The sequence below is a fragment of the Sus scrofa genome, chromosome 16 (assembly GCF_054392235.1).
Source record: "Sus scrofa isolate SSC_HxYL_T2T_F1_AM1 chromosome 16, Sscrofa_HxYL_maternal_Yorkshire_Landrace_v2.0, whole genome shotgun sequence".
Taxonomy (NCBI): domain Eukaryota; kingdom Metazoa; phylum Chordata; class Mammalia; order Artiodactyla; family Suidae; genus Sus; species Sus scrofa.
The window spans coordinates 91,663,224-91,731,112 of record NC_139398.1 but is presented as its reverse complement, the minus strand read 5'-3'; the positions used below and the strand labels follow the sequence as shown (position 1 = coordinate 91,731,112).

Genomic DNA, 67,889 nt, shown 5'->3' with positions numbered 1-67,889 from the left:
GGGCCGGACACTGGGAAGCCCCTGAGCTCTGAGGGACACGTGGCTGGTCATCGGCCCTTCTGTTAGCACTCGAGGTCATTCTGGCTGGAGTGAAGTCCCCAGCCTATACTCTTTTTCCTTGATTATCTGAAATACATCGCCCCATTAGCTTCTGGCAAAAAGGTGGCACTCATGTTCTTCCCTTTACCAGCGACTTGGTCTTTTTGTCTTGATGACCAAACGCCTTCTCTTCTTCTGCTTCGTTGATGAGGCCTCGGTGCGGGCCACGTGGCGGGCTTCCCGGCACCTGAAGAACTCTTTCAACGCACCTTTTCAACTGACTTCTCTTCTTCCAGGAAGTCCTCCTGGGTCTCGTCTGCTGCCCTGATGCCCCCCTCGGGATGCAATGCCCCTGTGGGTCCATATCATCTCCACCACTTCCTCTGCAACCTTCTTCTCTTCCTACAATTTTTAGTTTAAACGTTTTCTGCATTTATTTTATTTCTCTTAAGGCAATATCCATCGAGAGTTTCCATAGTTGTCTTGCTTCTGGTTTAGTCTTCTTTACATTTTAAAAATATTTAAAATTCTTTCCTGAGTTTAGTCCCTTGTCTTTTCAAATAAATATTCATTTTCCCCAATCGCTTGGCTTCTAAGTTGTTCTAATTCTAAATTATGCAGTTCTGCCATCATTTTGTTTCTTTTTGTTTATCTTTTTCTTTTCTTTTTTTTTTTTGTCTTTTTAGGGCTGCACCCAAGGCATATGGAAGTTCCCAGGCTAGGGGTTGAATTAGTGCTGCAGCTGCCGGCCTACACCACAGCCACAGCAACACGGGATCTGAGCTTCATCTGTGACCTGCACCCCAGCTCACGGCAACGCCGGATCCTTAACGCAATGAGTGAGACCAGGGATTGAGCCCACATTCTCATGGCTCCAGGTCGGGTTCGTTTCTGCTGAGTCATGATGGGAACTCCTTGTTTATCGTGTTGTTTCCTTTCAGCTCCTTTTGAATGTTAGGCCTTCGTCTATTTTCCACTATGTCCTGCCCGCTGTGGCAGCTGGATTTAATGACACCCCATCTCTGGTGTGTGTTAGAGGTTAGCCCACAAACTGGCTCCCAGGTCACCTCAAGGATTAGAAAACAGACCACTTCAAAGAATCCAGTTAATATGCACCAAAAATAATACATCAGCTTCTGAATGTGTAAACAACCAAATTGAAAACTACCAAAAATTGCAAGGTATCTGTTTATATATTTCAATTATTTGTGTATTCTGCTTCTTTGAATTTCCACAACAAATCTTTCATTATGCTTCCAATACCTATGGCTAATTCTACTCCAGGGCATCCAACTAACCATTTGACTACTTAAATAACTGACATGAGGTTTATTTGAAGAAACGAAATGAAATTCACTCTTGTGTAAAACCTGCCACTTGGCTTTATATCCTGTGGGTCTGTACAACTGAGAAAGACCCAATGCACAGAAAGATTACAGTAGAATCTTGTGGAAGTAGATTTCTTTTCAGGGCCACACCCACATCATATCAGAGCTGCAGCTGCGGCCTACACCACAGCCACAGCAACACAGGATCTGAGCTGTGTCTGCCACCTACACCACAGCTCACGGCAATGCCACGTCCCCGACCCACTGAGCGAAGCCAGGGATCGAACCTGCATCCTCATGGATACTATTCAGATCCGTTTTCGCTGAGCCATAACAGGAACTGTGGGGAAGTGGATTTAATGGAGAGCAGCAGCAAAATACTCCAGGCAAGGAGAAGTAGAGGGTAGGGAGAGTAACCAATACTTACTTGCCTTTTACTCTGAGACCCGGGAGGGTCTGCTGCTGGGCAGTGCAGGCCAGCCCCTCAGCCCCCGACCGCCCCGACCCCTGCCTCCACCCTCTCCCTCTGAACCCTTAATGTGGACGGCCAACCTCAGGCCCATCAGCTCTTTGCTCAAATGCCCGTACTGAGAGCTGGGACCTGCCCACCGCCACGTCCCCGTCCTGCCCCATGTGCTGGTTTTTCCAGGGCACTTTGCATCCTTTGGGCATTTTCTCTGCAGGGTGTGTCACCTGTGCACCCCTTGGGGCTCCTAGAAGAGGGGTATCAGCCAATCAAAAACCCGTTTCTCAACACCCGAGAAGCTGGTGAGGATTCAGGTGTGCATCTGTGCGCCAGGCTGGGCCCCACCCCAGTGCCAGGCATAGCCGCCTCGCCCCGACTTCAAAGGTCTGAGAGGAAAGGGCTGCAAACAAGTGAGTCAGTCTCATTGTTCGCCATCTGAAAAATCAATCGGGTCCAAAGTAAAAATATTTATTTAATGAACGAAAGATGTGGTTAATTGGTTTTTGAAAGGATATTGCTTCCTGTTCCTTGAGACTGAAAGAAGCCTTTGAACAAAACCATTACTAGAGATAGAGCTCTGGAAACGGTTATCTGGGGTTAAAGAAGGACAGAAAACAGCATGAGCCACAGGAGACAACGCCGTCTTCCCCTTGGGGCCCGAGGAAGGTGGACTCCAGGGTGACGTGATGCCAGCGGAGGAGCCCACCTCCAGAAAGTGTGCTCTTGGGCCTGCTGCGGAGGCTGGTGACAAGGTGACTGCCCCCCCGCCACCCGGCTGTTCCAGGGTCTCTCTGGGAGGTGGTCTCCCTCCTTGGAGAAGAGCTGGGCCAGGAGTCAGGACTGGGTGTGGGCGGCGGCAAGCTGGGGGTTCCCCGGACTTCAGTTCACCCTCCTGGAAAACGGGTGTGAGTGAGGGAAGCCCCTTCCCCGAGAACCCCTGCGGCCGTCGGTCCAGAAAACACCTGCTCCGTGGCTGACAAAGCCCCTCTCGGGGCTCCTGGCGGGGAGGGTTGTTGTGGGGGGGTCCCTGAGACATGAGAGGCCGCCAGCGCGGGACCCTCTGCTCCGAGGCGCACGTGCGGGTCCGGTGACCACGAGGACCTGATCCGTTCCCTGGACACTCCTCCCAGATGAACGCAGCCGGGGCCCCTGGAGCCGCCCAAGTCCCACGGGCCAACCTCCGTCCCCCCTGCGTGAGCGATGACATCCTAGGTCGCTGGAGACGGGTTTGCAGGTTCCTGGGGTGGCTGGGGAGACTTAACACTTTCCAGCTCTGCCGAGGTCTGACATGGGAGTGGGGGGGGTGTGTGGTTGGCAGGACCAGGGTCCCTCCACAGGGGCTCCGGGTTCCCTGGCTCACCGCTTGGTCCCGACCGCTCTGCCTCCGTTGTCGTGTGGGGCCATGTGTGTGTCTCCCGTCTTATAAGGATGCCTTTGATTGCGTTTAGGCCCAGCCTAGATAACACAGGATAACCTGTAAGGTAATGTCCAGAGCTTCGCATGGATTCTTTGAGTTAAAAGGGCACATTTTTTGCTTCTGAAAGTTTTCCCCAAATAGCAAGTCCACACTCTCCAGCAAACTGTGAGCGGCTTAAAGAGAATGCTCTCCTTCCGCTTGGGTTTTGTTTCTCCGAAATGACCGAGCTTCGGTCTGCACTCTGGGAGTCTCCGTGTTGAGTGTTCATCTCAGCTGCTGACAGTCATAAATGACAAGCACAGGAGGGACAGAGAGCAGGAGTCTCACCAACCTCGTAGCTGGGAAACCAGGTAAGTTTCAGGTTCTGCTTGTGCTTCAGCCGGGTGGCTCCATCATCTACAAAACGTCCGGACTTGGCCAGGCTGGACCCACACTCACACCCACGCTCCAGCCCCGGGGCAGGTGCGTGATGGCCCACCCCAGCCGGCTCCTGCTCTCTGTCTGAGCCTCGGGCACCTGGGGTCCCTCCCTCCCCGCTGCCCTGCTGGGAACACCTACCCCCGCGCCCTCCCTTCCTCCTCCAGGACCACATCTTGTCTCCGCCCTTTGGCGAGTCGCTGCTACACCTCTGCCTTTAGCTGCAGGTCCTGCAAATGTTCCACGAACGCTTCATCCACGACCCCAACAGACCCTAGGATGCATAGCGGCAGCAACAGCCCCTCCACGCTAGTCCTTTCTCACTAAGCCAGGATGCCGGAGGGCCAGAGATTGGCATCAGTTTGGAGCCCAGGTTGGGCACCTCTGCAATGCCAGTTTATTTTCCCATCCCTGTCCCAAGATGGCTGCTGCAGCTCCAGGCGTCACAGCTGTGTCAAGGCGGGAAGAGGAGGCATGGCATGTGTCACCTACACTTATTCCTTCTTCCAGAAAAATCGAAACTTTACCCTAAATGCCACTGGAGCCTCATGCTTACTTATTATCAGCTAGAAGCAGCCAATCGTAGCTGTAAGAGACGAGGGGAGGGTCTCGTCCTCTACCCTGGACACGGGTAAGGTTGAAGGGGGCTGGGAACCACTGGTCCCCTCAAAAGCCCTGCTGATTTTTTTCTAGAGATGAGAAATCTGGGTTTGGAGAACAGTGTGTCCTGGCCACACGGGCCAGTGAACCCGCCCACGATACCCCTGCCTGTTCGTGGACGGGCTGGCCTCCCTGACGACGAACCCTGCCTCCAGGGGCACAGTTCAACCTGAGCCCCTGGGTTGCAGCCCTCCATGCTACCCCCGCCCCCGCCGCCCACTTTAAGGGGGGCATAACCAGTGACCCACAAAAGGATGGCAGTGCCTGGTCTTGTGCCTTGCGCTTGCCAGAATCTTCTTCCTGACAGCTCTGAGCCCTACAGGGACCAGCGTCCTTACAGCAGGCAGGGCGTTGCTGAGATCTACAGGGTCAGCATGGGCTGGGGGTGGGGGGGGCAAGCCCTCGTGGAGTGAGGGTGGCTGCCCCAGGCTGGTGGGCAGGGGACCAGATGGGGAGCAGGCCTTCTGGGGGCCACGCTCTGCCTGGTCCAAAGGGCCCCTGAGCCCTGCACTCAGCAGATCCCAGAGGTGGGGAGAAGGCTGCAAGTCCCCAGATCTGATGGAGGTGGCCTTGGGGAACCTGGGGTCATGGCTGAGGTCTGCCCCTCATCCCCAGATCTCCCCCAATCTGTGAGCAGGAACGCAGAGGGTGGGAGGGGAGGCCGGGGGTGTGCACAGGCAGCTCCCACCCAGAAGGCGCTAGGCGCGCCCGGCCGCCTGTGCTTCTACGCTGCACAGGTTGGGGCCTGGGCAGATGAAGCCCCGCTGCCTGCAGGGGCTGCTGCTTGCCCCCAGCTGCTGCACAGGAGAAGGATGGGCCCCGCTGTCCTGTCTCCCTACTTTCAGAAAGAGGAGGAGGTTTTGATTTTCCTGAGACATCTCAGGTTTTTAGGTATCGGCAACTGTAGGAAGCAGCTGGCCTCCGCTTCCTCTTCCCAAGGCCTCGCTAGATACAGGCGTTTCCACGCACTCGTCAGTGAAACACAACTCTGCTCTCTGGGTTAAGAGGAGCCAGGGAGGACGCACGATGTCCACAGGCGCCCCCAGTCCTCCACCTGCTTCCCTTCCAGCAGCCTCCGGAGGCCCTCCCTGCCTCTCACCTCACGCCGGATGGAGGTTACTACTTGGCCAAACGAAGCATTGACAGCTCATAGATGCTGGCCTTGACCCTGTGCAGAAAAAGACCCAGGAAAGGGTTCCTTTGTCCAACATTCGTGAAGAACGAGCCAGCAGCTGTCATCGGTGAGACCCTCCTTCACTCGGTCCAGGGGGTCGGGTGAGGCCGCAGAGCACTGGCCACTGGGTGGTACCTCCCACGGGCCCAGGGTCAGAGTGGCTGTCAGAGGTGTGTAAAGGGGCATGAGTGTGAACAAGTGCGTGTGTGTGTTCAGTGGAGCTCGGAGACGTGGTTGTGAGGGTCTTCAGGCTTGGGGAGCTCCCTGACGCCTGTTCGGAGGGCCTGGTGCAGACGCAGCGCAGGCCTGGGCTCGAATCTGACACTGACGTTTGGTCCAAAGGCACCCGGTTGGCTGGCACGTCCATGTGGTGAAGCGACAGCGACGGTGCTCACCCCAGGACGGAGAGGTGGTGACTCAGGACAACTTGCCCCGTTCCCCAGGCGCGCCCAGCCAGCGCTGCAGCCACTCTGCTTCTGGGGCCTGGACGAGCTCCCCTCTCCTCCTGCCCCCACCCCTTCCCAGCCAAGGCCAGTCCAAGTGTAGGAGAAGCCTAGGACGTGCCAGGCTGCCAGGCTGCCAGGGCCCTAGAGGACCCCTCTGGCCACCCAGCCCACAGAGCTGACACATGCCCATCCTCAGGTCTCTGTTGCCAACCTCTTCCTTGAGATGGGCTGACCCTTCCATTTGGGGCTCAAGTTTGATGGGCCTGGAGCCTCCCTGGAATGTTCTAGAAAGCTGTAAAAGCCTCGGGACCAGGCTTCAACACCTCCAGCCTGAGGTGACCGGCAGCAGGAGGAAGCAGTGGTGTTTGAGTGTGGACTGCAGCTTGGCTGACAAGCTTCTTTTTTGGGGGGACAGTGACAGAAACCTTTTGTTTGCCTCCATTTACTTCTGATAGCCAGGATATTTGCTGACTGCTTCTAGCCTCCTGGCTGCAGCAGCTCCACTCAAGGGCACCTGGTTGGTGACCACAAGCCTGGCCTTGGAAGTCCGGAGGCCCTCCTCGGTCATGTAGGATGCAGAACACTGGGCGGTATCTGGACTAGAACTTTTGTCAGTTACGTGACAGTCTTGACTCAAAGTCTTACTGAGTGGTCAGTGAATGACTCAGGCCCCAAGAGGCCTGTGCATGAGTTTGGAAGCCTTCCCTGCTCAGGAGAGACTTGGCTCCCCTGATGCCTCCCCTGCACCTCAGCCCTCTGTGTGCACCCTACACCTTTCCCTGAACCCCCTGTTCCTATACCCCATCTATAGCCCCCAGGCTACTCCCCCCCCACCCCTGGGAGCTGTGATAGTCAAGGCTGGGGTGAGAGGTACCAGGGGCACCTCCAGACACCAGGAGACCCAGAAGGGAGGGGGCAGCCTCAGACCCAGAATGGAAATCTCTAAAGGTGAGACACAGGACAATGAACCCCGTGTCAGCTATGAGTCTTAAAGCAGGACTTCATACTCCATCATTTGGAAATTGAGGGTGGGGACAGAGGACGACCCCTAGAACCCCCCCCCCCAGAACCTGGGGCGCCCGGAGCCCAGGACGCAGGCAAATCTAGGGGTGGGTAGGGTTCCCAGGTGGGGCAGGTCCCCAAGTGAGGGAGGGTCCTCAGGTAAGCCCTGGGGCGTGTTTCGACTTTCCCAACCCCTTCTCCAGGCTTCCTTGGCGGTTTCCCCACACCCGACGGAGGTCCTCGGCCCCGGCCCCGCCCCAGGCCCCGCCCCCGGCCCCGCCCCCGGCCCCTTCCTCCGTCCAGCGCGCAGGCGCGGGCGAGCGCGGGCAGGTGCGCGCCGTTTGAAAGCATGGCGCCGGCGGCGCGGCTGGTGCTGTGTGAGGAGAAGATCCGGGAGAAGAGCGGCCTGGCGCCTCACTGCGACCTGGGTGCGCGCTGGGCGGCGGGCGGGCGGCGCTGGCCGGGGGCACGAGCTTCCCGCCTCGGGGGTCTGCGGTCGGTCAGGCCCGAGGGGCCAAAACGCTCCCGCGCGGCTACCGAATGGTCGCGGGCCTCGAGGGCGAGGGAGCGGGTGGCTGGCCGCCCCGGGGGCCGGGCCGGGGGCGGGTGAGTCGGGGGCCGGGCCGGGGGGGGCGGGGGTGGGGGTGGGGGGTCGCCCTCCGGGAGCGTGGGGAGGAGGGAGCGGATCCCGCCCCGAGGGAGGTGGGGCCCGGGGGTGCCCCGTGCACGCCCGGCTGGCCGAGCCCTTTGAGGGGTGCTTTTTGCGTTGCTCGGTAAGACCGCTTGGGTGATGAAGTGGGTTAGATGGGCTTTCTAATCTAAGGCCCGAGCGCCCTCGTCTCTGAGGACCAGCCCGTCCTCCTCCTGTGGGTGTTTTCCTGGACGCGGCCCCTCCTGGGCAAGGGTCTCTGTCCCTGGGCTCATGACGGGTATTGGTCGCTAGTTTTCTTTTTCCCTGTTTTTGTCTGGTTTGGGCATCAAGGTAGTGCCGAGCTCATGAAATCGCTGGTAAGTTGTTTTCTAGAGGAGTTTGTGTAAAATTGATGCTGAGTTTCCAGTGAAACCTCCTGGGCCTGGACGTTTCTGTATTTGAAACTTTGAAATTACAAATTCTCCAGTTGTTATAGAATTATTCATGTTATCAACTTCATTTTAGGTGAGTTACAGTTGTCTGGGGTTTTAGGAAAACAACTGATCCTTTTCGTCAAAGTTGTTAAATTTATATGTATAGAGTTTGTGGTATTTCTTTGTTAGCCTGTTAATGTCTGTGGTCTGTGTGATACTCTTCTATTCTTGCTATTGGTCATTTTTGTCTTCTGTCTTGGTCTTTGTAGAGGTTTATTAATTTTATTAATCTTTTCAATGGGCTAACTTTGGAGTTTTCTCCATTGGTTTTCTGCTTTCACATTTTATTGGTTCTATATTCTTTATTCTTCTTTCTCCTGTTTTGCATTTATTTGCTCTTTTTCTCAGTTCAGCAGATGGAAGTTTAGATTACTAATTTGAGACCTTTTTATATAACGTAAACTTTTAGTACTAAAAATTTCCTTCTAGGAGTTCCCGTCATGGCTCAGTGGTTAACAAATCTGAGTAGCATCCATGAGGATGCAAGTTCAAACCCTGGCCTTGCTCAGTGGGTTAAGGATCTGGTGTTGCTGGGAGCTGTGGTGTAGGCTGGCAGTTGTAGCTCCAATTGGACCCCTAGCCTGGGAACTTCCATATGCCACTGGTGCGGCCCTAAAAAGCATAAAAAAAAAAAAAAATTCCCTCTAGGCACAGCTTTAGCTGCATCTGCAGGTTTTGTTGTATTTTCATTTAGTTTGCTCTTTTTCATGAGTTCTCTTGACTTCCTTTTTGACCTATGGATTATTCAGAAGCGTGTCTTTTCATATTCATATGGAAATTTTCTTAGGTTTTTTTTTTTTTTCTGGTCTTTTTGCTATTTCTTGGGCCGCTCCCGCAGCATATGGAGGTTCCCAGGCTACACCGCAAGCAGCTCACGGCAACGCTGGATCGTTAACCCACTGAGCAAGGGCAGGGACCAAACCCGCAACCTCATGGTTCCTCGTCGGATTCGTTAACCACTGTGCCATGAAGGGAACTCCTCTTTCTTTCTGTTATTGATTCTGGTGTAATTCCATGATGGTCAGAAGACATACTCTAGGGAGTTCCTGTCGTGGCTCAGTGGTAGTGAACCAGACTAGTATCCATTAGAACTCCAGTTCCATCCCTGGCCCCGCTCAGTGGGTTAAGGACCCTTAATTGCCGTGAGCCACAGTGTAGGTTGCAGATGCAGCTTAGATCTGGTGTGGCTGTGGCTTAGGCCAGCAGCTGTAGCTCTGATGCAACCTCTAGCCTGGGAACCAACATATACCACGGGTGCAGCCCTAAAAAAACAAAAAAAAAAAACCCACCAAAACAAAAAAAGAAAACATATTTCATATGCTCTGTACTGTTTTAAATTTGTTGAGGTTTGTTTAATGGCCCAAGACCTGGTCTCTATTGGTAAATGTTCTAAGAGCACTTGGGAGGAGCGTGTCCCCTGTCACTTACTGGAATGTAAAATTCCGTTTGATCCTGGTGACTTAAGATGTTGTGCGGGTCTTTTATGGCCCCGCTGATTTTCCATGTAGTGATTCTGTTAATTACCAGGAGAAGAGTATTGAAAATTACAACTATAATTGTGGAATTATATTACTGTTTTCACTCTTTATGTTTTGAAACTGTGCTGTTTAGTGCATACATTTTTAGGATTTTTAAGTCCTCTTTTTGGAGTGACCTTTGTAGCATATGTAATATTTCTCCTTATCCCTGATAATTTTCTGTGGTGAGACATCTGCTTTATCTGATCTTAATGTAGCCGCTCCAGCTTTCTTTGGTTTGGTTTGCAGGGCATATCTTTACCCATCTGTTTACAATCTCATTTTTAAACTACCTATATCATAATATTTGAAATGAGTTTCTTGTAGGCCGTGTATATTGTATATTATTTTTATCCACTGCCAGTTTCTGTCTTGTATAGTGTATTTAGACCATTTACATTTAATGTAAGTATTTTTAAGATTATTTTTTCCATTACAGTTGGTTTACAGTATTCTGTTAATTTCTACTGTGCAGCAAAGTGACCCAGTCACACATACATATACATTCTTTTTCTCACATTATCCCCTATCATGTTCCATCATAAGTGACTAGATATAGTTCCCTGTGCTGTACAGCAGGATCTGACGGCTTATCCACTCCAAATGCAATAGTTTGCATCTGTTAACCCCAGACTCCCAGTCATCCCACTCCCTACCCCTTGGCAACCACAAGTCTGTTCTCCAAGTCCATGAGTTTCTTTTCTGTGGAAAGGTTTGTTTGTGCCATGCATTAGATTCCAGATATAAGTGATATCATATGGTATTTGCCTTTCTCTTTCTGATTTACTTTACTTAGTATGAGAGTCTTTAGTTCCATGTTGCTTCGAATGGCATTATTTTGTTCCTTTTTATGGCTGAGTAATGTTCCATTGGGTGTATATACCACATCTTCTTAATTCATTCATGTGTCAGTGGGCATTCAGTTTGTTTCCATGTCTTGGCTATTGTGAATAGAGCTGCAGTGAACATAAGTGGTGCATGTATCTTTTTCAAGGAAAGTTTTATCCAGATATATGCCCAGGAGTGGGATTGCTGGATCAAATGTAGTTCTATTTTTAGTTTTCTGAGGAATCTCCATACTGTTTTCCACAGTGGTTGGACCAATTTACGTTCCCACCAACAGCGTAGGAGGGTTCCCTTTTCTCCACATCCCCTCCAGCATCTGTAGACTTACTCAAGAAGGCCATTCTGACAGGTGTGTGAAGTGGTACCTCATAGTAGTTTTGATATGCATTTCTCTAATAATGAGTGATGTTGAGCATTTTTTCACGTGCCTGTTGGCCATCGGTGTATCTTCTTTGGAGAAATGTCTTTTTGGATCTTTTGCCCATTTTTCAATTGGGTTGTTGGCTTTTTGCTGTTGAGTTGTGTATGCTGTTTGTATGTTTTAGAGATTAAGCCCCTGCGAGTTGCCTCATTTGAAACTATTTTCTCCCATTCTGTAGGTTGTCTTTTTTTTTTTTTTTTTTTTTTTTTTTTTTATGGTTTCCTTTGCTGTGCAAAAGCGTGTCAGTTTGATTAGGCCCCATTGGTTTATTTTTGCTTTTATTTCTGTTGCCTTGGGAAACTGACCTAAGAAAACATTTGTACAATTTATGTCAGAGAACATTTTGTCTATGTTCTTTTCTAGAAATTTTTTGCTTTTTGGAGGACCACACCTGCACTATATGGAAGTTTCCAGGCTAGGGAAGTTTCCAGCCTATGCCACAGACACAGCAACGTGGGGTCCAAGCCTCATCTGTGATCTACACCACAGCTCATGACAACACCGGATCCTTGGCCCACTGAGTGAGGCCAGGGATCGAACCTGCATCTTCATGGATACTAGTCAGATTCATTTCTGCTGCACCACAACAGGAACTCCCCTGAGGGTTGTTTCTGATGGATGTGGATTCGGGGTTGAAAGTTCTTTTCTTTCAGTACTTGAAAAAAGTGGCAGTTCTTTGTTCAGGACCCCATAGTTTCTGAAACCCCTGCCATAGGAGCTGTTTTCCAGAGGGAAAAGCAAAGTGTCTCTCCCTCTCGTTGCTCTCAAGTTTTTTTCCTTGTCAGTAGTGTTCAGAAGTTTGACTCTGATGTGTCGGGTTTTTGCCTTTATTCTGTTTGTGGTTTTCTCAATTTCTTAAATGTGTAGGTTTATGTGACTTTTTCCAATTTGGGAAGTTTTCGGCCATTCTTTCTTTTTTTTTAATTACTTAGTGAATTTTATTCCATTTGTAGGTGTACAACAATTATCACAACCAAATTTTACAGCATTTCCATCCCAAACCCTCATCCCTTCCCCCCACCCCCCAACTTGTCTCATTTGGAAACTGTAAGTTTTCCAAAGTCTGTGAGTCAGGATCTGTTCTGCAAAGAAGTTCATTGTGTCCTTTTTTTAGAGTCCACATGTCAGTGATGGCATTTGATGTTGGTGTCTCATTGTCTGACCAACTTCACTTAGGATGTAGGTCCATCCATGTTGCTGTAAATGCTGTTATTTCTCTCCTTTTCATGGCTGGGTAATATTCCATTGTGTATATGTACCACATCTTCTTTATCCACTCCTCTGTCGATGGACATTTAGGTGGTTTCCGCGTCTTGGCTATTGCAAATAGTGCTGCAGTGAACATCAGAGTACATGTGTCTTTTCAAGTCATGGCTTTCTCTGGATAGATGCCCAGGAGTGGGATTGCTGGATCAAATGTAGTTCTATTTTTAGTTTTCTGAGGAATCTCCATACTGTTTTCCACAGTGGTTGGACCAATTTACATTCCCACCAACAGTGTAATAGGGTTCCTTTTTCTCCACCCCCTCTCCAGCACATATTGTTTGTAGACTTTGATGATGGCTATTCTGTCTGGTGTAAGGTGGTACCCCATAGTGGTTTTGATTTGCATTTCTCTGATAATGAGTGATGTTGAACACATTTTCATGTGTTTTTTTGGCCATCCATATGTCCTTTTTGGAGAATTGTCTGTTTAGATCTTCTGCCCATTTTTTGATGGGATTGTTTGTTTTTTGGTATTGAGCAGTAGGAGGTGTTTATAAATTCTGGAGATTAATTCCTTGTCAGTTCACTTGCAAATATTTTCTCCCATTCTGTGGGTTGTCTTTTCATTTTGTTTAGGGTTTCCTTTGCTGTGCAGAAACATTTAAGTTTAATGAAGTCCATTTGTTTATTTTTGTTTGTACTGTCATTACTCTGAGAGGTGGATCTGAGAAGATGTTGCTGTCATTTATGTCAGAGAGTGTTTGGCCTATGTTTTCCTCTAAGAGTTTTATAGTGTCTGGTCTTATATCTAAGTCTTTAATCCATTTTGAGTTTATTTTTGTGTATGGTGTTAGGGAGTGTTCATTCTTGTACATGTGGCCGTCCAGTTTTCCCAGCAGCATTTATTGAACAGGCTGTCTTTTCTCCATTGTATATTCTTGCCTCCTTTGTCATAGATGAGTTGGCTGTAGGTGCATGGGTTTAATTCTGGGCTTTCTATCCTGTTCCACTGAACTGTATTTCTGTCTTTGTGCCAGTACCATATGGTTTTGATGACTGTAGCTTTGTCATATAGTCTGAAGTCAGGGAGCCTGATTCCTCCAGCTCCATTTTTCTTTTTCAGGATGTCTTTGGCTATTCTGGGTCTTTTGTGCCTTCAAACAAACTTTAAATTGTTTTGTTCAAGTTCTGTGAAACAGCCAATATTTCTTTAAATTAAAATTTTTATTTTTAGACATACTTTTTTCTCATCTAGAAATTCTAGTTGAAACTTCATGGGGACCCCAATGACATGAATGTTACATTTCTTGTTCTTCTTCCATAGGCCCCTCAGACTCTGTTTATTTATTTATTTGGTCTTTTTTTTTTCTCTCTGTTGGTCAATATATCTTTGCAGTTACTCTCCTTGAATTTTTTCCTCTCTCATCTACATTCTGTTATTGAACTCCCATGGTTTTGTGTTTGTTTCAGTTATTGTATTTTTTCATTTCTGAAATTTCTATTTGTTTCTTTATATCTTCTGTTTCTTTGCCAAGAATTCCTCTTTTCCCATCTGTTTCCAGAGTGTTTATAATTATTCTTTGAAGTATTTTTATACCAGCTGCTTAAAAATTCTTATTTGATAATTCTGGTTTCTTTCATTTCAGTGTTGGTGTCTCTTGATTGTCTTCTCTCCTTCAGTTGGAGATTTTCCTGGTTCTTGATCATTTTTGATTGGTCATTGTGATTGGGACTCTGCTTCCTATTTAAATCTTGTTGCTCAGCACTGCTGTGGCCTGAGTGCTACCTTGTGCTGATGCGGAGGCCACGCCTTGTCACACACACAGCCTCTGCAGGCGCCTCATCACAGCGAGTCCAGTGCAGTGGTCGGGTCCACTCGCCTGGTCCTGGCCCTGGCCACTGTACAAGGCCAGGTGTACGGGTGCCGTTTGCCTTGGTGGGGAGCTAGCGTGGGGCTGAGGTTATCAGAAGTCTGTCCTGTGAGGCCACCTTCCCTGGTCCTTTGATTGTGGACAGCAGGCTTACCCTTATCTTTTGGTCAGTGTCCTTTGGTGTTTCTGTGTGAACAGCTTCTCTGTCACCCGGATTGGAATGTACAGGAGGCCAAACAAAACCAGCTCAGGGCCCTCTGTGCTCGACCATTTTCTTGAGGTCCCCAGACAGCTGGCCTTCTGTCCCCACCCTTCAGGGTTCCTAGCGCTTGCTTCCTGTGTTGTTGTCCCAGGGTTTTAGGTCTAATAAGTGGGAAGGAATAGGGTGAAATGTGTCTGTTCTGTCTTGTCTGGAACTAGAAGCACGAAAAACCAGTTTCACATTTAATCAAGACATGTTTTAGGGGCTCCCATTGTGGCTCAATGGTAACAAACCCCAATGGTGTGCATGAGGACGGGGGTTTGATCCCTGGCCTCGCTCAGTGGGTTAAGGATCCGGCATTGCCATGAGCTGTGGTGTGGGTCCCAGACAAGGCTCAGATCCCACATGGCTGTGGCTGTGCTGTAGGCCGGCAGCTGCAGCTCCGATCTGACCCCTAGCCTGGAAAATTCCATGTGGTGCAGCCCTAAAAAGACAAAAAAGGACTTTTAAAACATAAAAGTTAATGGGAAAATAATTGTGTATCCAGGGAGTTCCTGTCATGGCTCAGTGGTTAATGAATCCAACTAGGAACCATGAGGTTGCAGGTTCGATCCCTGCCCTTGCTCAGTGGGTTACGGACCCGGCGTTGCCGTGAGCTGTGGTGTAGGCTACAGACGCGGCTTGGATCCCCCCTTGCTGTGGCTCTGGCGTAGGCCAGCAGCTGCAGCTCTGATTCGACCCCTAGCCTGGGAACCTCCATATGCCGTGGGAACGGCCCTAGAAATGACCAAAAAAGAAAAAGAAAATTGTGTATCCAAACACAAAGTGTCGTTTTCATTATAGAACTTATTTTTGTGGTGGCATTTGTTTAGCGTTTGCTTGCTGGCCTGCTGCGTAGAGACATAAGGTACACCCAGCGTGCAGCGGGCCTTCACCTGTAAGGACACAGCGAGGTCAGGTCAGCTACTGACTGGCTTTCAGCCTGTGATCCCAGCACAGAGGCCCGCAGCAGCCGGATTCAGAAGCAGGAGCCCCCTTAAGAGGGGGAGAAGCAGGGGGTCGCGGGCAGGGCCAGGGCCTGGGCCTGAGACACTTTGGAGGTGAATAAGCTGGACCTTTAAATGTAGTTCTTGTTCTTTAATGTTGATATTCAAACTTCAAGTGAGGGGCATTTATGTTTGTGACGTCTCACATTTTGAAGTTACTGTATCTTAATTGCAATAATTTATTTTCAATGAAATAATAAAATCAAAATCTCCTGGTTTTCTATTCTTAGCTGAACTTCAGTCATTATCTATTCCTGGAACTTACCAAGAAAAGATTACTCACCTAGGAAGTTCTTTCATGAATTTACTGAGTCTGAAATCTCTAGATCTTTCGCGAAACTCCTTGGTTAGCCTAGAGGTAAGTTTTAGGTTAGTTTCTTAAAACTTAACTGCTCTTAGCAGCAGGGAGAAGTACATGTGTAGAAAGAAGTGCAGTCTGTTTTTAGGACTGTGTGTGCGCTCGGGAACCACACTTCACAGACATTGTCAGTGTTGTGCTGTTTTCTTTGGGTTTACGACGGGCTGCATTTCTTCCGCTTCACGTTACCTCCGCCACGGCCTGGCACCGGCCTGGCACCGAGGAGGCACAGCTCTGAGGCACAGGGTTGTGCCTTTCAAGGTGACGGCCGGCAGACGAACGCGTGGGGGCCCGTCTCCCATCCCCCCTCGTCTGCCGGGCCTCTCTTGGTCCACCTGCCCGTCACCTCCGCTTACATCCGAGGCCCTGGACTGGCTGTGTGTGCCCCCCGGCAGGCGCCGGTTCGTCCCGCCGCCGAGGTCGAGGTGGGAGTGCGGGGTGGACGCGGCCCTGGCCTAGGACGGGGAGAAAGGCGGGCTGGACGTGGCGGCCCGAGAACACGGCGCGTTCCGTGCCCCTGACCCGGGGTCGAGCGCCCGCTCCCATCCAAAGGGGCCCTGAGCCGAGAGCGGGGCTGCGGGGCTTCCGGCGCCGGGCTGGGCGCGGAGCGAGGGCCGCTTGCGGCGGGGCGAGGCCTGGGCCGCCGCCGGCTCGCCGCCCCCTCGGCCCTCCTGCCGAGGCCTGAGTGGCCCGCGGGCCCTGCGGCGGCGGGAAGTGACGCCCCTGTGTTCGTCCGCCAGGGCATCGAGTACCTGACGGCGCTGGAGAGCCTCAACCTCTACTGCAACCGCATCTCCTCGCTGGCAGAGGTCTTCCGGCTGCGCTCCTTGGCGGCGCTCTCGGACGTGGACCTGCGGCTGAACCCCGTGGTCAAGAGCGAGGCCGACTACCGGCTCTTCGTCGTGCACATGCTCCCGGGGCTCAGGCAGCTGGGTAGGCGGCCGCACTCGGTGCCGCCAGGCGGGTGCCTCCTGTGCTCGGGGCCATCGCGCCGTTGACCCTCCGGGAAAGGGAAGCTGATTCCCACTGTCACAGGAGAGCCGCCAGGAAGGTGGCAGGGAACCCGTCCTGTGGCCGGGGGCCCAGGTGTGGGCCAGCTCTCCTTTCCAGCTGTTTCCACACTCCTAGGACCCTCTTTCCTCACATGGGCCCCCGGGATTCGACCTGGTTCTGCATCCACCCTGCAGGATACAGGAGGAGACGTTCTTTGTGCCACACCCTCCCCAGGTGGCAGGCACAAGAGAGTGGGAGGTGCTGCTGGCGGGGACAGCCACCACTTTGGCTCGGTGGCAGTGGCCCTAAAAGAACTGGATCTTGTAGACCAAGCTTCCAGGGCGCCCACCAGCCACGCCCACCAGGAGGGCTGTCCTTGGGGAGCTAGATAGAGCCCCTTCCCACCTGCTGCCCTGCTCCCGGAAGCCTCTCTGCTGTGAGCAGTGTGACTGGGCGTTGCTGATGCCATGTCATGCTTCCAAGGGGAGCTGGGGTGTGAGCCTGAGGGCAGGCTGGCCACGGAGACCCTGTTGAAGGTGGGGCTTAGGGTCTGGGACCCGGTCCTCCTTGGGAGGTGCCAGGTAGTAGCGGCTCGGGCATGTCTGTCGGTTGGTGGTCCTCCTTTGCCCCAGTGGTGGTGGGCGTGGTGGGCGTGATGGGCGTGGGCTCTGGGCAGCCTAGCTGAACTGTTAGGCTGCACCTGCCTGGGCCTGGCAGCACCAGCCCCCAAAAGCACACTGTTTCGTTTCAAACCTACTTAGAATTTCCACTTATAATTTTGATTTTTAGTTCCTTGGGAGGATGCAGTGCTTGTGTTCTAACACTTACTTGACTAGCAAGTATCTCTTAGGCAATTGAATTTGGCCCTTTTTCAGAAGCCTTGCAGTCCTTCTAAGAAGTGTGTGCAGTCTGCAGTCATCAGTCATGACTTTCCATTTGTCATAAAAGTCTAGATTCAGGAGTTCTCGTTGGGGCTGAGCAGGTTGAGAACATGACATAGTGTCTGCAAGATGCGGGTTTGATCCTGGCCTCACGCAGTGGGTTAAGCATCGGGCATTGCCACAAGCTGCAGTGTAGGTTGCAGACACAGCTTGGATCCAGCGTGGCTGTGGCTGTGGTGTAGACCGGCAGGTGCAGCTCTGATTTGACCCCTAGGCCAGGAACTTCGTGTGTCATCGTGCAGCCATAAAAAGGAAAAAGCAAGCTTAGATTCAGAGTCTAGACGGCTTGGGTGGGAGGCGTTCCACACGTGGAAGGGGCTTCTGGGCGTGAGAAGGGCGGATCCGTGGAGTCTGCTGGGAGTCGGGGAACGCAGAAGGAAGGGCCCTGGGCTGGGCCGTGGAGGGAGCACCCCACGTGGGCCTAGCCGGGTGCTGCAGGGAGGAGAGGGTCTGGTTTGGGGGAGAAGGTGGGTGTGCGTTTGCTTGAGCCACCCTAAGTGCGTTTAGCGGGAAGCCGTCCAGAGAAGGGCGCTCGGACAAGGGCTGGGGAGCCGACTCAGCGAAGTCCAGGCGAAGCGAGGAGAGCCCCGTGTTGTTGGCACAAAGGCCCGCCCAGGCCGGGAGGGAGCCTGGAGCCAGGAGACCTCCGACCAGCGCAGCGGACAGGACAGGGGCCTTGAGAGGACGGCAGGGTCACGCCTGCTGTGAAAGCGGACACCAGGCACCGCCTCCTTGCCCCCTTGTCACTGCCATGGCAAGTTCTCGAGGGCCACCCTCAGTGCTTGGGAGGGCGCCCCCTGCGCTTCTGAGGAGGCACAGTTGTGGACGAGTGGGGTCCTCTCGGGCCCAGGCTGCACGTGGGGACACTTAAACTCGGCTCCACCTCCTCCTCCAGTCCCGAGGACCTGAGGATGCACAACACGGCTGGGATCTCCGTGCCTGGGCGTGTGCTGGTCCCCCGTGGGCTTCGTGTGTTGGGGGAGGGAGATGGGAAGGACGTGCCTGCGAGTGCACGGGCGTATGGGTTTTCTTTCTTGCCTCCAGGGCATCCGAGGCGCCAGCCTGGTGCCAGGCGCTGGCCCTCTGGTAGCCCCTGAGCCCAGCCCTGCTTTCCCGGGTCTGCCCCCTGCTCTGGGGGACGCATTGGTGGGGCAGCCGTCCTGGTCACGTGTCACAGGCAGGCCAGGGGCCCCTTCACTCCCAAGGGAGGCCGGCGGGCGGGTGCCCTGCAGGGTTTGGTCCCAGGGCCCGGCGCCCGCCCCGTGGCCGCCTCTGCTAGTTTCTCTGGCATCTTCTCCCCCAGATGACCGCCCTGTGAGGGAGCGCGAGCGCACAGCGTCCCAGCTGCGCTTTGCCTTGGAGGAATCGCCGGACTTAAAGCAGAGCTTCCCAGCTGTTTTCAGAGTCGAGAGGTACGAACAGGATCCAGAGGCGCGTTGAGTGTTGATGGAAAGATGCAGACTCGCGGGTTACCTGAAGCTCTAAACCGAGGAGCTGCAGCTGGTGGCCTCCAGGTCCAGACTCGCAGGACAGGGAGGGAGGCCCGCGGGTCCGGGGGCTGCGGCGGGCCCAGGGCCATCTCTCTCCCCTTGGCCATGTTTTCTCTCTGTTCCTTTTTAAAATCTAAAATGTGTAGTAACGTGGTACGTGGAAAACACGTAGCCCCAAAGGCCTGTGGTGGGAAGAATTGTCCCTCCCGCGGAGGCAGCCACTTGCCCCGCCGGTCGTTTCTGCTGCCGGGGTCCGTTGGAGTCGCTTTCTGGTCTCTAAATGATGAGATACTTGCCGTTTCTCTCCGACTGAGCGCTGAGCAGACCTGGCAGCTGCGGGAGCCCCTCCTGCCCACCGGCCGTACCGTTGCTGGCCCCGCTCCCTCTGTGTCCTGCTTCTCGCCGTCTCCCGGTTCTTCATCCCGAGCTTCAGGTCGTCGGGGTGGCCAGTGTTTGGGTAGGTTCCGAAGCCAGGGCGTCTTCGTGTGTGGTTGACGCCAAAGGGTGGACGTCAGTCGGCGGTCGTCGCCTGGCTTGCATGTGCCAGGACTGCAGCTCTGTTGGCACCGTTTTGTCTGGTCTGAAGCTTGCAGTGGTTTTCCTTTTTTTGTTTGTTTTTGCATCATACGCCTTATAGCTTATCCATAAATTCCTCTAACGTAGGGGCCAGCGACTTTCTTTGTAAGGGGCTGGAGAGTGAATCTTTTCGTCTCTCTTGGACCCTGTAGTCTGTGTTTTGACTCCTAAACCTTTCGTGTGTGGTGTGAAAGCAGCTGTAGGCAACGTGTAAACCAGTGACTGTGTTCCGGTGAAACTTCAGCAGAGGCAGCCAGCGGGTCGGGTTTGCCCGGAGGCCGTGCTTTGTCCACCTCTAGTCTGATGGCTTAAGATCCGGTCCGCTTCTCTGGGGTTTCCTCTTTCCTCAGATGCCTCCCTTGGAGGCCCTCCCCTCGATTCTGTGTGTCAAACCAGACTAATTTCTGTGTAGACCGCTGCACCGGGTACCCTGCAGAGTGGTCTGAAGGTCATGAAACCCCAACCCCCAACATGATGGCTTTGGAAGGAGGGCCTGTGAGAGGCGGTAAGGTGGTGACAGCGGCGCCCTCACGAGTGCACTCGGCGCTGTCGTCCAGGAGCGCCCCCGAGCCCCTTTCACGTCTGTGCGCCCGAGGTCACGCAGGCCAGTCTCTGACTTGGTCCTCCTCTGATACTGAGTTGCCAGTTCCGGCTTTTCCTTCCTGTACAGTTTTAGAATTCGTTTGGTTTGTCCGTATCCACAAGATCCCGGGCGGGGGGTTTGGTCGGGGTCGCGCTGAATGCAGATGAGGTGGGGAAGAAGCGGGCGTCTTGACGTCCTGAGTCTTCGTGTTCCTGAGCGCGGACTCGCTCTCCGCTTATGTGGCTCCTTGACCCCGCTCATCAGAAGCGTGCGTTTTCCTGACGGAGCTGTGGCACACGTCTTGTTAGATCTGTACCTTAGCGTGTTGGGGTTTTTGAGACTAAGGTAAGGTGTATTGTGTTTTAATTTCAAATTCCAGTTGTCCGTGGCGGGCGTGGAAGAGAGCATTTGACGTGCACCCGGCTGACAGCGACAAAGTGCCACGGGCAGGGGGGCTTAGAATAGCAGACCTTACTGACGTAGCGTTCGTGAGGCCGCAAGTCCGAAGTCAAGGTGTTGGCAGGGTCCCTGCCTTCTGGAGTTTCTGAGAGCCTCCCTGCCATGACCCCAGCTCCTGGTTTTGCTGGCGATCGTCGGGGTGCCTTGGCTTCTGGCCTCCTTCCAGTCCTTCTCGTCCCCTGCCCGGTCCTCAGAGAGCTCGCCATCGTGCACGTCTGTCCTGTGTCCCAAATCCCCCTCTTTGAAAGGACACCTGTCTCATTGCTTGTGGCGCCCCATCGTGGCCTCCTCTAGACTCGGTGACCTCTCTGAAGACCGTTTCTGAGCCAGGTCACATTCTGAGCTGGGGGGCCTGGGGCTTGCACAGTGCGACCCATGCTTCTTCAATTTTGCAGTCTTGGTGTAATCACTGACTAGTCCCAGGAGTTTTTGTTTGTGTGTTTGTTTGGGTTGGTTCTTTGGGATTTTCTGCAATAGATGGAATGTCATTTGCCTTCCCAACCTGTATACCTTTTGTTTCCTTTCCTGTCCTGTTGCCTTAGCTGGGACTTCCGGTGTGGGGCGGAGGGACGTCCGTGCCTCGTCCCTGATCTCAGCAGGGTAGCAGCTGGTTTCTCACCGCCAAGTATGCTGTGCGTTGTGGGGTCCGTGGGTGTTCTTTATCAAGTGGAGGTGGTTCCCTTTGGTTCCTAGTTGACTCACCACCTCGGTCATGAGTGGGTATTGGATATCGTCACATGCTTTTTCCGCATCTGCTGATGTAGTCACACGACTTTTCCTTAACCTGCTGATGTGGCGGATTACATCTTTCAAACGTTGAGCCAGCCACGCACACCTGGCACAGGGCCTGCTTGGTGGTGTAGCTTTCCCTCATGTGTTGCAGACTCAACGTACGGACACCCTGTTGAGGATTTCTCCAGCCAGTCACGGGAGATACTGGTTTGTAGTTTCCTTACACTGTCTTGGCTGGTTCTGATATCAAGGGCATGCTGGCCTCATGGAATGAGTTAGGGTGTATTCCCTCTGCTTCTGCCTTCTAGAAAAGATTATGGAGAATTGGTATAATCTCTTTCTTAAAGTTTGATAGAGGAGTTCCCATCGTGACGCAGTGGAAACGAATCCGACTAGGAACCATGAGGTCGCGGGTTCGATCCCTGGCCTCGCTCAGGGGATTAAGGATCCAGCATTGCTGTGAGCTGTGGTGTAGGTCACAGATGTGGCTTGGGTCTGGCGTTGCTGTGGCTGTGGCGTAGGCCGGCGGCTACAGCTCCAATTTGACTCCTAGCCTGGGAACCTCCTTATGCCACAGGTGCAGCCCTAAAAGGACAAGAGACAAAAAAAGAAAAAAAAAAATGTTTGATAGAGCTCACTGGGGCCCTCAGCCAGACCTGGTGCTTCAGGACGCTCTTAATAATTGACTCAGGTCTGTAATAAATACAAGTCTGTTCAGATTATCCGTTTCTCCTGGTGGGGGTTTTGGTAGACCGTGTCTTTCCAGGAAGCCTTCCGTTCCATCTGGGAGATCTTATTTGCGGCATAGGGTGGCACAGTGCCCCCTCTTGACGCCTGTGGGACCTTGAGTGGTGCTTCTCCTTTCAACTCCCGTATTACTCATTTCTGTCTTTTTTTTCTTGGTTAACCTGGCACAGAGGTTTTTCAATTTTATTCATCTTTCTTTTTTTTTTTTTTGGTTACACTCGCAGCATATGGAAGTTTCAGAACCAGGGATCAGACCTGTCCACAGCAGCAACCCGCGTCACGGCAGTGACAACACCAAGTCCATAACGTGCCAAGCCACCAGGGAACTCCCTTATTGACCTTTTTAAAGAATTAGCTTTTGGATTGTTGATTCTTTTCCTGTTTCAGTTTCATTGATTTCTGCTGTATTTTTATTGTTTCTTTTCTTCTTCCTGCCTTGGATTTGTGATTTTCTTAGTTTCCTAAAGTAGAAGCTTAGATTATTGATTTTAGATCTTACTGTGTTGTGATATAAACCATCAATGGTATAAATTCCCTTCTCTGCATCTCAAGTTTTAATAAGGTATGTTTTCTTTTTCATTTGGTTCATAATATTTTTATTTTGAAATATTTTAGTTCAGAATATTTCTTTGACCCATGTTATTTGGAAATATGTTGTTTAATCTCCAAGTTTTTTTGAGATTTACTAGTTATTTTTCTGTAGCTTATTTTATTACTAATCTAATTCCATTGTGTCCTAAGGGCAGATACTGTGTGAGTTCTGCTCCTTTAAGTTTGGAAAGGTATGTTTTATGTCCCAGAATGTGGTCTGTCTTGGCGAGTGTTCCCTGTGAGCTAGGAAAGAATTGTGCCCTGCCATTGTTGGGTGAGGTGGTCTGCAGATGTCACTTCATCCAGGCGACAGAGGGTGTTGAGTTCGGTGTGTCTTTAGCGACCTCTGCCTGCCAAGTCTACCCCTTTCTCGTGGGGCGTTGAAGTGGATCCGTCCATCTCTTCGCCAGTTCGCGTGCACGTCGTGGGTGCTGGGTCTCCTCCGGGAACTGGCCCTTGGTCGTCAGGGGGCGTCTCCTAATCCCAGCGCTCTGGAGCCAGCCCCGTCCGGGGGTCATAGAGCTGCTTCCGCTCCCCTTGGATTAGGGTCAGCACGGCCTGGTTTTCTCCGTGTCGCTTTGAACCTACGTGTCTTTGTGTTTAAAGTGGGTTCTTCAGGCGCCATGTAGTCGGGTCTGGCTGATGGTCTGCCCTCCTCCAGGCCCACTTAGACAGTTGATGTGGGGAGTGATCGCTGATGCGTTTGGGTCAGTGGCTGCTGTGTGGCTCTTTATGCCTGATGCGCTTGTTCTTTGCTCCTTTTCTTGTCTCCTGCTCTCTTTCTTCCTTTTGTGGTTTTACACGAGCATTTTAGGATTTCATTTTCTCTCCTTATATCAGTTACACTTTTCTTTTCTGAGTGGTTGCTCTATAGTACATGGTACAGGCAGGCCTTGTTTTAGTGCATTTTGCTTTATTGTGTTAACAGATAGTGTTTGTTTGTTTGTTTGTTTGTTTTTAACAGAGTGAAGGTTTGTGGCCAGCCTGCACTGAGCAAGTCCACTGGTGTCGTTTTTCCAATAGCATTTGCTCCCTTCATGTCTCTGTATGCTCACTCCATGGCTCTCTGTCACATTTCGGTAATTCTTGCAACATTTCAAACTTTCTCAGCTTTTTTATTTGTGATGGTGGTCTGTGACCAGTGATCTCTGATGTTGCTCCTGTGATCTGCTGAAGGCTGAGATGATAGTTAGCATTTTCTAGCAATAAAATATTTTTAAATTAAGGTATGTACATTGTTTTTGTACCATAATGCTATTGGTCACTGAACAGACTACAGTATAGTGTAAATACAACTTTTAGATGCACTGGGAAACCAAGAAAATCACGTGACCCACTTCATTGTGTGGTCTGGAACTGAACCCACAGGGCCTTGGAGGTCCGCCCCTAAACAGGGGGTCCCAAACCACATCCATACACTGTCCGCTTCGCAAATAGCGTAGGTCCCCTATAATGACGAAATATTCCTACTTCTTCCTCCCGCCCCTTGTGTCACTTCTGTCCATGGTTCCATTTATACCTACGCTTCTGTCCTGCATATGATACGTGAACATGCGTGACTGCATTGTTGCTGTTACTTCAACCAAACTGTTGTCTGATAGATCAGGTCAGAAAAGTAGAAGGTTTATTCCGCCTTTACTTACTCCTTCTCTCTAAAGAACTTCTTTTAATGCTTCTTAGGAGGTAGAGCTCCTGGTAACAGGGTCCCTCAGTTTTTATCTGAGAAAGCCTTTATTTCTCCTTCACTGTCGAAGGATAATTTTGCAGGGTACAGAATTCTAGTTGGTAGGTTTTTTTGTCTTGACAGTAAATATTTCACTCCACTCTTTTTTTTTTTGCATGGTTTCTTAGGAGAAGTCAGATGTGATTCTTACTCTTCCATAACTGGAGTTTTCCCCTCTGGCTTATGTCAAGATTTTCTTTCCTTGCCTCAGGTTTTCTCCTGTCTGAACATATTCCTTGTTGTAATCTTTGGGGCATTTATTGTACCGCTGTTCTCTGAGCTTCCTGGTTCTGTGATGAGTTGGAAGTCGTTGAATATTTCTTCAGCTCCCGTCTCCCTCCTCCTGGTTTTCTCATTTGGGTGTATGTTTCATTTTTTGTGTGTCCATGTATTTATTTATGTCGTCTTTAATTTGATGCAGCAGTGCTCTATAGCTTATCTGTTCTTGATAATCGCAAAGCTCAGTTACCACAGAGTTTAGATGATCTGGTCCAATGTCCTTATTATCCACAAGGGACAGTGGTGACCCAGAGAAGCTGCATGTGTCCACTGTCAGGTTTCTGTGGGCAGTCACCTTCTGTCTGCAGGGATCTGGAAGATTTTTATGAGTGGACAACAGGCAGTGCTCTTGACCTCTCCAAGTATGATCAGGTGCCGTGCGATCACTGCTCTCGGTATGTGATTGAGTGCCGTTTTGAAGAGTGGTTTCTCAGCTGCCTTTGTCGGCAGTGGGGTCCCCTCTGCATGCGTGCATTCACTCTCTTCTAAAACGCCTCACATTTCAGTCGTTAGGGAAATACTTTTACTTCATGTGAAAATAGAAATTTGATGCAGTGCGTCCTTGAACTTTCTTGGCCACGTGTGTCACGTTGGGGACATGCAAGAGGCTGGCAGGATGGAGACGCCGCCTGCAGCATCCATCCTTGAACAGATCCTGGTGGGTGACGGGGTCCCTGCTGAGTCTGTGCCGACCTCACCGTGGCAGAGCCTCTGGCTCCTCCTCCTCCGCAGAGACCTTGTGTCGCCCAAGCTCGGCCTCTGTCCAGTACTGGAGACAGTTTTGGGGCAAGGAGAAAAAAGAGCCTTAATGCTTTGCCAGGCAAAGGAGGCCACAGCAGAGTAATGCCCTGAAGACTGTGCCCTCCTTTGGGAGAGATTAAGAAGTGGTTCGATGGTGTGGGAGTGGGAAATAGGGCTGCAGATAAGGATCAGGATAGATGCAAGCTTGCATTCTTCTTTAGAGCTGGTGTTTCGTGGTCCTGGGACTGGTTCTGGTGGTCCTCCTTCTTTCCGGCAAGACGGATGCTTCGTCGAGGAGTTAATGTCTTCCATTCGTTGGCGGTTTTAGTTCTGCAGAAAGGCTCAAAGACATTGCCATGTATATTCCTTGAGGAGGAATCAGGACTCTGCTCCTCCCTTCCCTGGCCAGCCGCTGCCCTTGGAGCCCAGGGAAGGTCCTGGAGGCTGAGGTGTATTTTCCCTCAAACAAGACAGTGGGCCACTCAGAAAGCTCGGGCCCAGCCCCACCAGGCCCTGCCCCGTTTCTCTGGTGGCCCTGCTGGCTGTGCAGAGTCGGCCTCCTGGGGCCCGTGCGGGCTGGGGCGCTAGCACAGGTTTGCTTGTCTTTGCAGGCGGTGCCCCTCCAGGGCCAAGGGTCCTGACCCCTCAGCCAAGAAGTGCTTGGTGATGGATGCAGACGACGAGGCGGTCCTGAACCTCATCGCCGAGTGCGAGTGGGACCTGAGCAACCCCCCTGGCAGCATGAGCTCCAGCCAGAGGGAGCCGGAGGCCAGCGTCCAGAGCTCCCACGGTAGGCTGCTCCTCCCGCTGGAGGGCTGGCCGGTCCAGCACGTTCTGGGGGGTTGGCATCGCTGGCTTCAGGGTGCACAGGCACCCTTTTTAGAGGACTGACCTTTAAGTGGAGGGTCGTGATGAGGTCTGTGTGCACTTACACTTGTCAGCAGTTGGGACCGTGGGAACAGAGAAGACGTCAGCGCGGGGCGAGTGTGGGGCTGTTCGCACGTGTCCCTCCGCAACCCGGCTCTGGGGGGTTGGTGGGGGGGGCACGTGGTGCCGGAGCAGACGAGGGGGAACGGCCCGCCCGCCCCTCCCGAGTCCCCTTGCGGCTCGGGCTGCCCTCTGGGCCCAGGCCCTGTGCCTGAAGGGCTTCCCGGCCGGCCGTTGCTGGGACGCTTCCTCCAGGCCTCGTGTGTGATCTGCAGCTCTGTTGCTGCTGCTCGGGTGTGGGTTCCTGCGGCTTTTCATGAAGACGCAGCGGCTGAGGCCTCCCTGGAGCATGTCCGTCGCGGGCTGGCTGGTGTCCTGGGAGTGTGGGTTTCTCCCGGTGGTTTTAGGTAGCATTTCCCGAGACAAGGGACGACAGCCTTGTCATGTGCTCACTGTGTGATGCTTGTGTTCCCGTCGGCTCCCTCCCCTTTTCTCTCCTTGCTGCTGAGTCGGAAGACTTCCCGCGGTGTTTTCCTCAGATGTGAGTTCTGCACATTTGCTTGTCCTGTGGCCTGCTTTGCATGTTTTTGTATTATTATCGTTATTGTGTATTTGGGGGCTGCCCCTGTGGCACATGGAAGTTCCTGAGTCAGGGACTGAATCCGAGCCGCAGCTGTGACAGTGCCGGATCCTTCGACCCACTGCGCCAGGCCAGGGATCAAACCCGTACCTCTGCAGCGACCTGAACCACTGCAGTTGGTTTCTTAGCCCGCTGCACCACGGCGGGAACGCTTGCTTTTCTTGGGCCGCTCCCGCGGCATATGGAGGTTCCCAGGCTAGGGGTCGAATCGGAGCTGTGGCCACCGGCCTAGGCCAGAGCCACAGCAACGCGGGATCCGAGCAGCCTACACCACAGCTCACGGCAACGCCGGGTCCGTAACCCGCTGAGCAAGGGCAGGGGTCGAACCCGCAACCTCACGGTTCCTCGTTGGATTCGTTAACCACTGCGCCACAACGGGAACTCCCAGGAACGCTTGCTTTTCTTTTTAAACAGTGCTTCCAGGAGGCGTTTTCCTTCGGTGAGGTCCCTGCCGTGGTCTGCGCCTTCCTGGGGCCTGCTTTCGGGCGCGCTGCCCTGTGCGCCTGAGCTCCTCCGCCCACAGACCTGACGTCCCGTGGGTCGGTGTTTATGGTGCAGTCCCGAGGGATTTATGGGGGTGGCGTGAGACGGGGGTCAGGTTGGCCATCTGCCCCCCCACAGAGACCCAGCTGTGTCACTGCCATTTGTAGAAAAGACGGGCTTTTTCCTCGCTTGTCAATTCAGTGGCCGGAGCCTCGGCTCTCCTGACCAGGGGCTCTTGCCTCGATTCCTTGGCCGAGCAGCCGCCCCTGAGTCGGGCTGGGTCAGGCTGGCGGGGGTGGGGGAGGCGGCGCTGGCGGCGGGTCGCTTCGGGCCGGGCTGGGGCTCTGCAGCCCCTCGGCCTTCTTGACCTGCCCCAGGCGGTCAGAGCCTGAGGGAACGGAACTGAACTTGTCAATGTTTTAATGCCGCAGAGTCGCAGCATGTGTCGAGCCCTCGGTTGGTGCAGCAGCAGTGCGGGGACTCCCTGAGGAAGGGCCCCGAGAAGAGGCGGAGCCCCCTGCCCAGGACGGGCGGTGCGGGGCCCAGGCTGTGGGACCTGCGCCCTCCCCGCTGCCTCCCCGCGTCCCCAGGTGAGCCCAGCCTCTGGGCGGCCGCTCCCCCCTTCTCGAGCGGGTGTGGGAGGCTCTCGGGGCCTTAGGAAGCAGCTGCTGCACGAGGCAGCTGACGTTGGAGCTGTCCCCGGTTTAGGTGCTTTTCACTCACACACACGGCTTCTTCTGCACACGTAGGCCCAGGGTGTGACAGTAGGTTCATTTAAACACTGGAGACGAGGGGAGTGAAGTGAGTGAGTTGGGCGCGTGGTCTGCCCACGTGTGGGAAGCATCAGGAGCGTCCGGCGTGGGCGCACCTGGCCCTTCCCAAGCTCGGCCGGCAGGCTCTCGGGGCTTGGGAGCGGGCGGGTCATGGTGGTGGCCGCCCCGCATGTCCTGTGGCTGCTGCACCGTGGCCGTGGCCTCGAGGCTTCACTCACGGGTGTCCCTACACAGATGGACACGGCTGCAGGTGTGTGTGCCCAGTCTGGGATTCTGTCCGGTGTGTCTCCAGACGCCTGTAACGGGGACAGTCTCGGTTTTCCCATCTCCTGTGGCCTGCAGGGCTTTGAACCTTCAGCCCGTACTTCTGTGGGGGTGGGGGTGGGCTCACGCGGAGGCCATGGGGCTGCAGGTGGAGGAAGGCAGCGCACAGGTCGCTGGTCAGGGTGAGATGGCGCAGCCTCGTGTGGCTGCCGTGAGCAGGGTGGGGGCAGGAGCGGCATAGAGTGACCGGTGTGCACATGGCTTGTCTGCACAGATAGCGCAGACCAGTGCCAGCAGAGGGCAGAGGTGGCCTGGCCCTGCTGGCGCTGGCTCAGGGCACTTGGTGACGTGGTGAGGGACACAGAGCTGTGGGGGTTGGTGTCCAGGTGGTCTCTGACCCAGGCAGCCAGACGACAGTGGCGGCATCACGCAGGTCACCAGCAGCCCCGCCCAGGGTTGCTGGGGGAGCCAGGGTGTGACGGTGCTCACAAGACCCGGGGCTGCAGGACCCGACCCGGCGCGAGCCCTGAGGGGGGCCTGGCCCGAGGGCAGCCTTGGGGGGCAGATCTGAGCCGGGGTCTGCAGAGTCCACGTGCAGGAGGCCCAGGGCCTGCTTTGGAAGGGGGCCCCTGGTCCGCAGCCAGCCAGGGCGGGGCTTCCAGGAGGTGGATCTGCACCAGGGAGGGGGGGTCTTGGGAACAAACCCTTACGTCCAGTGTAACTTCCAGATTCTAGGTGCCACTCACTTGACTCCACTTAGGTGCATAGTTTGCCGAGCTAGCCCGAGTAGTCGGTCAGGTCATTTGTTTTTGTCTTTTCTTCTTTTTAGGGCCGCACCTGCGGCAGATGGAGGTTCCCAGGCTAGGGGTCTAATTGGAGCTGCAGCCGCCAGTCTACACCACAGCCATAGCAACGTGGCATCCAAGCCACGTCTGTGACCTACACCACAGCTCGCGGCAGTGCCGAATCCTTAACCCACTGAGCGAGGCCAGGGATCGAACCTGCAACCTCATGGTTCCTAATTGGATTTGTTTCCGCTGCGCCCCCACGGGAATCCAGGTCAGGTCATTTGTTAAAGTCATTACTTGACCTCTTGGGTGGGTCTCCCACAGCTGCTTAGCCTGCAGTGCTGGTCCCTGAGCCCAGGGCGCCTGGTGGTGAGGGCTGTGCCCCTTCTCCGTTACAGAGGCCACAGACAGTGAGGACTCGGCTTCCTCTTCTCAGAAGTCAAGTCTGTCGACACAGAAGGCCCTGGATCCCTTGCCTGCTCCCGAAAAGTTCAGGAAGCGAAGAATGCCAGGCGGGAGCTTCCAGACGCCTGCGGACCAGGAGAGTCTGAGCTGCCTGGGGGAGGGCCTGGGCCGGAGGAATGGCTCGGGGGGCTGGAGCCAGAGCACCGTGTCCCACTCAGCGGCCTTGGTGCCCGAGCCGCAGAGGCCCCCCAGCGAGAGCGAGGTGAGCCTGGTGGAGGGGGGGTCCAGGGGCTGCTATCTGTGGTCAGGCCTCGTCTTCCGTTCCCGACACCAACTGTGACCCCGGGTGACCACGGCTCTTAGACAAGCATCTCCCTGGTGCTGTCACCTGTCCTGGAGGGGGCATCCTTCCAGCGGCGGTGCTGGCTCACAGGGCCTCCTGGCTAGGCGGGAAGTGCTCCCCCGGAGCCACCCAGAGTGGACAATGACGGTTGCCCTTGTCCCTGAGCCAGTGGGGGCTGAGACACTTTCGAAGTAGTGGACGTGAGCCAAGGCCACCGGCAGGGCTTGGGAGGTGGGGGATGGCCCTGCCGCATCACTCCCGTGCGGCCGGCGAAGTGGGAGGGGGGCCATGGCCGGGGAGGCCGAGGGGGAGCCAGCCGTGTGTCCTGTGATCTTGGTGAGGGGACCTTGTCCCTGTGGTTGTTGGCTGGTCCTGAGCTGAAATGGCAGCATCAGGGAAGCTGGCAGTTACAGGGCCAGCCCTGGCCCGCAGTGGTTGTCGTGGGTGGTGGCAGCTTCGCCGTGGGGCGGAGCTCTGCTTTCACGGCTGCTCCGGCTGCTGTCTGGCTTCTCAGTGTCTTTGGACTGAGGGAGGGAGGCACACGGGGCTTTGCTTGAGTTGGGCATGTGCTTGGCCTTCCCGTTCCTGGGTGGATGTCGCCCAGGGCAGAGGCGCCCCAGGAGCTCCGGCCTTCCACCACGGGCTGGGGCTTTGCAGGAGCACTGCTGGTTGGGGCGCCATGACCTCGCGGTGATTGCCCTCTTGGGGAGGGCATGACCCCAGGCTTTCAGGTGGAGCGGGGTCAAGCCCTGGGGACCTCAGCTCTGTCACCTGTGCCTGGGGCCGAGCGTCCAGGTGCAGCTTCTGATGGGGGTGTTTGTGCCAGATGCTCCCTTAAGGGCCCTCACCCTTGGCTTTGGGGGCGCCAGCCGCCAGCGTTTGTGTCACCGCGCTGACCACCGGTGCACCTGGGGTGCCTCTGGGAGGGAGGGGCCGGCCCAGTTCAGGGCACCCCGGGCTCCCACGCTCCCCTCAGACAGTCGTCAAGCAAAGAGCCTCACTCGTTAAGTAGCAGTGAGGAGCCTGCCGGGAAGGCAGGGCTCCACGCCGAGCTCTGGCATCGCTGGTGTTTACTCCCCGGATCCCAGCTCCTGGGAAGTGTCCCCCGGGCACCCGGGTGGGCAGGCGGGCAGGAGCTGTGCCCTTGTCTGCAGTAGTCTCGTAGCAGCACTGAGAAATGGCTGAAGGGAAGGAGAGAGCACCGAAGGCCCTGACTGTGGCCCGGCCTCTGCCGTGTGGGGCTCCCGTGACTGTTCAGGCCAAGAGGGGTCTCCTCCTCCATCCCGGGGTCGCTGGGGCCGGTTCAGGAGGGCCCGGGACCGCTGTCTCTGGACACTGACGGGCTCCCCCACTGTTACACTCGGAGGCAGTTCAGCCGTTCCTCCCCGTGTGCAGGGGCCACATGTGCCAGGCGCAGGGAAGCAATGCCCACATGCCACCCTGCAGGTTGGCGATGCATGTGCCAGTGGTGGGGTGAGGCCCCAGCACAGTGTGCAGCCGACCGCTTTGGAAGCCTTGCGCGGCATTGAACCCCTGGGTTTCAGGGACAGAAACAGCCGAGGCCGTGCATTGTGTCCGTGCAGGTGTGTCCCAGGCTGCCCTTTGCTGTCGCGCCTGGCAAGAGGCCCGCCCTGGAGGGGCTGCTCCTGGAAGCTCTCCTTGACCTGGTGGACAGGTACTGGAGTGGCTGCAGATCGCTGCATGGCAACGAGCTGTTCCTGGGTGAGTCGAGGGCCAGCAGCCCCACTCTGCATGCAGGTGCTCGTGCCCTGCTGGGTTGTGGTCCCCGTGCCTGCGCTGCAGGGACAGTCCTGCTTCTGGGTCCTCCCAGGCAGCAGCCACAGGGAACTTCTCACGGCCGTGGCTCTTGTCTCCCACCTGCTGGCACTCCCTGGGTGTTTGCTTGTCCTTGCTCTGGTTTCGGTGGGGATTGCAGACCTGAGGAAGTTGCTGCTCCAGATCCTCAGAGCATCTGACTGAGTGCAGAGCCCTGGACGTACTGAGGTTTTGCTGCAAATGACTTGCGGCCTAGACCCTCCCAGAGGGGACCTGGGGTTGCTTCCGCCTGGTGCCTGCTCGGGCACACGGGGGACCTGCGTCCAGAGCCAGGGTGTGGGACAGGGAGACGCTTCGTCCCCAGGGCCACCTTCTACAGCCTGGTGCAGCTTCACCTGTCCCAGGAAAGGAGGGACCTGCCAGCTGTCCCCTTTCTAGCAGACCCTGGGCTCCGCCTGGACCTGTCACCTCAGCCCCACCAGAGCCTCCTGAGTGTCTGCTCCGAGTCTCGGCCCCTCAGCTTCTCCTTCTGGAATCAGGGTGCTCTGAGAAGCGGGAGCCCCTGTAAACCCACACCCTCCCAGGGCTGCAGCAGGACTGGTCTGCCTTCCCAGTCGGGGAGCTGCCAGGCTGCGCGGTGCTGGGGAAGAGCGTTCAGACAGACCGTCTCAGCCATGCTGTTCCCGGGCCGCCCTTTTCTCCGGATAGAACAGGTGCTCTGCACCTGCTGGTCATCACCCGGGGCTGGGGCTGAAGAGGCTGATGAGGTCATTTCAGTGGTGTCTGTGTCCCTTTCCAGTCTCCACGCCGGTCCCTGTTTTCGAGGCATGTAGCCCATGTTACTCAAAATGCACTGAGTGTGTTTTGTTTACACGCCTTCTTTCGACGTAAATGCTGTTTTTGATTCTTCCAGCTCAGGCACGACACATTTTGTCATCTCTTCAAGAAGTTACAGCTGCTCAGGACAGTTCAACCACTGTGAGTGAAGAAATTGGCTACCTGACTCTGGAGAATAAGTCTTTGCACAGTCACCTGGGTGAGCTGCAGCGGCAGTGCGGTGCGAAGCTGAGCGAGGTGGTGCTGGAACTTGGCAGCACTCGGAAGGAGATGGTGAGCCCCTCCTGTTTGTTCCTTTTGCTCACCCAAGGGGCAGAGTGAGGGTGGCTTCCCCCGCGGCTGTCGGGTACAGCTCTGGGCCCCCCCTGCCGCCGCCCCCCCGCCCTTCTAGGACCCAGCCCCCTCCCCCCACGCTTTCCCTGCCCCTGGCGCCTCCAGCTGTTCCTCAGAGGCGCTGCCTACCTGCCGCTCCACAACCCCATGTGACAGCGACTGTGGGTGGCAGCATCACCACAGGTCCCAGTCTTGGCTCTCCTGGGTCATCTGCTCTGAGAGGCCAAGCGGGAGAGACGAGAGAGGGTGAGGCTGGGCTTGAGGCGGAGTATCTGTGACCACAGTCTCCCTGGCTCAGGCCCCCAGAGCACTGGGGAGAGAGGTCCCTGTCAGCTGGGTGACCCTGGGCCCCTCCTGCCATCCAGCGGGCATCAGCCCAGCATGGGACCCAAGAGGTCCTGTTGCACCGGGGGAAACTCCGCCGCAAGGTGGCGCCAAAGGGCAGCCAGAGGGCCTCCGCGGTGAGCCCGCTCCTTCCTGGCAGGTCGCCTCGTCCTGTCCTGCGTGACCACCATGGGCCCATCACTCGTAAGTGCCTGTCCTGCGATGGAAAAAAGGTCTCAAGCAACCTAGCTTCACACCTGAGAAACTAGAAAGTAGAAGAGACTAAACTCAGAGTAAGCAGAGGGAAACAAATAATAAAGATCAGAGCAGAAAGAGAGAGTAGAAAAAAATCAACGAAACTGAGCTGGGTTTTGAAAATATACAAAAATCAACAAATCCTTAGACTAAGGTTTGAGAGGAGACTCAGAATCCGAAGTGAAAGGGAGATGTCGCAGTGGGAGCCGCAGAAATAAGAGGGTCGAGGAGTGGTTGTACCCAAGCGTGTCGGAGAGCCTAGAAGAGGGATAAACTCCCGGAGACGTCAGCTGCCAGGACCGTGTCAGGGGGAGCTGACACCTCAGCAGGCCAACAGCGGATTGGCTAGTAAGCCACCCCTTCCCAAAGAAGAGCCAGGAACGGACGGTTTCACGGCCGAACTCCACCACCATGCAGAGAACTGATACTTACCTTCCTAGACGTTTCCCACAAAACAGAGGGAGAGAGAATGCTTTCCGACTCCTCTCCCACAGCCAGTACTGTCCTGATGCCAAAGCCGAAGACACCGCAAGACACGACTGCAGGCCACTATCCCTGCTGGGTGGAGAGATACGATCCCCAACACAAGACAAGTGTGCCGAAGGCAACACATGAAAAAGATGATACGCCACCGCCAAGGGCACTGTCCCCTGGAGTGCCAGCTCGGCTCAGTGGGCACAAACCAGCGCCACGTTAAACACGGGAGGATACAGACCTCACGGTCGGTGCAAAGCATCCGACAAAGTTCAACACGTGCCCACGATTAGAAAAGAAAACCCACTCAAAATCAGTATAAAAAAGTCCCCAACGCAGTAAAGGCCGTTGACGAAGAGCCCTCGGCTTTCCTCGTGGCCAGCGTGCCCCCAGCATCCAGGGCCAGGCAGGGCTGTGCGCTCCTGCAGCTCCTCGGCACGGCGGGCCCGGAGGACCGCTGGCTTCCGCGTGGCTGTCCCAGCTGGTGCTGCGGTACGCGGATGCGGAGCTGCAGGCCTGGAGAGCTGACTGTAAGTTCTGCGCAGGTTTTAAACTGGAGCAGAGTGGGCGCCCCCACCCCCACTCCAGGTTGTTCAGGGGTCAGCTGTCGTAGCAAGAGCAGGCAGACAAGACAAGGTCGAAGCACCCCAGTCGTGAAGAAGTGAGAGGATCTCTCTGTCGATGACGTGGTCATTGATGCGGAGACACTGAAGACGCCGCAGGAGAAAAGGAGAGCAGACAAACCTGGTGAAGGGCCGGTTTCCAAGTCGACATGGCAGGAAGCATTCTTACTTCTTTATATCACCGATTGTTCTGAGAAGGACACCAAGGAAACACTGCCATTCATGCAGCATCCAAAAGAATAAAACGCCGGGAAATAAATTTAACCAAGAAAGGTAAAGATCTTGACACTGAACAGTATAAACCATTGATAAAAGAAGTTGGAGTCACCGGAGTGGAAGGCTGTCCCGTGTGCCTGGGAACATGTCCGTGCTTCTTGAAGGGGCCTCCAGACAGAATGGGGTCCCTATAGAAGTTCCAGTGACAGGAGCTCCCATTGCGGCGCAGTGGAAACGACCCCGACTAGCATCCCTGAGGACGCAGGTTCAATCTCTGGCCTCACTCAGTGGGTTAAGGACCTGGCGTTGCCATGAGCTGTGGTGTAGGTCACAGACGCAGCTCGTATCGCGTGTGGCTGTGGTGTAGGCTGGCCTAGCTCCAATTCAACCCCTAGCCTGGGAACCTCCACATGCTGTGGGTGCAGCCCTCAAAAGACAGGAAAAAAAAGAAACAAAAAAGGAAAAGAGTGAGTTAGGGCTGCAGCCTTGGAACCTGCATGCAGAAGGCTTCTGTCTCCGGGGAGGCCAGCTGTCCCTGCCTGGGCAGGTCACCTTGTGGCCTGCCATCCCCACGGGCAAGGCAGGCCTGTCAGGATGAGGACGGGACCGTGGATTTGGGCGTGTGGACAGGCGCGTAGGTGGTACCCTTGCCCGTACACTGACCATTTGAGTCCAGACAGATGGGCCCCAGGTACTGCCTTTGTGCAAATGCCACCCACACAGAAGTGTGGCCGTGGGGGAGCTCAGAGTGACCCTGTCCCCCAGGGTGGCCTTGGGCCACAGGACAGGAGCAGCTGAGACGTGGGGATTCTGTTTGGCCCTCTGCTGAGCAGGAGGGGTGTCCTGCCGTCCTGAGGCTGGGAGGCCTACTCCCCTGGCAGAAGCCACGAGATCTGTTCAGAGCCCCCTGCTTGCTGCTGGGGATATGCCTGCAGGGTTCCTGTGGCAGACGGTGGGACAGTCGGGCAGCAGGTGGCTTGGATGGCCTCCCTGCTACCAGGGGTCCTAGGGCTGTGGTGTCCCCGGCTCTGATGGCAGCCCATGTCCCCTTCCCTCCACCCTCCTGTCCCATCAGCGCCTGGGTGTGACCTTCATGCTAAGGACAGGAAGGAAGCCGAGGCCACAGCCCTGACCTGTGATAGAGGGTGGCCACCTGCCACCGGGCACAGATGCCGAGGTCTATCTGTGCTCCCGCCCGAGAAGCAGGCCTGGAGGGGCCAGCCCTTGTTCCTGCTCCTCCGCAGGGGTTGGGGCACCAGGCTCTGGGGACCAGGGGGCCTGCCCAGGGGAGGTGGGGTTAGGCAGCCCCTCCCTCCGCGCTCTCAGCCCTGGGGCTGCCTGCTGGTGGGGGATGTGCCACGAAGCGGGATGCCTGCCTTTCCCTTTGGTTCCACCGTCGCAGCCCCCGAATTCACGTGCCTCTGGACTCCAGGAGGTTTTGTCCAACTTGTCTGCACTCGTGTGGCTCTGTCCGCAGGATTACCTGCGGCAGCGTCTAGACAGATCTCTGGACGAGAGCAGCAGCCTAAAGTCCCTCCTGTGCAGCGTGAAGAAAGACGTGAGGGGCGCCGAGGCCCCAGCCGCGCTGACCGTGCAGATCACTGGTGCGTGCGTGCGTGTGTGCGCGTGGGCCTGTCCGCGGGCTGCGGCGTCGGCCCGTCCCTGTGATGAGAGGACAGGCCGCTCTGGCCCGAGGCCCCCTCCCCTGCTCCCTGGGGACCCGTCTCCTTGGCCGCGGCGCCTTCCAGCCCCAGATCCTTCCTCTTTCCTTCTCTTCACCATCCTGGATGACGTTCTGCCGATTTTGCGAGAGTGGACTTGGGATTTCAGTTCGGGGAGCAGCCCGCTCTGGGGTGACGTGGGTCCTGCGGGGGCTTCAGTCTCGCCAGGGATGTGCAGCCCGGGCGCCTGCTCTGTTTTCCTTCCTCCAGGGGCCTGGACTTGGTCCTAAAGGCCAGGCAGTGACTGTCCGGGGCGGGAGCACAGCCTCCCTGAGACCCTGTCCTCCTGTGTCGGCCAGGTCCTTGAGCCCTCGGCCTTCTTTTCATTGTCACGTATGGAACGTCACCACCATTTCTTTGGGCTGTCCTTGCATGCAGTCTTCTTCTGGGCGAGTCTGCCCCAGCTCCGTGGTTCTGGCTCCCCGGTTCTTTGGTGTCTGGCAGCCCCTCTCTTGTCTGGGGGGCTTTGGAGCAGGTGCAGGCACGGTCCTGATCCGCTCTGGAGGCGGCTCCCTCGTCTGCAGGTGCCTCATGCGTCTGTGTCGTTGTGCCCTCAGCACTGGCCTCCTGGAGTCCCATGTCAGTGTGGTGCCTCCCGTGGGGACTTCCAGGACCTGTCCCCACCTTGTCTGCAGAGCAGCCCTCATCTAGAAGGACCGACAGGCTGGCCGGGAGTGGTCACCCCACCTCTCCCTCGAGAGGAGGCCCAGCCTTCCTGTGTCAGCTGTGGTTCCCCAGCAGTCCCCTGGTCCTCAGGTCCGTGCACTGCCCCCTGCTGGCCGTCCCCCCCACACACACACCAAATAGGTGGAGGCCATGTGGGACCCTGGCCTGCTTTGTGTTTGGGATCTCGAAGCCACCTGATCACCAGGTTCTAGACTATTGTCACTGGGTTCCTGGTTTTGTCACATACTCTTGGTGTTCAGGGTGCTGGGCAGTCCCCAAACCCCGCAGCCCTGCCATCCCCCCAGACGCCTTTCACTCAGACCCCCACCTGGTCGTTGGGGTGGTATTGATTCTGAGAGGCGTTTTCTTAGCCCTCAGAGGATGTGTCCCCACTGCTGCTGAGGACCTTCTGTCACTGTCACTCCTTCTCTGCCTGGTGTGTGATGTCTACCCGCGGAGGAATTTGTATCCAAGAGCCCATAAGTCCGTTTCTTCCCCCCTCCAGTTGGAAACCCCGAGGCCACGGGGACGCCAGCCCCTCCCCCCAGAGCCCCAGGCTGCCCTCGGGCCCTTCCTGATGGCCAGCCAGCAGCAGATCCAGCCCGGGGACCTCCACCCACCTCTGCTCTGCACTGCGTGCGCCCCTCGGGGTGTCCAGAGGGCAGGGCTAGTGCTGGGCCCTGGGTGGGGCTGCCTTGATCACCCTCACGGCCTTTTCCGGGCTCTGTCCTTCCCCTGCATCCCAGGGGCACTTTAAACTCTGGAGCAGGTGGTGGAGCTTCTTGGTGGCACAGCGGATTGGGGGCCCGGTGTTGTCACTGCTGTGGCTCGGGTTTGACCCCTGGCCCGGGAACTTGTGTATGCTGTGGACGCAGCCAAAAAAAAAAAAAGCCTCTAGAATGGTTTTGGTCAGGAAACAGGAGTGAAATTTGCTGAACGTGACTCCGCCTTTTCTCGCAAGGGTTGCAGACCAGTGTGAAGAGGCTTTCTGGCGAGATCGTGGAGCTGAAGCAGCACCTGGAGCACTACGACAAGCTCCAGGAGCTCACCCAGATGCTGCAGGAGAGCCACAGGTGCCTGGGCTCCCGGGCTGGCCGCACCTGCCCCCTCGGCCGGGGCTCGTCTGCTCTCTTCCACGCACGGAGACTCCCCTTTCCTCCCTGGCTGTGTGCGCGCGGAGTCCAGCTTTCATTCAGTGGCCTGGGGGCTGAAAAGCGGGTGGCGGCTGCAGGAGGGCATAGGCCGCTGGGGTTCATCCCAGCCCCAGGCATGTGGGCAGCGCTCTGGCCCTACCCGCCCCTTTCCTCTGCTCTCCCCTCTCCTCTCACTCAGGCCACAGCCCCCTGGGCTCCTCGGAGCACAGCGCAGAGGGCAGGGCTGGGGCCCTAGGGCCAGGGCAGGGGGCGCTCGCCAGCCTGGTGGAGGGAGTGGCCCTGCGCCGGCTGCTGCTCGTGGTCCACAGACGGCCCTCGGTTGGTGCCGCCGGCGAGAGGGCCGCCTGGAAGCGGCAGCCCCTCTCTGTTCCTGAAACCCACCCGTGTTGAAAATGGTTCCAAGGGTGGAAAGTCAGGACTTCCCAACGATGCTGTGGCCACGGCAGCGTTAGGAAGAGGGCCCTTTCTGTTTGACCGGGAAGTAGAACTAGCTCAGTCTCTGGACCTGGAGCGGCAGGGGCCTCACCAGGCCCGAGGCGCTCGTCAGGCCGTAGACCCAGCCCCGCCGGGCAGTGGGAGGGCTCCACTCTGGTCTGCCCCGCGCTGAGCGCCACCCCTGCCTCCGCTCCAGGTCCCTGGTCAGCACCAACGAGCGGCTCCTGCAGGAGCTGGGCCAGGCGCGGGCGCAGCACCAGGCAGAGGTGGAGCAGCTGCACTGGAGCTACCGCGAGCTCAAGAAGACCATGGGCCTGTGCCCCGGCCGCCCCGGCCCCGGCCCCGGCCCCAGCCCCGGGGGCTGCTAGCCCTGGGCTCCGGCCCCACCAGCCGGCGCCCTCAGCGTCTCTCTCTCTGGAGGTGGCCGGCGAGCCTGGGCCTCATGTCCTGAAACACCCTAAAAAGACAGGCTCAAGCCGGGCCCCTCTCCTCTTTGAATGAGACAAACAGCATTCAGTTTTCATCCAGTATCTTGAGGTGGAGAAAATGCTGTATTTTTCTGCCTAATGCGCGAGAAAGCAGGTACGTATGAGGAGCAGAAAGTCAGCTACTGAGGAACGAGCAATGCTTGTGTAATAAACAGACCCGCTTTCGGAGATGTGCTTTCTCTCTCGTTAAAGCTGCGCTTCTCACTGGATGCCCGTGCGCCCAGTCGTGAGCGGGAACAGTTCCCGGACTGCACACAGGGAACCCTGGCACCACGCGGGCACTGGGGCACTCACCTCCATGTGATTCTCACTTCCTTTGGCAAAACGGAGTAGTTTGTTAATGGGGCGCCGCAGGTCGAGGGAGCAGAGCTGCGGGCCGGGGTGCTGGCGCCGCCGCTCGCCAGGATCAGGTGGTGGTTTTGGTAACTTCGCAGGGAAGGGTCATCCGTGTGTGTGTGTGTGTGTGTGTGTGTGTGTGTGGAGCGGGGGGGTGGGGGGTGGTCCTCATCAGATCTTCTGTGTGTGTAAAGATTCACTAATCAGTCCTGAGCTTGGGGAAGAGCCCCCTGCTGTCACTTTGTTTCTCGCTTGGAGTGGGATGAGCTTCTTGGACCTGAGTTTGTATTTTTCACCAAATGTAGACACGTTTTGGCCAGCACTTCTTGGTATTTCTTACCTGGCCCGGCCTCTCCCCCGCACCCCAGCTCCGGGGCTCCAGTTCCTCGGCACCGGACTCCCAGGCCTGGCCCGCCCCTAACTCGGGTCTCCTTGGTTTTCTGGAGCTTCATTTGATGGTCTCTGCTGTCCAGTCGGCATTGATAGCTCTTTTCTTCAGGCACCACGTCATGTCTGCGTGGGCCTTGACGCCCTCGGCTCCACTGCTGGCCTCAGGGCCTGTCGTGAGGTTGGGCAAGTGGCTACACGTGCTGTCCTGGGCCCAGCCCAGCACGCCGTCCACACAGCGGGACTGCGGCTCTGAGGACGGCCAGCCTCTGTCTCCGGTGCTGTGCGCCTTGCGCTGCTGCTCTTGCCGGGGCGGGCATCGTCACTCTCTCGTTGCCCTCTGGTCTCAGGAGTCTGTAGATGATGGTAGCCGTCCCTTCCCTGCACTGTGCCTGGAATTTTCTTTTTTAGATTTTTTCCCCATTATGGGTTATTACAGGAGATTGAGTATAATTCTCTGTGTGTACGGTAGGTCCTTTTTAGTTTTATAGAGAGGGAGAGAGCAGTGTGTATCTGTTAATCCCAAACTCCTGATTTATCCCTTCCTTCTATGTCTGCGAGTCTGTCTCTGTTTTGTAAATAAAAGAAGACATTATTTGTGCCATTTTTTTAGAGTCCATGTGTAGGTGATACATGATACTGGTCTTTGTCTGACTTAGGTCACTTGTAAATACTCTCTAGTTGCATCCATGTTGCTACAAATGGCACTGGTTCCTTTTTTGTGGCTGAGTCCTAGTCCACTGTGTATACGCACCACATCTCCTTATCCGTCCTCTGCCGACGGGCCTTTAGGCTGCTTCCAGGTCTCAGCTCTTGTGCCTAGTGCTGCTCTGAACATGTGGGTGACGCGTGTGTCTTTCTGAACATGGCTTCTCTGCATGTGCGCGAGGAGCAGGGTAGCTGGACCACATGGACGCTCTATTTCTGGTTTTTTCGGGACCCTCCACGCCATTCTCCATGGCGGCTGCACCAGTTTACTCTCTGGGGGGATTTCTACCTGATTCAGAAGGATTCTGGTTCTGGGGTGTGGCAGACCCTCTCGGGGGCCGTCCGTGCGCCTCCCTGCTGCGGGAGCCTGTGAGTGAAGGAGGTGTCTTTCGGGGTGGCCCTAGGTGGCACCTGCCTGCTGCCACCCCCGCTGGACCCTGTGGGCGAGACACACGCCTCACTGCCCAGCCCGGTCCGGACCGTAGGCCTCCCAGCGCCTCTTCTCTTAGTTTCCATAAGTTACAGCTCTCCAGGAATTTGCTCATCTTGCCTAATTTTCAAGTTTTTTGATACAATGTTCAATCTTAATGACATGTCAGTAGCGTCAGCATTTGAGGTTGTGTCTCTGGCAGAGATGTAGGGGCAGTTGTGTCCTTGCAAGCAAGACTTGCTGTTGCAGGGAACAGAGGCAGCCGCTCGGTGCCAGGCTCTGGCCAGGCCCCTACCTGGGCACCCTGCTCCCGCGCCTGGCCCCCCCACCCGCCTTGGCACCATTCCTTGCCCACTCCTCCCTCAGAGGCGACGGAACTCGTAGCAGCTTTTCTTTTCTGTCTGCTCCATCAGCTAACCTGGCTGGTACACTGTGCTCTAAACCTGCCGTCTGATTCTAGGCACTTTTCCTTGTGTGGCTTTTTTCCCTTTCTACCACTGCCGTTTTTAGATTCTTGCCTATCATTTGCATTTCCGCCTGTGCAGGGTTGGAAGCCTTGTGGCGTGGCGTCACGGCCCACCTGTGTTTCTGTGGCCGCACATGCCCCCGTGGCACTGCACGAGCCAGGAGCATGCAGGCCGGCTTCCCTGTGGTGGCCTCGAGCGCGTGAGGAACCAGTCTGTCCACGTGGCCCAGCGTCGCGCCGCACCTGTCTCACCTCTCTCTGCTCGCCTCACGCGTCGCAGACTTGGCCCTGGGGTTTCTCATCCCTCTGCTGGTGGCAACTCCCCGATCTGGTCTGAGCATGTCCTTATTTTGTGTCAGTTGTCACGGTGTCTTTCCGGTCCTGGTAGCTGCGGGGGGCACGTGGGGTGTGTCCAGACCTCACTCCAGGCCTCGCACCTGGTGCACGGGCCCAGGCGTGCCCACGTTACCGCCGTGCCCCTGGGACAGTGAGGACACAGCAGACCCATGACGGAACACCTTTATTTGTCGCTTGGCCAGTCTGACACAGTGTTAACAACAGGGAAGGCGCAAGGGGCATGCAGACAGACAGGAGGCGGACTGCAGGTTTGCAAGCAGGCCTGGATGGTGGCTCCAATAGGCGGCACTGCGCCTCGGCTCCACAGGTGCCCCCAGAGTTCCTGGCTAGTGTGGCTCTGAGCCAGAGCGCCCATGACATGGACGCTGCTTGTCCCATCACTCCCTGACAGTAAGAAAACAGTGCAAAAATAGATTGCATATATATACACATTTATTCCCCTCTCCTGAAAAAACTTAGTACAAACTAGTAGCATATGATCCCTTTCAAGTCTGAGTTGTGTGCGTTTCCTTTGTTGTTTGGCTTGGTTTGAGGAAGAGAGAGTCAACGAAAGCATCTCAAAGGGCAGGGCGGCCACCACCGGCTGGCACTGCCCGGGGCCACCGCCGCCCGCTCTCAGGTGCTGGGGCACAGGCCGCGCCCCTGAGCCTCGGGCTTTCACGGCGCGTCAGTAGTAAGTGGGGAGGGAAGCTGCGCAGGGCCAGCGCACTAAGGGAATGAGCCTCGTGGGGACGGACCTCACGGTACAGCTGAACCGGCAGCCTGGGCCCTGTGGAACAGGTGACAGCTGTGTCCCCACCTGTGTGCCCTGCAGGACCAGGTGTGCCAGCTTGTGCGGGGGCTCCGCCAGAGGAAGGGAGCCTTCGCTGTGGAGGGCGGGCGGTGACCGGTGTAGGTTGCGTGGCCCTGGCGTCTGAGACTTCGCCCCCCACCCCCACACCGACGTAGCTGCACAACCAGCCATAGCCAATGCCAAGTACACGGTGAGGCTGTGTGCCATTTAGACCTCACTCGTGACAGCTAGTGACCGAGCAGGCCCAGGCTTTGGGCACGTGAGCCTCTGCCCACTTGGTGCTTCGGGGGACCCCTCAGCCTAGCCGGGCTCTCGGCCACCGGGACGTGGCCTCGGAGCAGCACAGACCGCAAGTGATGCCACCGGAGCCCCGCCTGCTTCTCGGGGGTTTTCACCTGCCTCAAACCTTAAGACTGAGGATGTTCAAGATGGAAAAATACTCCAGTATAAATATAGATCTCTTTCTGCGTCTTATATTATCTGAACTTCCACTGCGGTGAGCTGGGCCCTGCCTAGTGCTTTCCTAGGGCATTAAATAGAAATAAATAGATACTCTGCTGGGATCGGCGCTCTCAAACGCTCTCCTGGCACCCCGACTGCGTGTCCCTGCTCCCTGGTGTGCCTGCTGTGCAGTCTCCTTCATTCACAGATAGACGGTTAATTCCTGGTTAACCGTGGTTAGTAGAAGCAAACGGGCGTTGGGCAGAAACATGCGGCAAAGACACACACCTGCCTGTGCGCTGGATGTCAGAGCCCGGGGGGCCGCGACTGTGGACTGGGCTCCACGCGGGGGCGGGGCTGCGAGCGCCCCCCCCCCCGGGTGCCCGGCCATGGCCCCAGGGCCCTCAACCTGCCTTTGCACCCCTGGCGGAGGGCTGACCAGCCGCAAACCTGCATGGGTGGTGGGCAGGCTGGCCCGGGGCTTGGCCGGGCACCGTGCGAGGAAGCGGCCGCAGGGTGTGCTTGCCTGGTTCTTTGGCTCAGACTCCAACCCCATGGGCTCCCGCCCCCGGGACAGGCTGGAAGGGCAGAGGAGGCGACCCCTGCCCCAATGGGCGCAGTGTGGGGCCCCCCTGTCCTTGGGCCAGGGCTGGACTCCAGCATTCTGCTGCGTCCTCCCAGGGAGGAGCCCTGTGCTGAGACCATGGGGACCTGGCAGCCCTGGGACACAGGGCATAGGCTTTCTCCGTGTGCTCGGCTTGTCACTTGTCCAGGAACACCCTACACTTGTGGTCCACAGACCCGCTTCCCCGTGTTACTCTTGCCTGGTGGGGGGGGCGGGGGGGGCAGCCGTTTCCTGGCCAGGCAGCTCAGGATCCCTAAGTCAGAAACGTTCCAGGCCACAAGGGTCCACATCCTCGGAGTGACTCCAGATACCTTGCTCCCATCGTGTCCTGGGTGTTCCTGTCACTGCAGTGAAGTCCCAGGGTCTCAGGACAAAGCTGCCCGCAGAGGCCGCCACCATCCTGGATCCGGGGGCTGGGGCAGTCGGAGGCCCATGTCAGGAGCCTAGTTTGCTGGGAGTGCTGGCCTGAGCCCCTCTGGGCAGGCAGGTGGGGGGCCTCCCAGGCCCGCCAGTGACCAGGGTGCCAGGTTGTGTGTCCAGGAAGGGGACCCCCGGCAGCCCACCACCCTGGACACAGGACAGACCACAGCAGGGTGGTCAGGCTCCTGGGAAGCAGTCCCCAGTGGCTGCCCTGGGCCTCTGCCAGGACCGACACCCAGTGGGTCAGGTGCCCGGCAGAGGGACACATTGCCACAGGGCCACTGTGACAGCAGCAAGAGGCCTGGCCTCCAGCCTCACAGAAACCCACACCCCGCAGATGCTGCCTTGTCTCGCCCGGGATTCTGCACTCGGGGGGGGGGGGGCCGAGGGGTGAGTCCAGCACATCTACCTGCCCCACGAGAGCCCAGGGCGCCGGGGGCGGGGTTGCAGAGACGGGGCATCTGCGTCTTCCCTGAGCTGCTCTGAGGCCTGACATCACCCACTGTTTCTCCTTCTCTCTGAAGCAAAAGGAGACGAGCCGCCCTCAGTTCCCACTTTAAAATCTTGTCACCTGACACGCTTCCAGTCACTTTGGTCAACTGAGGAGGCTTCTCCCCTTTGCACAGCCACCCAGGCCCGGCGTCCGTCCTTGGCACAGACCTGGCCAGGGAGTTGCGTGCATGGGTGTACGAGCGTGTGCCCTCCGACCCCGCGGGGTCCCGTGCGGCTTCCCCCGGCTTACTGGTGCCGCCGGTGAGTGCGCGGACCCCGCAGGGTCCGTCCCGCCAGCTCCTTTGAAAAGCCCCCTCTGCCCACAAACCAGGTGGCGGGTGTGGTCTGGCCCCGGGGACGCTGGGAAGGGCCGCGTGTCCCCTCAGGCACGGGGCAGGGGTGTTAGAAGAGGCGAGTCTGGGGCCAAAGCTGGGGTGGAGGGAAGCAGCGGGCCGGGCAGGAGGGGGGCCGGGCGCCCCCCGCACCGCCAGGCGCGCGTTGAGGTCGGCCGGAGAGCACAGGAATGTAACGAAGTGTGCGGGGTGGGCGGGGGGGCCTGTGGCTACTTGCCCCCCTGAACCTTCTGGTCGTAGGTGCCCGCGTGCTTGTAGCCCGGCACGTAGCCCGACTCGTCCACCAGGTCCACGCGGCCCGCCCTGCCCTTGCCTCTGCCCGACGGGTCAAAGCGCTCCTTGTGGGAGCCCGTGAACTTGGTGGTGTCTGTGAGCCGCGACACGGTGGGCGAGGAGATGGCTTTCTGCAAGACAGCAGGGACACAGGAGGTGAGTGAGCCCCCGGGCGAGGGCCGCCGAGGACCCCGCCAGGGACGGGGCCCGCCCGCCGCACTCACCGTCACCCCCGAGATGATGGGCGCCTTGCCCTCGATGAGCCTGTGCACCTCTCGGACGGCCTCCTCACTGCTCTTGTCCTTGAACCTCTTCTTGGCGAGCTCCTCCAGCGCCTCCTTGAACTGCTCGAACGTGATGGTCCTGCACGACTTCCCCCTGCAGGGAGAGGGGCTCAGGGGGCACCTGCAAGGAGGCTCAGCGCAGCCCCTGGGCTGGGACCTGGGCACCCAGCCACGTGCCCCCCCACCCCCACCCCTCCCAGGATCCTGCGAGCTCTGAGGACCCTGGTCCCCTCCGGGGACGCGGTGACATCAGGGCCCCCCACCCGCCCCTCCCGCAGCCCAGAGAGAGCCTGCTGGCCGTCAAAACCCAACGTGCCCCCCCCCCGCCCCGCTCTGCGGCCTTTATGCCTCACCGTCGGTTGCCATAGGCAGCGGCAGCAAATACCAACTGTCTCGGAATAAAGCTTAAAGGAGGCACATTCTTTATGAGCGACCGGCCATCACAACACAGCCTCGTCTGGCTCTAGAGGGGCGAGTGTGTGTCCTCCAAGGGTGAGGAGCACGCCAGGTCCCCCTGAACGGAGACGGCCGCAGTCCTGCCTGTGGCCAGGGCTTGCACAGGCGTTGCCAGTGAGTGGGGGCACAGTCACCGCTCAGGGACAGGATTGGGGGACCGCCTCCCCAGGACCCCGCCACCCTCACCCGAACGCGGCCGGGGCCTGGCAGAGCCGCCACGGGAGCAGCTCCTCACCTGAACGCGTCCCCCGGCTGCCCAGAACCCCGGTAGGTCATCTCTCAATTGCAAAGGGCTCTAAACTCGCTTCTCCCCTCTAAGAGTGTGAACTGAAAAAGCTTCACCACTTTGGATCATCCCCAGCTAATCCACTCCGTGAGGTTCTCCATGTCTCTCAGTGACAGTGGGGGAGGCTCTCCAGGGACCCGGGTCCGAGCCGCTGCAGAAAGACTGCCTGTGGGAGTCCAGGGCTCCCGAGCAGCCGGGAGCAGCCAGAGGGGACCAACGGAAGCGGGCAGCTTGGGAGTGAGGGGCGTGGTGGGGGGCACCAGCGTCTACACCTGCTGCAGAGCCACGCCGGGGGGGGGGGGGTGACAGCGGCAGCAGGACGGAGTCGGAAGAGGGCCAGGCGTGAGGGACAAGGAGCCATCTTTCAGCGAGTGGAGCCACAGCAACGGTGACCCACATGCGATGAGAAAAGGGCTTGGTCTGTGCCTGCGCCATATACAGAGTTAACCCCTGCTGGACCACAGCCCATATTCCCTGCAGACCCCAGTCCATCCAACTAATGGGAGAGCAGCCAAGACTAGAATCTCTGTGCCCTTGGGTTAGGCCAAAGGTTTCTTAGACACGACACCAAAGAAACAGTCCGTAAAGGAAACAGAAGAATTAGACTTGACCAAAATTTCTAGAACTGTACTCTCAAAAGATACTATAAAGAGACGTACAAGACACGCCGTAGGTTGGAGAAGAACCTGACAGAGGACCTGGGTCTGAAACACGTGCAATGAAGGCTCCCGTCTCAACAGCAAGAGCAGCCCAGGGTGAGAGCCGGGCCGAGCGCTAGAACCGGATGCTGTCAAAGACCCACGGACGCAAACTGGGCACCCCCGTCCTCTGTCCCCGGGGAAGTGAGGCTGGATGCGACAGGCCCCGGCCCCCACTGGGACGCGGAACCGAAGTGGGTCAGAGGACTGTGCAGCAGCAGCCCGGAGGCATCGGCCTGGCAGGCAGTTTGGCGTTTCTTCCAAAGGCCACCCCGCACAACCCCGGAGAGGTGGGGGCTGAATGCCCGTCGTCGTCCGCAGCACTGTCCTGTCACCAAACCCTGCACAGCCCGGCGGTGAGGCCCTAGACGCCTCGGTCTGTGCTCAGCCCACGCAGGCCCCAGACACTTGACACCGGAGTCCGAGGCCGCGGGATGCGGTGACCGCCCCCGCCCGCCAGCAGGGAGGACAGCCTCGGGGTGCCCTCATCCCACCCGCCGGGGGCTGGCGGTGGCCTCCGCGCCTCCAAGGCCACGTGCCAGCTGGGCGGGCCACCCCGGGCAGCAGTGCAGGCTTCACCGTGGGTGGGGACCCCGCCAGCCCTGCTGGTGCCTGACCCTCGACAGCCGTGGGGCTTGCTTGTTTGTCCCGGCTCGTCAAAGGCGCTCCTGTCTCTATTCACGGACGCTAGGCCTGACTGCCAGCCCGGTGACCGGCCGCTGGGGCACGCAGCCCGCCCTGGGCACCGCGGTACCAGGCGCCACCAGGGTGACTCAGTCGGTCTGGGGGTGGGGGACGGCCCACAGGGCCTCCGTCAGAAGCCACATTCAGATCGAGTGGACCAACAGGCCCGGGGCCCTGAGCCCCGGCTCCACCTGGCCGGGCTGGGTGTCTCTGCTTGTTTGTGCCGCAGCCGCCAGGCAGGGTCTGGAAGCCCAGTCCGGGCGGGGAGCTCTCCCCGGGGCCCCCGAGGCCTGCTGGCAAGGTCTCGAATGACAGTCGGGCTCTTCCCAGACACTTGAGCCCTCTCATCAGCGCCCTGGACACAGGGCGAGCCTGTTCTCCAGACTCTGCAGGGCTGGAGGGTGTTCCCGCATCAAACCCCCTCCTCGCCCTGCTCAGCGCCGGGCCAGCCAGCGCCCCGTTGAGAAGGCTATTGTTCTGCTGGAAGCTGGGCCAGCTGTAACAGGGTCACTGTTCACACACGAGCCCCCGTGAGCTGCCTGCTCAGGCCCAGCTCAGGGCAGGGAGGGAGCTGGGCTCAGCCCCTCCCGAAGGTCACCTGGGAGCAGGGCTCCCTGAGGTCTGCGTGGGGGCCGGCGCAGCCTCCAAGGACAGCCGGCTGTGCCTCCTGGGCCAACGCACAAGCCCTGGACTTTGGAGCCAGGCCCCCGGATCAGCACATTTTGGAAGGTGATGAGCACTGACTCCCAGGCTCCCCGTCCAGAGAGCAGGAGTGAACATGGGGTGGGGGGAACGTAAGGCACAGACGGGGGTCAGAGGAGGGAGCCTCTGGGATATTCCCATCAGCCCCTGGGGCAGCAGGGAGCGGGGGCTGCAGGGGAGCCCTGTCTGGAGGGAGCTGCCAACACCAGCCCCTTGCTTTTGCCCAGGTGCCCCCTCCACTGGCCGCCCCAACCCTGGGCCCAGGGACAACGCTGCTGGACCTGAGCTGGAGGAGGCCCCGCACACCTCGGTCTGCGGACAGACTGGCTGCCCGAGCAGCTGCGACCCCGACATGCAGCTACTCCCACAGCAGAAAGGAGTGTCCTGCTTTCCTCCCGATTTGGCCTAAGCCTAATGCAGGCTGGGGGGCTGGGCCCTGGGGCTGAGGGGATGGGTTTTGGGGGTGCACCAGAGGTCACTGAAGCTCGTGCTGGGTGTCCGGGGAAAATCATCCTCTCAGAAGACCCACGTCACCGGCATCCAACGCCCACACCAACAGGACGGGGAGCCAGCATGGGCGGAATTGGCCCACTTCCTGCCCACTACCCACCTCCCCCAGGCCTGGGTGCTCCACAGGCACAGCAGGCACGCCAGGCGGGCCCCACAGAGGCCAGAGCAGAAGCCACTGGATGCCCTGCACAGCCTCGGGCAGCCAGGAGAGGGCCCCAGGGAGGCCACCATGCGACTCCTACATCCCAGAGGGAAAGCCTCGCCCACCCGCCTGGATGGAGGGAGGGCAAGCCAGACACCAAGCACCGAGAAGTCACCGCCCTGCACTCCGCAGGCTCAGTGGCAGCCCACTGGCTTTGCCCACTGCCCCCCCAGTCACAGCACACGGGGCTCTGCCCACAGCACCTGTGCCCCCTCCGCGCACACACTCCCCTTTCCTGGGCGCCTCTACGTGGCCGTGGCAGCCAGGTGGGTCTGCACAGAGGATCCCAACTCCATGCCATGGCCCATGTGGCCCCGTCCTAACCTGCGGCCCAGATGCGGCCGGCTCCAAGGTCACAGAAACACCCTGCTACACGCAGCGCCCAGAAGCAGACACGCAGGGGCCGGGAAAGGCCAGGAGAGCCCCTGCCCACCGTCACCACCCACGACCCCCAAATGGGGCTGCCAGGGTGACCACTCCTGCTTATTGGACTGGAGTCCTGAGGAGTTGGTGCTGCAGCCCCAGAAATCCTGGTCCTGGAGTCAGAGGTCTTCAATCAAGGCCCAGGGTCGAGCCTGCAAGAAGTTTGTTTAAAACTTAACACATAGTAACATCAAAACAAACAAGCGCTGCCATGACGATGGGGCCCAAACAAAGGCTGCAGATACGGGCTGGCAGCAAGGCTGCGCGGCCATGGCAACCGCCCCAAACAGAAACAGCCCTGGGCTCTCGGCAGCCCCGGTGGCTCTGTCCGGGCTCCCACGAGCCGAAGCCCTCCTGCCGCAGCTTCCACCCGGAGCATCTGAGGCCGACGACCCGGTAACCCAGGAAGTGCCGGTCCCTGTGGACCTGGCCCCCCAGGACCTCGCCCGCAGCACTGTCTGCAGGATGGGGGTGTGACCGTGAGGCCCTGGCCCCCGGCCCAGCACGCCTGGGGGGCTGGGCCCTCCCCCAGAACAGGCCTCTCCTAGTGGGGACACAGGTCGCAGGGACCCCACGGTGCATCCAGGCTCCAGGAGGGCAGAGAGGAAGCCGCCACGGGCTGGCCTTGACCAGGACCCCTCCCCGGACCGCATCCCCACAGGGAGCTGAGGCAGGGCTCAGCTGGGAGCCCACTGTGCCTCGGAGCCTGGGGCCAGGCTCCACCCCTAAAGTTGCAGCAGCTGACGCCCTGCCTTCCGGAGTGGGTCCCTCCGCTGCCCGTGTCTCCTGCACACGGGGTTCCCCGGGGCCCAACCAGAGCACCTGCCCCCTGTGTGAGCCGTGGCCAAGAGAGTGCAGGCTCGAGTTCTGCGTGTGTGCGTGCGTGTGCACCCGTGTGCACGGGCCTCAGAGACGCTGCGGCCTTTCTCGGGTGTGGTCCTAGGGTGTGGAGGGCAGAAGGGCGGGTGATCCATGCCTGGACCTGCTCCCCGACGTCTGGGGGAGGGTGTGCACGCGGTGAGCCCCAGGCACACACTGTCCTTGTCCCTTTGTCCCTCTTCCTCTCACACAAACATCTCCCGGCGCTGAGGGCAGCCACAGAGGAGGGCCGGGCACCCAGCCCCGCACAGACACCCGCCTCTCAGACCCTGCCTCTGAGCCAGCCTGCTGTGGGCCAGGGCTCTGTCACCTGAGTCCCCGAAAGCCCCGCGAGTGGCCGGCAGCAGTGTCCCCAGCCTGGGCTCCATGGCCCCGCTCGGCCATCTCCAAGTTCCACCTCCAGGCACCTTCTTCTGAGAACGGCCGGCGCCGGGAGATGGAGCCCCCTCGCCGCCCGCGAGGACGCACAGCCCAGCCCGGGGGCACCGAGCGCGAGGCCCCGCGCACCTACTTGATCTTGCTGAAGACGATGTCCACGTCGGTGACGGTCACGTTCCTGCCGTCGATCACCTGGCAGTCCCGGCACAGCTTGGACCAGTTCTTGCCGTGCATCTCCTTCCCGGTGGCCCTGGTGTCCCCGTGCACAGCAAACCTCCGGAAGGCCTCCTCCAGGGCGCTGAGCTCTGGGCCCCCGGCCGCTGCCCCCTCGCTGGCGCCCTCCGACTCCAGAGACAGCCTCTTGGCTGCCTTGTCCTTCGCGGGGTCCCCCGGGGACTTGGGGGGCGTCCTGTTGGCGGGCTTGGCGGGCTTGGGCCTGCTGTCAGCCATCTGCTGGGGAAGAGGGAAAGGGGTCACCTGCTTATGCAGGCAGCAGCTGGGGCCCTCCCGCTGCCCCCGGGCAGGAGCCACGACCGGGAGCATCGGTGGGACGGCGGGACAGGGTCGCCCCTCCGGTGCTGGACACCGCACGGGCCCTCCAGCACCAGGGCCCCCGGCTGCCGAGTCCCCGGACGGTCGGCGATGCGGGAAGCAGGAGGCCAGCCGCCCGGGGCGCAGGGCCTCCTCCCTGGGCCCTCCGGCTCTGGGGACTCCCCTGAGTGACAGGCTTCAGGGCGTCCCTGGGGTGACCCTGACCCAGGGGGACCTGGAACCAGCCATGCCACTGCCCCCACCTCAGGGCTTAGCCTGCCGAGCAGGGGGCTGAGCAGAGTTCGGTGGGACAGGGAGGCCCGGCCTGTGCAGGGGCCGAGCAGGCTGCGCTCAGGCCCAGGGCGGGGCCGCGCGTCAGCTCAGCCCGACCCCGATGCTGGGCCCGGGGTCCCCACAGTGCTGAGGAGACAGGAAGCCGTCTGGCTGCCACAGGTTTGGGGAGCCCAGGGCTGAGGATCGGTACCCCCCGAGGTCGCGGCTGACGGCCAGGGTGGGACCCAGGACCCCCACCCCTGGAGGAGCAGCGGCCTCACTGAGAACCACGGCAGGGGTCCGTGGCGGGTGGGGGCGGAGACGCAGGACAGACACGAGCACAGTCCGGCTGCTTGGTCAGTGTCACACGCACAACCTTGGTCACGGCTGCAACTCACTGAAAACCCTCAAAACTGAGCTAACGCAGAGGAAGCGGCGACCCGGGGCTCCTGTTGAACTCGGAATCCACAACTTCCTCAAATACTCAGAAAAGGCGATGCGGCTCAGGCTGGACTGAACGTTGGCACGGCCGAGGGCCCCGCATCCTGGCCGCCCCTCCCGTCCAGGAGGAGCAGTGGCTGGCGCGCAAGGCCAGGGCCCCAGCGTGCTTGGGGCGGGCGGGAGCGGCCAAGGAGCCACCTCAGAACTGCCAGGCGTCCCCAGGTCCCGAGGGCCAGGGGACTCTCCCAGGGTGGTCCCCAAGGAGGCGGCACCGGCTGTTATCCCGACACCGTTTCTCCAAATCAGGAGCTGCGGTGGGACTGGCCTCAGCACCGGTGCCCAGGACGCGGCTGAGAACTTGCTGGAAGGGTCTGCAGGCTGGTGTGAACGTGCCCGGGCTGGAGGGAAGCCGTCTGGGACCTTCAGACTAGGCTGGGCCTCCCATCTGGGTCCAGGGCTGCAAGCTGGAGAAGCAGAGGCCCCAGGATCGGCTGCACCGCAGGGTGCGAGCGGCCTCCTCCTGCGCTCTCTCCGGCATGCTCCCTGCAGGTGCCGTCTGACCGCGAGGGCCTGGGAGGGTCCAGCGGACCCGGCACCCGGGCTCCTGCGTGTGGCGGGTGATCTGTCTGGCCTGCTACAAAATGCCACAGTGTGGACGAAGCCTGCACTCTGGGCAGAGGCGGAAGGGGGCAGCATGGGTCCCCTGAGAACCTGCGCGTTGGGGCCCAAGAAGGAAGAAGGAAGGAGAAGGGGCCATCGGGGACCACAGGACCGCCACCGGCTCAGGACACCGCCGGCCTCCGTCGCGCACCCCACGCGTGGTTCTCACAAGCTTGGCCAGCAGCCTCCGCAGTAAACAGCAAAGTCGGAAGGACTGAAAGGCAACAGTTCCCCTCGTGAGGCTGGCCTCCTGCTTGGAAACAGGTGCTGAGTAGGCGAGAGAACAGAGGACAGCGACAGCAGAGTCAGGTCTCAGACGTGCCCCGGGGAGAAACGGAGGCCGACCAGCCCTCAGGAGCCCAGAGCCCAGCTCCCTACGGGCCGTGAGGTCCCCAGGAGCCTGCAGCCCTGGCGCTGGGAGGAACGGCTGCCCAGCCGTCCGTGGTCCTTGGACACAACTGACCCTGAGGGGGCGTGGGGCAGGGGGACCCGAGAGCCCACAGGCGGTGGGAAGGCTGGGGGCGCCTGGAAAGGACATGGAATTTGGAGTGTGCGAGAGCCGCCAGGGTCTCTGCAAAGTCAGGCCTGGGATCAGCTGCCCAGGGCCTTCCTCCCCCCTGTGACTGTGCCGGACCCTGTCTCCGGGAGGGGCACTGGGTTTCCCGTGGGAATCAGCTTGGACCCACGCTCAGAGGAGCTGGCAGCTACGAGACACCGAACAAGATCTCCACCCTGTTTCACAGTGAACAAGCGTTATCGCAGTAAGATAGCTTGAAAATGACTTAACAAAAATAACAGAAGGGAAGTTCCCGTCATGGCGCAGCGGAAATGAATCCGACCAGGAACCATGAGGTTGTGGGTTCGATCCCTGGCCTCGCTCAGTGGGTCGAGGATCCGGTGTTGCTGTGAGCTGAGGTGTAGGTCGCAGACGCAGCGCGGATCCCGAGTTGCTGTGGCTGTGGTGTAGGCAGGCAGCTGTTGCTCTAATTAGACCCCTAGCCTGGGAACCTCCATGTGCCATGGGTGCGGGCCTCAAAAGATAAATAAGTGAATGACGGAAGGACCGAGTCCTCACATGCTAATGGGAAGCTCTCTAAGGCATGTGCCCAGGTACCGGTCTGGCCGGCTGGGCACTCGGCTGACTGATGCCCAGCAGGCCCTGCCCCTGCTCCTTCAATGTCAGTAGTGGGCGGCTGGTCCTGGGTGTGGGGCGGGGGGGAGGGCAGGGGTGGCAGGTGGGGTGAAGGGACTGTGTGAGCATCGCTGGTCAGCCCCGCCGAAGCTCCAGAGGAGGGCACTGAAGGCCCACAGCGGGTGTGGGGACGGCCGCGTTTTCAGGAGCAGGTGGAAAGGGCAGGGCAGGCTCCCAGGTGGAACGACAGACTGACCAGAGCCACCCCAAAGTAAAGCGTCCACTGGGCTCCTGGGGCAGTGCCCCTACCACGTGGTCCCCTAGCCCACCACCCCCTCAAGGGCTGTCCATGCCCCAAAAGGCACCTTTACTTCCAGAGTGACTGCCTCTGGCAACATCCTTGAGACTTGACTGCCTGAAGCAAAACCTATGAGAGAGGTGACACAGCACAGATCCCTTCAGGCCTCAGTCACAGCTTCACATGGATGTCCCAGGAGGGCTGGGAATTCGCACAGCGACGTGCCTGTAACAGGGCCCGGCGGGCCTGTGGGCGGGGCCAGGTGGTGTTTTAAAGGCCACAGCAGCTCTGCCTTCCCGGTTGCCCTTCCTGGAGGAGAAGGCAGGTCTGCCCTGAGAGTAAAGCTGGAGTGGGTTCTGCTTCCACAGGTGTGAAGGCACTGCCACTCCCTGGCTCCCCCAAGCCAGGTCTCAGCTCCTTGCCTCCGGCGGCCCCGTCCGGCCCCCTCACCCTGCCCATAGTCCACACCCCACCTGTAGGCACCTCCAGGCCAGCGGGACCGAGGACCTTGCCCCTGGGATCCAGGTCCCTTCCAGCCCCAAGGTCCCTTCCGCCTCCCTCCAGCCTCTGCTTGCAGCCATGGGACGTTCCAGACACAGTGCCCATCCGGGCCAGGTGCCACGGACGCCAGGCTGGTCTAGCCTCCTGAAGGGGACCGTGGTCGAGCCGTGCGAGCACCGGGGTGGGGGCGGCACGGGTCTAGCAGGACATGGATGTCTGGGGGCCGGGGCCTGGGCAGGGACCGTCCGTGCCAGCCCCACCACGTGGCGTGCTCCCGTGCCTCCGGGGGGCTGTGTGAGACCCTCCCTGGCCCCTCCCTCCTGGGACCCCTCTGGGAAGCGTTGGGCCCGACCAGCCTCTCCCCGCCGGCCCTGCTCGCAAAACGCTTGGACCGTGGACCCTGCAGGGAGTGGGAGGGCTGTTCAGGCCTCAGGCTCCGCCTCCAGAGTCCTTAAGGGGGCATGGCCAGTCTGGCAGCACAGGGAGCTCAGGTCACAGCCCATAAGCCACCACGTGCCTGGACCCCACAGACTGGAAGAGGCCAGGCACTCTGCGGTGTCACCCCAGGCCCTGACCTCCTGGGAGGTGACCCAGACACCCTGGGAGCCTCTGCATTGAGGAGCCAGGCAGTGGGGGATCGAGGGGTCCGGGCCTGGGACCCCCGGTGAGGGGGCCGCGGGGAGGTTTCTGCAGACTTCGGCAGGGGTTCTCCTCGCCAATCACCTCCTCCCGGCGGCGCCCGGCTGGGAATTGGGCCCTGCAGGTGGGAAAGGGCCCCGAGGAGTCGGGGTGGGGGGATGGGCCAGAAGGAGACCTTGGGAGCTGCGGACCCTCAGCAGGCTTCTTGGGGTGGGGATGGCCCCGCAGCCCCCAGATCTTTACACCAAGCCATGTCCTGGAGCAGCGCCTCCACCAGGCCCGGGAGCCCCAGCGCCCAGGCCGCTGCTGGACCACGGACGTGAGCCCAAGGCCCAGGGTCCAGCCAAGACCCTGCTTTTGTGTAAGAAACTGCACAGGCCCTGGAAACAGAGTCCTGAGCACGGAGTCCTGAGCATCTGCGAAGCGGGCCCTGCGAGGACCTGGACGGCATGCATGATGGGGGCAGGGCTGGCTGGGAGCAAGCGGGCGGCTGATGCCCCCTGACCTGGGCCATGAGGGAGGCCTGGCTGGGGAGGGCGACTCACCACACACTGAGGGATGCTCCAAGGGAGCCCAGAGACCCCGGGCAAAGCCCAGAAGAGAGCAGGGGGTGGGGGACGCCCTCCCAGGCCCCCAGGGCAGCCGGCCTCCCGGGAGCCCTTAGAGCCTGGTCACAGGACCGACGCTGAGGGCGGGGGTCGGGGACCATGCGAGGGCCCCCAGTAAGCCCCCAGCACGACTGCTCCAGAGCCGCAGAGGAGGCTGGGTGCCTGGTCAGCTGGGCCAGGGCGCCCCCCCGCCCCCCAGGCGGGCCCTTTGGGTGCTCACGCTGGACCCTCGCAGCCAAGGCGAGGCTCAGGTGGGACAGGAAATTCAAAAGACCAAGTGGCCCAAAGCCGAGGGGCACAATGCCCCCAGCTCAGCTCCCCTCCCTCTCGCCTCGTCCCTGGCGCTGCCCTGCTGAGGGCACAGCCGGAGGGGCTCGAAGGCGTCCCAAAGCCGCGGACCCTCGGGGCGGCCCCTCCCCGCAGCTTCAGCTCTTTAGTCCAGAGTCCACTTGAGCACAAGGCAGCCCTTTGGCCATTGTTCACGTTTGTCATAACACGGCCACCACTCCACGGCTGCCCGACACTCCACGTGAATGGCCATCGTCCAGGCAGCGGGGCCTCGCAGGCGGCACAAAGAGGCCTCTCCGAGCGCCTGGGCCGTCTCAGCCGCGCCTCTCCAGGGCCCTGCAGAGGCCCCAGTGGGACAGGCTGAGGCCAGCTGACCTCTGAGCAGCCTGAGAGCCACAGTCACAGCCACACGGACCCCTGCCCCGGGTCCCACGAGATTCCTCCAGGCGTCTTCCTGAGGTGTCCCCCCCTCCCCGGAGGGCCGTGGACATGCTGCACCCTGCGCGGTCGTGCAGCGACGTCACTGCAGGAGCCGCCCCCTCGGACCTGGGGGCTGCTGGCCGGCCGGCCGTGTGTCCCTGCCAGGCTGGGGCTGGGAGGCTGCCCACAGGAGCAGGACGAGGCCGAGGGGACTGCAGGCAACAGCCGTGCACCGCTGGCCCAGACGCCGCCAGACAGGTCTGTCTGGCCGGCAGATAAGGGGACAGTGTCGCACCTTCAGGCTTCAAAGCCTCTCCTGTCCCTAAAGCAGCCGGAGAGGGAAGAGGGTCCAGCGGCAGAGCCCAGAGACGTCCCACTGAGGCAGCTTTGACCTGTTCGGTCTCAGAAGTGACTGAAGGTCTCAGGAAGTGGTTTGCCATCCAGCCCCGGTCAGAACCAGCTGCACAGGCAGCTCCCCCTCCTCGTGGTGGAGGCCGGCCCACCACCCAGGGGAGCCAAAAGCCCCAGTGCCCCCGTCTGGGGAGAGAGCCCTGGACAGGCCGGCCCGCGCTGGCTCAGGGGTGAGCGGGGCTGCTGGACGCCTGGGAGGGAGGCTCCTCGCAACCCCTGATGTGGAGTCAGGGGACCTGGCTGGTGCCCAGATACCAGAGGCACACGCACACGCTCCGGAGGAGGAGACAACCATGTCTATGAACACCTCAACCCCGGTGTCTACCCGTGACAAAAACCCACCAGGCCCAAGACGCGGAAAAGATGCCAAGAACGTCCAGAAGCAACAAGAAACAGACCCACCAGAGGCTCCAGTGACTGGAGCTTGACCAGACACTGAGGTGAAAGTAACTATGTGTGTCGTGTGCAAAGACGAAATGGGCAGTGTGGGCCGTGTGCAAAGAAGAAAAAAGATGACGGGTTCCAGCTGTAAGACTGCAAGCAGCAGCTCTGAAAAGAGAGCACCTTAGAAATTCTAGCCCCCAAAGCGCAGTAACTGAAATCCAGCGCTCAGAGCTGGGGTTCACAGGGGGCAGGAAACACCCAGGAGGGGACACCGAGATGCGCTGAAAACGTGTGTGTGCGTTGTGTCCACGCAGGAAAGTGAGTGCGGTGAGCTGCCATCTAGGAGGTGAGAGAAAAGCCTCGGCCGTTAGAAAGAGTGACGAGAAAATAAAAGCATTGAAGATAGAGAGCAAATCTGCACCACAGAGGAGCAGCGGCACCCAGAGTTAACACGCGAGAAGCCGAGAAAGTCGGTGAACACGGGCCCATCGGCCAAGAGGAAGGTGGAAATGCCCCACGTCTGGAAGGGAGGATGAGGACACCCACGATGCCGCAGACGGTGACAGGCGGAGATATGATGAGAGAATCTTATGCACAATTTCAGACCAATGTGTTTGATAAATGAAATAGGCAACGTTCCTAAAGACAAAACAAAAGCCATTTTGCCAAACAATAACAAGAAGAAATAAATATGGTTATAATCATTCTTGTAATCATGATGAATTCTTATACTTACTGAGGACTCGACTCCGTATTGAAAACTCTTCGCGCAAAGAAAACTCCAGGCCTGGACGCCTCTGCCTGCAGATTCTACCCTCGACTGAAAGAGGAGATAACGGCGACCCTTCACTGATGCTTCCAGAGAAGAGCAAAGACGAACCACCCCAGCCCCGACTCATCTCGGCTGAAATAATCCTGGTGCCAAAATCCGATGAGGGCATTACGGGAAAAGAAAAATTTATGTCGGCCGCACTTACGAACACAGACGCCAAAACCCTAACCCAAAAACCCAGTCATTGATAAAAAAGGATCAAGACCTTACAATCCAACTGGGTTTATGTCAGGAGCACAAGGTTGGTTTAACGTTAACTTAAATCAGCACAATACATCATGAAACAGAAGGGAGAATCAAAATTACATTATCATCCTAATAAATGCAGGCAAACGCTTGCTGGAGTTCAGCACTCATTCTTAGCAAGTTAGAAAAGAAATAAACTCCTTCATTTTACTAAAAACCTACAAAAATCATCACACTTCGTAATGAAACACTGAAAACTCTTCTTTTCAAACCCAGTGTAAGAGAAGACCTCGGGCTGCTGTTCATTCTCAGTGTGTCGGTGGGACGATGAGGAAAGGAAACAGATGATGTCAACGTGGGAAGGAAGAAATAAAACTCATTATTTGTAGCTTCTATGGGCGGGTATATACACAAAACCCAAAGGGATCCCAGGAACATTATTGGAATCGATGAGGTCAGCAAGGCTTCTGGATACATGATTAACATACAAAAATCTGTTTGATTTCCATGCAACAGCAAAATACACAAAAGGTGCGTTGAAAAATACAGAAAAGGTGTGTAGAAATACAACATTGAAAACGTCCTGAGGAAATACCATTCACCGAAGACAAATGTAGCAAATGGCGTGCAAGACAACTGACGCAACTAGGAAGCTGTGCTGAAGGGGCAGGGGGACGGCGAACCCAGACGGGGTCTGCACGGACAGAGGGGTCATCCGCGGTGTTAGTTTAACCCAAACAGAAATCCCAGCCGTGCGGAATGCCTGGGTGTGGAGACAAAAGCTGAATGCAAAAGGCGCGCGGATAAACGAGCGGCCTGAAAGGCAGACCAGGCAGAGGTTTTGCCCAGGGGTTCCACGACCTGATGGAAAACCCTGGAAAGGAAGAGAGTGTGCTGTGTGGTCCTGGTGCAAGGGCAGAGAACAAACCACCAGGCGCAAGAGAGCCCCCAGTCCGCCCACCCACACGCGACGAGGGTGGCCAGCGGGAGAAGCGGGGACGGAAACCTTTGCTGCAAAAGGGGAGGCTTGACGGGCCAGCCGCACAGAAGAAACGAGGGCTCACTCGGGTACTGATGCAGCAGGAGAGGCACCGTCACGAAGTCTTCGGAAGGCACTGCCGCCCTCGGGGTGGGAAAGGACTCGAAAACCACGGTCCCCGAAGGACAAGGTTCTTAAACGCAGCCGATGAAAGCGAAGCCCTTCTGCTCGTCCAAGGGCACCGCTAAGGGAGTGAGACGGCGGCCGCGGGGTGCACGGGACCCACACTCCAGCACCTGTGAAGAACCCGCCCATCAGCAAGAAAGGGCACCTCCGCAGAGACGAGAAGGGCTGGACGAGGCCTCAGCACATCCGGACGCCCCGCAACCCACGGGCTTGCTGCCCAAGCCCCAAAATGCAGGCGCTGGCGCCCGGCCTCCGGAGAGCTGCCCGCCGAGCAGGGCGCTGCCCGCCAGACGGCCCAGCACCTGGCACCTGCTCTCGTGGTCTCTACGCAACAGAACACCTGCACACGGGGCCCCCAGGGCAGGAAACGACCCCAAGGCCCAGGCCCCGACGACAGATGGGTGGATGGTAGTGGTTCACGGGGTGGAACGCGGCAGCCGGTCAGGGGCTCAGACGGAGGGCCGCACCCACACAGAAGAGCCCTGCTCGGGGACTTGAGAGGCACGGAGATCAAACACCAAGCCAGTTCTGGGGAACAGGCTTAGGTGGCGAAACCACCCTGCAGGTGGAGCCCCTCCCCCGGGGACAGAGGAGGCAGCCGTGACCTCAGTGCTGACGCCCTGGGGAGAAGGGGAAAGCTGGGGCAGGGACCTCGGGCCGTGGAGCACCCAGCACAGCTCGGCGGGTGGGAGGTGAACCCCCTTCCCACAAAGAGAGCGGGGTTCCCAGCCGGCCCCTCGCAGGTTCCAGGCCCACGGCCCACTTACACCCAGAGGCCGGCGACACGAGGCAGTGGGGCGGGTGAGGCCTGAACGGGGTCGCCCAGAGGGCTAGGGGATGCTGGCTTTCAGGATGCTCCCACTGGAGCGAGAAGTGCCCAGGGCAGAGGCCGTGTAGGCTTAATGGGGCCATGGGCTGAGATTCGGGAACTGTAGCCCAAAGTGGGACAGGGACGGGCGGGCGGGGGACACGGTGGGGACATGGGGGCACTGGCAGCAGTAGCAGGAGGCGAGGGGGCAAGAAAAGGCTGGAGGAAAGGCAGAGCCAGTCCCTCCGGCTCACAGATGTCACCAAGAAAAGGCGGAGCGGGTGTGAACGCGCCCGCCCCCGCCCCCGCCCCCACCCGTGAGCTCACCCGCCCTGCCCCCCCCACCCCCATGTCCTTACACCCCGTGAAAGCCTTTCCACACTGTCTCACCAAAGAAGGGCGAGCCGTCACACATTCAGACCCTGGGTTACACCTGGGTCTCTCTGCCGCCGCGGTGAAGGGGAAATCGGGAGCCTGAAGACAGGCCGCCTCCCCATCAGGGAGCAGACGTGGGGCTTGCCTCGTCCTTGTGGGAAGCTGCCCCTCGGGGCTGCAGGTCACAGAACCGGCGCCCTCCCCGAGACCCCGGGGGGCGGGGGGCAGCAAGGCCATTTCTTCCCGAGGAGGCGCTGCTGAGCTGGGATGCCCGGTCTGGGGTTTCTGAGGGTGCTGTCGCCCTGGTTACCTCCCCACCAGGAGGGCTACAAGCGGGGAATGAGCTCCCACGGGGGCTGGAACCACATCTGAGCCCCAGACGCAGCTGGGCCCCACCGAGGCAGCCCTGAGCCTTCCCGCCCAGTGAACACCTGCTGCTGAAGGGGTGGGCGGTGGGTGTGTGTTGATTCTCCTGCCAAAGCCCAGCGTCTGCGTGGTCCGGGGTTTGTGGGCTCAGGTGGACTGGGCACAGTGCCCGGCACCCTCAGCTGGCGTGGTTTCTGGACGGCGCCAGGCTGGGCTCAGGGCATGAACCTCACGGCCCAAGGAGGACCTGATACTTCAAGGTGCAGCAGGGCCCCGTCCCTGGTGGCCCCTGTATCCCCAGATGGCATCTTCTACATGCTCCTCCAGCCTCACCAGCAACATCACCAGCTATAAATAGGCCTGGCGCTAAGTCAGCACAGCCTCTCCCCGAGGAAGCTTTTAATTCTCAGCCTCTCCTGCAGGGAGCGGCTCGTTGCCCACCAGGGAGGCCACGTGGACACTGCCTCGGAGGACAGTTTGGCTGCTCAAACGTTTCTCCTAAACCTCAATCAGTGATAAGTGATTTTAATTCTCTACATGAAATTCTCCTGTGATTTGCACATTTCCCACAATGAGCATCTATAACCTTGGATCTAGTAAAAACAGTTTATTTATTGCAACTTCAAAGGATTCACGAAGATCAGCCAAACAACACCTAGGAAATAAGAATAAACCCAACACAGCTTCCTCTAGTCTCCGTCACTTCATCATTCGGAAAAGACAGAGAAGAATTTTTACTGCAGTGTTTAAATGACGGTCCCTTTCTGAGTCTAGATCCTTCTGGAAATCATGAAAGCTCTACAGACCCTTTCCCCAGGAAAACACGCAACTCTCGTGTGGCCTGCACTTTGCAGCCGCTCCCAGGAAATTCACCACACCCCTCCTCCCCTCAGTCATCACAGAGCCCTGCCATCCCTGCCCAGTGCTGGGAACAGGGGCTGGTACCAGAGATGGGAGCCCAGCTAAAGGCACTGCAAGGCGTCTGTCTCACTGCTGCCCCCCATTTCCTGCCTGTTCCAAGCCTCCCCTCTCCAGCCCCACTGCTCCGTCCGGATGCCGTCCCAGTGCCCTGTAGTTCAGGTCAGGGTTTACTGACCCCTCCTAAGCGTCAGGGGCTGGTCTAGGCTCTGGGGAGCGCCACCCCCCACCCCCCCAGTTCACCGTGCCTGAGACTGGCCGTGGGGAGTCCTGGAGGCAGCAGTGGGGGCCGTGGGAGCTAGGTCCTTTCGCCCGCCTCCCCCAGGGACCATGCACGTATCCCATAAATGTCAGCAGAATCAGCCAATAAACACACGGATGGATGACAGCATAGCCAGCTTATCCTAAAAGGTGTCTCATCTTCAGAGAACCCCAAACGCCTATCAAAACAGCAGTCACAGGCAGGGTAGCCGAATGAGTTCACTTCTCACCCATTTCAAGGCTTCATTTACATAACTGAAACCGCAGAATAAAGAGTTTCCCTAGATCCTCCTTCGAAGGCGGGGTTAGGTGTGTGGAAAAAAATAAATTGGCAGCCAACCTCTTTATCTTGATTGCCGGTTCCGTGCCCACATGCGATAAGAAAACATAACACCCCTCGGGGGAAGCTTCTGGATTTGCAAACTGTAGGCCTGACACTCTCACCTGCACCGGCAATGGCGCCGGAGCCCTCGCCAAATGATCACGCGCATTCTGGGCCCGTGGACACAAATGGCCCTCCGTGGCCCTGGATCTCCTAAAATCCATGCTCTATGACAATGGCTTCATTTCAGACCCTCTAAGCCCGCGTTTCCCGCCGTCTCGCCTGCAGCCGACACGCCAGGCCTGGGCATGTGAACGTGTTCATACAGCTGGACACGGAGAGGGAAGGGGCTGGAAGGGCAGTCCTCTGTCGCCTTACGCACGGACGCAAAGAAAGGCGAAAGCGCCTTATTTAGGGCCCAATTATAAACCTGCCCTCTGCATCGCGCGCTGTCTCAGCTCGCTCCCAGCGCGTCCCCAGACCCACGCCCCGACGCGGCTGCAGGATTCCGAGCTCCGCGCGGATAGCTGGCAGCCCCAGGGCGCCCGGCGCACGGACGCGCGGAGCCTCGGGAAAGGGGCGCGGGCCGGCGCCGGGAATGAGTGGTGTGCCCGGCTTGCGGGCGCAGGTGGCCGGAGAAGCAGGGGGCCCTGTGCACCGCGCCTCAGGACGGAGCGGCCCGCGGCCACTTACCTCGGCGATGCGGCGACTGCAGCAGCGGCGCCTCCGCGACTCTCCCGCGCGCGACCGGGCGCCCGGCCTGCTCTCGCGGCACCGCCCCCGGCCCCGCCCCCGCCCCCGCCCCCGCCCTCCGGCCCCGCCTTCCGGCCCGCCCCCGGCTCCCCCTTCCACGCACGTCCTTCCCCACGCCCTACCCGCCCCGCGCTCTCATTGGAGGAGCCCCCTCGGGCCCCCACCCCCGGCTCCACTGACCGGTCCTCACTGGCTCTCACGGCCCCCAGCCCAGGCCCCGCCCCCCAGGCCCGCCCCCCAGGCCCGCCCCTAGCGCTCTCGGCGGCTCCGCCCCCGCCCCCCCTCTCGGGACGCCTGCTCGCCGAGGTCGTTTGAGCGCAGCGTCTGCCTTACAAGGCGGATCGGCTCGTGCCCTCCGGGCCACACAGCTCCGCGGGGCGGGGGCAGTGCCTATGCGGCCCCAGCATGCCCTCCCGGACCGTGGACGCGGGAGGACGGATGGGTCTGCGGACAGGCCTGAGTGGGGCGGCCAGGTGCTGGCCTCTTCACAGAGATGCTCGGGCCAACGAGGGGGTCCGCGGTGGCGAGGCTCAGACCCCACGGAGGGGGCGCAGGGTGGGACGGAGTGGGGCCGATGCGCGAGAGTTTGGGGAACAGCAGGACTGTGAGGCGAGCGCCTGGGTGGTGTCGGCCGGTGTCGGGGAAGAGAATCCGTGCCGGGCACCGGAGGCTGTGCAGCCGCGCCTCCTTCCGGGGCGCAAGCGGGAGCTGCGTCCCCATCTGGGTCCCCCGCACCAGCTGGAGGCCTGCCATCTTCCCAAGGACGACGTGTACCCCTGCAGGTTACCTGTGTGAAGGGTGCAGTTCTCAAGGGCTCTTTCCCCCGGCTCCTCCTCGCCTCCTGTACCCTCCCCACCGGCCGCCCCTGCACTCTCAGGATGCCCGGCTTCGGGGAAAAGGGTGGTCTTTAGGTCACTTACAGCTCCACTGCCCTGACCCGGAGCTGGCCAAGGATCTGAGCTCGTCTCCTGGCTGCAAAGCCCCCAGACCTTACACACACACAGACACGCACACTCTACGGCCCATCTAGCTGCAGACCCCCACTCTCCCAGATGCAGAACTAAACCCCCAAACATACATTCAGCCTCTGTGCTCCACCCCGCCTGCAGGGACCCCACGTCCCAAGCCCAGGCTCTGCTCTGCTCTCAGGTCTCTGAGTCACAAGCACCTGCAGCAGCTTCTGACCTAACCTGGGATGCCGTTCAGGCCAGGCAGCCCGGCAAAGGCAGCAGAGGAAGCTGAGGTGCTGCTGTCCAACAGACCGCCAGCCCGGAGGATACCTGGGGAGCCAGGGGCAGGCTGAGCCCCTATCCCCACCGTGGTCCTGGGTCCCAGTGCCTTCCTCTCAACTCCTCTGGTTGCTACTTCTGCTCAACACCAGGTGAAGATGGGCTTCTAATTATCGTTGCCCTGAAAAATCCCATACTCCAGAGACCAGGCAAATCCAAACTCGTGGCGTTGGAAGAACAGGGAAAACGTGAGATCGCCCTGTGGCCAGCTCCTCATGACCCTGACTCTTCAGGTTGAAGCTGGCTGCACCTTCTCGGACCCACAGAGCCCCCAGCGCTGCTGAAGCCGCTGTTAACGATGTGCAGGAAACAATGAAAAACTCCACTCAGTGTTATGTTCCAATCATCGTATTAGCCAAATGGCGACTCTGTTAGTGCATTTTTCCGAACCTGTGCAGGGGCTGTGAGGTGGACCTGGTGATTCTGCCAAGGGTAGAATTGCGCTGGGAGGTGGGCGCCAGGCCTCCGAAGCCGAAACGGTCCAGGACCGGAGTCAGGGGAAGTCCGGCCAGACCTGGCGAGCAGTGGGCCGGCTCCTGGCACACCTGCGCCAGGCAGGAAGGGTGGAGCCACAGCCCTCCGAGGCCCCGCCCCACGGTCCAGACCACCGGAAGCCAGCATGGTGGCCGCTGTCCCTCTCTTGAGGCTGGTTGTCTGCTGATGAACTTGAGCTTTGGTCCTTGGGAGGCGGGCCCTTTCACAGCATAGGGTCAGGTCCGGCCACACTCGGAAAAGCGCCAGAAATAGTGGCATCGGCTCTTACCAGACTGGAAGGGTCGCCTTGCCGTGGGATGGCAGGTTACATCCCGGTTTGCGGGCAGAAGACCCTTCTCCGCCGTGGCTGCCCTTCTGGAGCCCCTTTTGTGGGGGTGACTCTGCACCCTGGTCCTTGGTCCCTGACACGACCTGGACCGTCTCCGTCCACCCTCCAGGTGGGAAAGCCCAGCTCGCGGTTGGCGGGTGCACGGCAGCCACATGGAGACTGGCCTGTGAGCACTGGTAGGACCCTGTGCTTGTTTCTCAGGGTCACAGGAAAAGAACCGCCAGGCCCCGGCAGCCTAAACAGCAGAGACGCTCACAGTCCCAGCGAAAGAGCCAAAGAAGTCCAAAGCCATGGTGGTGACAGGCGTGCTCCCTCAAAAGGCTCCGGTGACCCTGCCTGCCTCCCCCAGCCGGGGGGCCCAGGCGCCCCTGGGCTCGAGGCCTCACAGCTCCAGCCTCGGCCTTTGTCCTCACGTGGCCTTCTCCCACGTCCGCTTTCTCCCCGTGTCTCTGCAAGGGCACACTTGCTGGATTTAGGGCCCATGTGGGGAATCCAGGCTGACCTCGGGTCGAGCCCCCAGTCCTTCGGTTCCCCAGGGACTGATATGGGGTCTTTTCCTGGCTCCCCCAGGAGTCCCACAGCCCGCCAGGAGACGTCCCTGGGCACAGTCCTGTCTCCCCCCAGCCGTGCCTGGCCGTCTCGGGCTCTGGACCCTGGGTCCCTGCCCCCAGGACCACCCAGGAGGCAGAGGGCATCTGTGGGCAGGAAGGGGTGGGAGGCTCAGGCCAGGCCTAACTCCACCTACCAGGCTTCACACATTCCTTATTTTAAAACTGAAGCGTGTCCTCCTGTTAAAATGCCCCCTTGACCACACGTGCTCAGAGGCCTGGATGGCTTGCGTCCTTGTCCACGCAGGCTTCGCCGTCATGGGAGCTGCTTGTGGGCCAGGCAGACATGCACTCAGGCAGCAGCGGGGACACCCACAGGCCCATCCATCTCCCCGGAGGAGGGGGCCTGTAGGACTCATGCTCCGTGGCCCCAAGTGAGGCTCCTTCTCCAGCTCAAAGGGAGGGCAGGTCACGCCTCCAGGTCACGCTGCTCAACTAGGGAAGAGTCACCCTTCATGGACGACGAGATGCATTGAAGCCAAAATAATTCCGTGCAGCTGACAAAGAGGAACGCCCTCTGCCCAGCCAGGCTCTGCCCTCGCCACCACCCAGCACGGCCGCCACCAGCACTCAGCGCCCGCTCTGTGGGCCCACACTGTGCCCTGCTCTGTCCCTCCTGGGGTGAGCTCAGGGCCGCCTGCACCGTGCGTGGGATCCAATCGGAACAAAAACGCGGGCCTCCTTCAAGAAGATGGAAACTCGGGGCCGCGGCAACAGAGCGTTGGACCAGCTGGGGACCCTCCTGGGGGTCCCGGGCATGAACAGCCCTCATCGCTGTCCTGCGCCTCAGGTCCTGCTCCTGGACTCAGAGAGGTTGGGTAGCTGACCCAAGGACACACAGCTGGCGTGGGGTGGGGCTGGTGCCCGCCACGGCCTGCGCTTGATGCTCGCCTCGCAAGCCTGCGTTTTCAGCTCATCGATTTATCCCTGCAGTCACAATCACGGGCATAAAGTCCTGGTGAGAAAGCCAGAGGGGTTCCCACTGTGGAACTGTGAGTTAAGGATCCGGCATTGTCACCACAGCAGCTTGGGTTGCTGCTGTGGCGTGGGTTCGATACCTGCCTCAGGAATTTCCACATGCCACGGGCATGGCCAGAAAGGAGGAAAGGAAGCCACATACTTTTCTCATGGTTCAGGATGATTTTCCCTAATTCTTATTCCAATAAGATTTTTGGAATCTGAGGTCTGTTATTGACCTTGCTTCTAAGAAAGTCCCGAGAGACACCAGCTGACTGACGCGGGTGGAGTCCAGTGCCTCCCCTTAGGTTTGGGGACCCCTCCTGGCTGTGCTTCTCTCTGCCTCTGGTCGTGCCACACCAAATCTGGTGACATGGCACGTGGGCTCTGACAGCAGTGACGGGTTCAGATCTTCCCCAGGGCCGTGGTCAGAGCCACCGTGTGGTGCCCCGCGTTCAAGGCAGCCTTAACCGGGCTTTTCTCTGTTCCCAGCGTTGCACGATGCTGAGGGCACAGGTGTGCTTGCAATTTCCTGAAGGCGCTGCTGTCAACCTCCCTGAATGCCTGTGCAGCCCGGGGGGCAGGGGGGACACGGCAGGACAGCCGTCGCCCCGCAGGCCCGGCCTGAGGTGGCTGTGTGGTGTTCTGCGGTTCCTTCCAGAGGACGTGGCGGTTCCTCACGTCATAGACGTTATAGACATTGAAGCAGAAATTAGCAGAAATCAAAGCCACATTG

The 67,889-nt window shown here is 58.5% G+C and overlaps 2 protein-coding genes across 13 annotated transcripts; one reads left to right on the top strand and one right to left on the bottom strand.

Annotated features, from left to right (window-relative positions):
• The first annotated feature begins 7,267 nt into the window (after positions 1-7,267).
• Positions 7,268-39,489, top strand: CEP72 (centrosomal protein 72). 5 transcript variants are annotated; one of them, XM_021076670.2, is made up of 12 exons: positions 7,268-7,377; positions 15,414-15,541; positions 16,282-16,474; positions 18,779-18,887; positions 26,008-26,186; positions 27,878-28,036; positions 29,670-29,938; positions 31,603-31,741; positions 32,709-32,905; positions 36,335-36,461; positions 38,206-38,317; positions 39,030-39,489. In XM_021076670.2, exons 1-12 carry the CDS (start codon positions 7,299-7,301, stop codon positions 39,199-39,201), a joined length of 1,863 nt encoding a protein of 620 aa, XP_020932329.1. In that variant the 5' UTR covers positions 7,268-7,298; the 3' UTR covers positions 39,202-39,489. The 5 variants fall into 5 exon arrangements, with proteins under 5 accessions (XP_020932329.1, XP_020932327.1, XP_084857879.1 ...); XM_021076668.2 differs by lacking the exon at positions 39,030-39,489 and having other exon boundaries at positions 38,206-38,732; XM_085001753.1 differs by lacking the exons at positions 36,335-36,461; positions 38,206-38,317; positions 39,030-39,489 and adding an exon at positions 33,450-34,886.
• Positions 39,490-42,151: 2,662 nt separating this feature from the next.
• Positions 42,152-63,485, bottom strand: TPPP (tubulin polymerization promoting protein). 8 transcript variants are annotated; one of them, XM_085001468.1, is made up of 5 exons: positions 63,417-63,485; positions 52,979-53,076; positions 51,038-51,357; positions 45,627-45,780; positions 42,152-45,533 (listed from the first exon to the last, which is right to left on the bottom strand). In XM_085001468.1, exons 3-5 carry the CDS (start codon positions 51,352-51,354, stop codon positions 45,339-45,341), a joined length of 666 nt encoding a protein of 221 aa, XP_084857594.1. In that variant the 5' UTR covers positions 51,355-51,357; positions 52,979-53,076; positions 63,417-63,485; the 3' UTR covers positions 42,152-45,338. The 8 variants fall into 8 exon arrangements, with proteins under 8 accessions (XP_084857594.1, XP_084857593.1, XP_084857596.1 ...); XM_085001467.1 differs by having other exon boundaries at positions 51,038-51,354; XM_085001470.1 differs by lacking the exons at positions 52,979-53,076; positions 63,417-63,485 and adding exons at positions 58,227-58,310; positions 59,573-59,783.
• Between the last annotated feature and the right edge of the window lie 4,404 nt (positions 63,486-67,889).

Bases quoted from the DNA above. Each gene is read 5' to 3' on its own strand.
- CEP72 (XM_021076668.2), top strand. From the start codon at position 7,299: ATGGCGCCGGCGGCGCGGCTGGTGCTGTGTGAGGAGAAGATCCGGGAG. The intron at 26,187-27,877 runs GTAGGCTGCTCC...TTAATGCCGCAG, and splicing joins CAGCGTCCAGAGCTCCCACG to AGTCGCAGCATGTGTCGAGC. The intron at 28,037-29,669 runs GTGAGCCCAGCC...TCTCCGTTACAG, and splicing joins CTGCCTCCCCGCGTCCCCAG to AGGCCACAGACAGTGAGGAC.
- TPPP (XM_085001465.1), bottom strand. From the start codon at position 58,814: ATGAACAGCAGCCCGAGGTCTTCTCTTACACTGGGTTTGAAAAGAAGA. The intron at 58,311-58,730 runs GTAGGTTTTTAG...CTCCTCTTTCAG, and splicing joins TACGAAGTGTGATGATTTTT to TCGAGGGTAGAATCTGCAGG. The intron at 51,355-58,226 runs GTAAGTATAAGA...CTTCCCCAGCAG, and splicing joins AATACGGAGTCGAGTCCTCA to ATGGCTGACAGCAGGCCCAA.